The 72,089-nt window shown below is 40.4% G+C and overlaps 1 protein-coding gene across 2 annotated transcripts; it reads left to right on the forward strand.

Annotated features, from left to right (window-relative positions):
• The first annotated feature begins 3,935 nt into the window (after positions 1-3,935).
• On the forward strand, positions 3,936-50,871 carry LOC126355762 (tRNA N(3)-methylcytidine methyltransferase METTL2). Of its 2 annotated transcripts, none has more exons than XM_050006164.1 (6): positions 3,936-4,152; positions 20,232-20,384; positions 20,462-20,872; positions 28,521-28,634; positions 30,552-30,724; positions 50,656-50,871. In XM_050006164.1, the coding sequence occupies exons 1-6, from the start codon at positions 4,064-4,066 to the stop codon at positions 50,799-50,801; spliced, it is 1,086 nt and encodes a 361-aa protein (XP_049862121.1). In that variant the 5' UTR covers positions 3,936-4,063; the 3' UTR covers positions 50,802-50,871. The 2 variants fall into 2 exon arrangements, with proteins under 2 accessions (XP_049862121.1, XP_049862120.1); XM_050006163.1 differs by lacking the exon at positions 3,936-4,152 and adding an exon at positions 4,163-4,345.
• The last annotated feature ends 21,218 nt before the right edge of the window (positions 50,872-72,089 follow it).

The raw sequence follows: 72,089 nt of genomic DNA on the forward strand, positions 1-72,089 counted from the left end.
TTTTCCCTGGAACAGTAATTAATACAGATTTACCAAAAAGCATTATGACAGGCACCTGGTGCCATTAAAAGTATTTTGTTATTAATCTTTTTAAGTGGGCTGTAAAAATACTTACAAATGATGACAGCTCATATTTTTTGGTTTTCAGCTGTCACATAATAGAGACCAAAGCCTATGTCAATGTGGTCTTTGAATCTTCAGATAGGCCATTGTTCAGATGGAGTTATATAAGGATTTTAGTATAGCATCCAAATTGTCCAATTTTAGTTGTGCTGAGTCTCATAAAACTTTCCATCCTTTTTCAATGAGTTTTTACAAGAATTCAGTTAATGGAATGAACTGTTACACTGTGAATAACTAATCTGTTGTAAAATTCACTTTACTTCTGTTTATACTAAGGTATTTAAACAACCCCATGTTGTAGATAACTATTCTATTTCTACCTATCATCGGTATATATTACAAAATTGTACCTTTTTCTGCTTGGCATCTTCTGCCATACCACTGATGCTATCTTCATAGAATTAAGTAACTAGTATATCATCATCATAACCTTCATCATGATTATAAGCAATTTGACATTGAGTGTTAGACAAAACTGACTTTAAACTTCTGGAAGCATTGCAGCCTTGAAACTGTATGGATCAATGAAACTTCCTGGCAAATTAAAACTGTGTGTTGGGCCGTGAATCGAACTCAGGACCTTTGCCTTTCGCGGGCAAGTGCTCTACAAACTGAGCTACCCAAGCACGACTCACAGCCCATCCACACTGCTTTAATTCCGCCAGTATCTCGGCTCCTACCTTCCAAACTTGCCTGCAGAAGGAAAAGGTCCTGAGTTCGAGTCTTGGCCCCGCACACAGTTTTAATCTGCCAGGGAGTTTCATATAAGCGCGCACCGCTGTAGAGTGAAAATTTCATTCTAGAAACATCCCCCAGGCTGTGGCTAGCCCATGTCTCTGCAATATCATTTCTTCCAGGACTGCTAGTTCTGCAAGGTTCACAGGAGAGCTTCTGTGAAGTTTAGAAGGTAGGAAACGAGGTACTGGCGGAATTAAAGCTGTGAGGACGGGGCGTGAGTCGTGCTTGGGTAGCACAGTTGGTAGAGCACTTGCCGACGAAAGGCAAAGGTCCTGAGTTCGAGTCTCACAGTTTTAATCTGCCAGGAAGTTTGATATCAGTGCACACTGAAAATTTCATTCTGTATGGAGCCATGCTCCTCCTGTATGCTTTCCAGTATCATCTACCTATCTTCCATTTGGCTGACACCTTGGTATTTTTTTATCTCTTAGTATCCAGCAGACAATAAAATTTAGTTGATCTACTATACATTCTCTTGGTTACTTGTTCTGGCATCTCAGTTTAATTTTCATGTCTTTTATTCCAGTCTGTACCCAAATCCATTTTCATCGTGATCTCTCCATCACTTCCATTAAGTGCAGTGATGCTATAGTTGGATGTTGGACTCACATTAAAGATTATGGTAATTCAGATCCTCATCCAGCCACCAAAATGTATGTTTTTTGTAGTTTTCCTGATCTGCTTAATATCAATGCCAAGATGGTTCCTTTGAAAAAGACAGTTTCATTACACTGAACAAGGTCGTGCAGTGGTTAGCACATTGTACTCATATGTGGAAGAACAACAGTTCAAATCTGCATCTGGCCTTCCCCATTTAGATTTTCCTTGTTTTTCTCTAAGCTGCTCAACGTAAGTACTAGGATGGTGCCTTTGGAAGGGCACAGGAGATTTCTTTCACATCCTTCAAACAATCTGAGAAAGTGCTTATTCCCTAATAACCTCAATGTCAATGGCATATTAAACCCTAATCTCCTTCTACATCTACATCTATATCTATACTCTGCAAACCATCGTCAGGTGAGTGGCAGAGATTACATCCCATTATAGCAGTATTAGGATTTCTCCCCATTCCATTAACATATGGAGCATGGGAAGAATGATAGTTTGAGTGCCTCTGTGCGAGCAATAATTATTCTAACCTTCTCCTCACGATTCTTAAGTGAGCGTAGTGGTCGAATGTGGGGTGTCTAGGAAGCCTGCCCTCTCAGATCGCTAGACAACAATTCAAGCAAATCGTATTAAGGAGTTTTATTACGAAAAGTAAATGATAATACTTAACTTTGAGAAATACGTAGATGTGTCACAAGCAAATGCGACATGCAAATAAGACATTTCTTTATTATATACAGTTCCAAGTTTGAGTTACACAGAATGTACAAGCAGTGTAATGAGCTTGGATACTTCTATTCAGGTCGGTGGTCTTTAAGCTTCTAGTAGAACCGTGCCGCGGGCAGTCGGGCGCGCCACTTATGTTCTCTTCGCATAGAGGCCACTGCTGTCGTAATGTCGTCCTGAAGAGAGGACAGTCAGCGTGCAATTGGCTGATGCCTTCTACACAGCCCACTCTGCTCTCTCGTTCCCGGCTGGCGTGCCGACACTTGACTATACGCTGTAACATATTACTATAGATATCATTTAAAGACAGTTCTTGAAACTTCTTTAACAGGCTTTCTCAGAACAGTTTACATGTATCTTCAAGAGTCTTCGAGTTCAGTTCCTCCAGTATCAGTGTCCTTCATTTTACAATTTCATTTCCCATTCTACATGAATTCAAGTCAGTCAGTGCTTTGTCTCTCAGAACATCATCGTCGACGAAAAGTTAAACCTTAACTGCGAAATTGTACCTTCTGAGCACTTTTCTGACATTTTTTCAGTAAGGAAGTGAAAATGGACTGAAAATGAAAGGATCAAAGTAACAATTATTTCACAGGAACTGAGACAGAATGCTGATGTTCCGAAATACGACCACCAGGGAGTAGCTGAACACACTTATAAGAGTAACGCCATTACATGAGAAAGATACTGTATGGTACAGCGAGCAAAAGAAGGGTCGGCTTGCAGATATCATTTGCAGACACACCATTCTTATGAGATTTTAGAATTATATAGTATGCCGATTTTGACATACAAGTTGGAGTGTGTGTAATTAACAAGGTAGCTAGAAACATCCAAATGAAGTTCTTGTGATGAGCCTTGTACGAGACCGAAAGAGATAAATTTTGGGATGAAGGCATTAGAGGAGAGATACAAGTTGATATGTCAATGACTGAGAAACTAGGTAAGGTCTACTGCATGGTTCAAATGGTTTCAACATTTGGAGAGCATGAAGGATAACCGCCTGCCAAAACAACACTTCGATAGAAATGTACAGGGGAAAATATCAACAGAACGGCTCAGGAAAAGTTGAATGGATCAAATTGAGGAAGATCTGAAGAATAGAGGAGGAAACTTGAAAAAATATTAAGACAAGAAGTATATAGAGACAGAGCAAAATCGAGCCAAATTGTCCATAAAAACCCTGCCTGCCTTACAGGACGGATACGAAGATGATGATAGTATTCGTTAATGGGGCCATTTAAAATACCCCTCATTTTTACTTCTATGACTGTCACATAATTATCAGGGACTATTTCCCAAATGCAATTCGCAATTCCTACGTACTTGGTCTTTCACCCACATTTATCTTATTTTTTCATTAATTGTTTCTCATATTGTGAGCTATATCATTCATTTATACAAAAATTACACAACAGTATAAGCCCATTATTTGTATAATTGCAGAAATTGCGTGTGCTGAGCCCTTTTTGACAGTTTGTCAGTCACCCAATTAAAAAAAAATTAAATCGAATAGACAGCGGCAGCAGCTATTTAAAGAAAACTGAGCTAGAGTGTTGGTGTTTTGAAATGATGGAACCAATAGAATGGGGACTATTTACTGGAAGAGGAAAATTAGTACAGCGCGAATTGAGCGATGGTGGCCTGGGAACTAGTGGTATCACTGCAGTGACGCCACTGAGAACTTGATGTACACAGGTGCAACAGCGGTGCCACTGCATTACGTGGAGTCAAGTGGCGCCAGTAACAGATTCGTATCTGATCGCTGCTCGGAAAGTATTCCTTAAACTGATCTTTCCGTGCAGCGAGATGTGTAAAATATCTTTCAAACACCTGTTTGTTTGTTGACACTTGCTGTTTTGGTGCGATGGAAAGAAGCGACAGTGATAGTAAACGAATACAATTTGGGAACAGATATTTGACAGATGAAGACCAAGTTTTTCAGCACAACGCCTGGTAAAGATTGTGACATATTTAACTTCTTCGGAACTATGTGTTTACATGTGGCTAATGTTTTGAGCAGGAATTTTGTGAAGGAGCTTATAAACCCAAAATTTCAGCGTTTGTGCCACACGAGGCACAGGAAAAAGCCACAGCATGGTTCGAGATACTTGAAAGACCATTCAAAAGTATTTCAGTTCAATGCCTGGTACGTAAGCGTTAACGGCGATTCTATCGTAGCGTTGATGCTGGAGGCCGAAGTTTTCAGGAAGGCTGCTGTAAGGATATTGTTTTCTCATTATGCAGCCCATTTTAAGATCAGAATTCCTTGTGAAGTGTGTGAAAGTTGTGACAAAAGAACTTGTAGAAGGAATTTGAAAAATCCAAGCTTAGTATGATGTCGGTAGATAAGAATTGTGTTTCCATTTCTGACAAAAGCTGTCGATTTCGTGAAACGAGAATCATTAAATATGCGATCATAACAATTACCTGTTCTGCGGATTACACGATTATACTAGTTAAATGTATGTTATCCAGTTGCACAAACAGATTGAATTGAGCTGTGTATTGTATCTTATTCCTGTAAATGACGTTTCCACTGAAACACAGACGATTTTATTGTTACTTTAGTTGTGGTATTCAGTGAATTTCCACCCTGTGTAAATCACTATTAGACAATAAGTTAAATCCAGAGTATGGACTGTTAGGGGCTAGCTGCATAAATATAATGTGTTTGGATAACGTGACTTGAATTATGAAATGCACTGCTTCCAAATATGTTTATCATCAATGATACAGTTTAGTAATTAATACTTGAATTGATCTACTATTGTCTGCGCCACTAACGAATTTGTATGTACCAAAGGTAATTACTTAACAAAATTTAGGTTTCTACCAAATAAGAATCATCATATTGGGATTACCCGTGTTGGATTTGGGTCTGATAAGTACATATGATCCCTCCCTCTAGTTTTTTTTTTCTGCACAAGTTCATTAGCTTTCATTTTTTTAACATTCTTGGTTATGGTGACAGACTGATCTGTGGCACTGTCAAAGATCTAGGTTAGGTTGAAAGGTGACTGGTTGGTTGAGAATTGACAAAGCCAATGAATGTGAAAGCCAAGTAAAGTTTGTGATAACAGGTTGACTGGTAGTGCAGTGTAATGTTTATCGTGCACCACATTGAAAAATGCAGGTGGGCAATATGTGATGTTTACCTAATTGCCGGCCGCTGTGGCCGGTCCAGAAGCACGCTGCTGCTACGGTCGTAGGTTCGAATTCTGCCTCAGGCATGAATGTGTGTGATATCCCTAGATTAGTTAGGTTTAAGTAGTTCTAAGTGTAGGGGACTGATGACTACAGATGTTAAGTCCCATAGTGCTTAGAGCCATTTACCTAATTGCCAGTGTGAGTGTGAGTTTTATGACTGGTGAGGTGACAAATTTGAGATGACATTCCTGTAAAACATCTTGGATACATTCTGTAGGTCTACATTTGGTGTATCTTAGAGCTACCCAGTCATGTTAGGCACTGTATTAATAACCTCTTGTTGATATGACTGCTCAAGCTACCAAAAGCATTCTCAGCATTTATGCTTAACACAAAATCCCATTAAGGTAAAACTATGAGCACTACTGAAATTTCAGCTAGAAGGGCTTGTTAGGTTACAATTCTCTATCAGCTTTTTAGGTGTAGTAAACATATATGTCCCATTCAGCAGAGAATATGTGTAGTGTAATTAAAGAGTAAGAGAGACCATACTAAAATTGGTCACCATTTTCCCTATTACTAGTACTATTTGTTACCAACAACATGTCATTGACATTGACAACTGGTTGCGCTGTGTCAGGATTAAATTAATCTCCAATAATATTACAGCTATAAAATGGATGCCCTCCCAGGGGACGCTACCTTATAGTAGGCACCTTCAGTGCTGGACGGATGGGTTTGCATACTTAGTTGAAGTCGGGGAGGGTCACCCAAGCGGGATTGCTCTCAACTGAGGAGCCAGATTAAGTGTGTCCCACAATATAGGGCATGGTGGGCTGTAGAGGCATAGTGAAGCCAGCTTCCCCGGAGGAGCAAACCTAATACAAATCCTGGTCCTCCAAGTTGGGTGTTGGGCATGGGGCTAATAATCCCATACTGTAAAAAAATTAAAAAAGGAAGAATATTACAGAAATTCGACAGAAGCCTTGGAAACTGAATGGAACACATGTATCACGGCCCTGACAAAGGAAACAGATACAGGATATGACGGTAGCATCATGGAATGTGAGGACAATGCTTTAGCCTGGAAAAAATGAAAGAAATAGCCAATGAAATTTTAAAATTTATATATGCCAACTAGCTCTGCAGATGATGAAGAAATTGATGAAATGTATGATCAAATCAAAGAAATTAATCAGATAGTGAAGGGAGACGAAAATTTAATAGTCATGGGTGACTGGAATCCGGCAGTAGGAAAAAGGAGAGAAGGAAACATACTAGGTGAATATGGACTGGGGCAAAGAAATGGAAGAGGAAGCTGCCTGGTAGAATTTTGCACAGAGCACAACTTAATCATAGGTAACACTTGGTTCAAGAATCATAAAAGAAGGCTGTATACATGGAAGAAGCCTGGAGATACTGACAGGTTTCAGATAGATTATATAATGATAAGACAGAGATTTAGGAACCAGGTTTTAAATTGTAAGACATTTCCAGGGGCAGATGTGGACTCTGATCACAATCTATTGGTTATGACCTGTAGATTAAAACTGAAGAAACTGCAAAAAGGTGGAAATTTAAGGAGATGGGACCTGGATAAACTGAAAGAACCAGAGGTTGTACAGAGTTTCAGGGAGAGCATAGGGGAACAATTGACAGGAATGGGGGAAAGAAATACAGTAGAAGAAGAATGGGTAGCTTTGAGGGATGAAGTAGTGAAGGCAGCAGAGGATCAATTAGGTAAAAAGACGAGGGCTAGTAGAAATCCTTGGGTGACAGAAGAAATACTGAATTTAATTGATGAAAGGAGAAAATATAAAAATGCAGTAAATGAAGCAGGCAAAAAGGAATAGAAACGTCTCAAAAATGAGATCGACAGGAAGTGCAAAATGGCTTAGCAGGCATGGCTAGAGGACAAATGTAAGGATGTGGAGGCTTATCTCACTAGGGGTAAGATAGATACTGCCTACAGGAAAATTAAAGAGACCTTTAGAGAAAAGAGAACAACTTGTATGAATATCAAGAGCTCAGATGGAAACCCAGTTTTAAGCAAAGAAGGAAAAGCAGAAAGGTGGAAGGAGTATATAGAGGGACTTTACAGGGGCGATGTACTTGAGGGCAATGTTATAGAAAGGGAAGAGAATGTAAATGAAGATGAAATGGGAGATATGATATTGCGTGAAGAGTTTAACAGAGCACTGAAAGACCTGAGTCGAAACAAGGCCCCAGGAGTAGAAAACATTCCATTAGAACTACTGACAGCCTTGGGAGAGTCAGTCCTAACAAAACTCTACCACCTGGTGAGCAGAATGTATGAGACTGGCAAAATACCCTCAGACTTTAAGAAGAATATAATAATTCCAATCCCAAAGAAAGCAGGCGTTGACAGATGTGAAAATTACTGAACTATCAGTATAATAAGTCACAGCTGCAAAATACTAATGCGAATTCTTTACGAACGAATGGAAAAACTGGTAGAAGCCGACCTCGGGGAAGGTCAGTTTGGATTCCGTAGACATGTTGGAACACGCGAGGCTATACTGACCCTATGACTTATCTTAGAAGCAAGATTAAGGAAAGGCAAACCTACGTTTGTAGCATTTGTAGACTTAGAGATAGCTTTTGACAATGTTGACTGGAATACTCTCTTTCAAATTCTGAAGGTGGCAGGGGTAAAATACAGGGAGCGAAAGGCTATTTACAATTTGTACAGAAATCAGATGGATAAGAGTCGAAGGACATGAAAGGGAAGCAGTGTTTGGGAAGGGAGTCAGACAGGGTTGTAGCCTCTCCCCGATGCTATTCAATCTGTATATTGAGCAAGCAGTAAAGGGAACAAAAGAAAAGTTCGGAGTAGGTATTAAAATCCATGGAGAAGAAATAAAAACTTTGAGGTTCACCGATGACATTGCAATTCTGTCAGAGACAGCCAAAGGACTTGGAAGAGCAGTTGAATGGAATGAACAGTGTCTTGAAAGGAGGGTATAAGATGAACATTAAGAAAAGTTAAACGAGGATAATGAAATGTAGTCGAATTAAGTTGAGTGATGCTGAGGGAATTAGGTTAGGAAATGAGACACTTAAAGTGGTAAAGGAGTTTTGCTATTTGGGGAGCAAAATAACTGATGATGGTTGAAGTAAAGAGGATATAAAATGTAGACTGGCAATGGGAAGGAAAGCGTTTCTGAAGCAGAGAAATTTGTTAACATTGAGTATAGATTTAAGTGTCAGGAAGACGTTTCTGAAAGTATTTGTATGGAGTGTACCCATGTATGGAAGTGAAACATGGACGATAAATAGTTTGAACAAGAAGAGAATAGAAACTTTCGAAATGTGGTGCTACAAAAGAATGCTGAAGATCAGATGGGTAGATCACATAACTAAGAAGGAGGTATTGAATAGAATTGGGGAGAAGAGTAGTGTGTGGCACAACTGGACTAGAAGAATGGATCGTTTGGTAAGACATGTTCTGAGGCATCAAGGGATCACCAATTTAGTATTGGAGGGCAGCGTGGAGGGTAAAAATTGAAGAGGGAGACCAAGAGATGAATACACTAAGCATATTCAGACGGATGTAGGCTGCAGTATGTACTGAGAGATGAAGAAGCTTCCACAAGATAGAGTAGCATGGAGAGCTGCATCAAACCAGTCTCAGGACTGACGACAACAACAACAGGGTTATAGGAAATAAGATGGCATGGGAATGGGCATATAAATAAACCTGAGTACTCGTTGGTATGTAGTGGACCAGAAGAAAGAACAGGCCAATTTGGAAGAGGGTTAATGATAACAAGGGAAGTCAGGAAAAGCTTTCTAGAATTTGAACCCTTAAGTGAAAGGATGTGCAGACTCAGACTAAGAGGGAAATTTAGGAATATATCAATAGTGGATGCACATGCACCAACAGAGGATATAATTAAAGAACAGTTCTACAGAGAATTGGAAAAAGGATGCTGCGCTTTACCTAAATATGACTTGATGCTAGTAATAAGAAATTTTAAGGCAAAAATAGGGAGGAATGAACATCCATATGGAGTTTCTGAAAAATATTCGCTACATGAAGAAAACAACAAGACTAGAGACTTAGTATGCCAATTTGCAGCAAGGAATAATATTATTATTAAAAGTAACTGCTTCCCACACACAGTGATCCATCTGGGTACTTGGAAGTATGCAGTCAATGGAATAGTCAGTCAGATTTACCATATTTTAGTGATTGCACGCTACTCCATGCCAGTTACAGATGTAAGGAGCTCCAGAGGACCAAACTGTGACTCAGACCACTTTGTGATAAAATCACTCTTGAGAGAGAAACTGTCACTAACAAATGGCAACAGTATAGAAAAGATGATGAAATGGAATACAGACAAACTGAAAATCCCTGATGAAGTAAAAAAATACCAAGCAACACTAAACAGAAAGTTGAGTAATGAGAAGACTGCAGTAGGAGTAGACAAAAGGAGTAACAGGATTGAAAAAGCCCTTGAAGATGCTGCAGAGGAAATAATAGACATAAGAAGGAATAGAAGAACCCGGGAATGGTTTGATGAAGATTGCAGGTTAGCAATAGATGAAAAGAACAGGACAAGAACGAAAGTACTACAGATAGAAACCAGAAACAATGTGGACCAATATAGAGAATTAAGGAGAAGAGCTGACAGACTGTGCAAGAGAGAGAAAAGAGAGTGGACTAAGAAGAAATTTCAAGAACTAGAAGAGTTAAAGGAACAGAGTGAAATAAGAAAGTTCTGTCATGTTGTAGGCAAAATGAAGAATAGATTCCAGCCAAAATGAATGACCTGTTCCAGTAAAGATGGGAAAATGATAAGGAAGGAAGAACAGGTAGTCGGAAGATGGGCAGAGTAAAGATACACTAAGCACCAGCCTAGAAGTTGAAGAGAGAGCCACACAGGAGGAAAGAGTGGGTCTGGAAGCAGACAGTGGTACCAATGAGGCAAGAAAGCCAACACTACAAGATGTCTCTTAGACTGTGCACAAGACAAAAAACAATCAAGCCCCTGGGGAAGACAGCATAATCGCTGAATTAATAAAAACTGGTGGTGAGGCTGTAATAAAGGAACTGCACACATTAATATCAGATATATGGGAAACAGAAACTATTCCAGATAAGTGGAAAACTGGAATAATAATCCCCATATATAGGAAAGGGGACATAACAGCATGTGAAAGCTATAGAGGTATAACACTCATAAGCACAGCTTGTAAGATCTTCACAAGTATATTAAATGAAAGGATACAGAAGTGTGCAGGAGGCATACAAGGGGAATATCAGTGTGGCTTTCCAGACAGAGGAACACCTGATCAAATATTTGAGATAAGACAAATGATGGAAAAGTTCTATGAATATGATATAGATCTACATTTCGTATACATTGACTTCAAACAAGCCTTTGACAGCACAAATTGGCAATAACTATACAGAGTACTGGAAGAAGTTGGTATATGTGCTAAACTAATCAGAATGACAATGACAGAGACAAGAGCAGAAGTAAAGGTCCTTAGCAGAACGAGTGAAAGCTTTGACTTTAATAAAGGCATGAAGCAAGGTGATAATCTCTCCACTGTCCTATTCAATATAGCCGTGCATAGTGTAGTAAATAAAATCAACAAAAGAGGCACCATATTTATGAAAATTAGCCAGATATGTACATACACTGATGGCATTGCTATAGTAGGAAGAAATATCAATACACTCCAAGGAAACATACTAGACAATGGAAACCGAAGCCTTAAAAATTGGCCTCATAGTAAATGAAAACAAAACAAAATATATGGTAAAATCACAATCTGAGGCCAGAAGAACCCCTAAAAACCTAAACATCAATGGGAAATGCTTCAAAGGAGTGTCCTCTTTTAACTACGTGGGAGCACTGATAACAAATGATAACAGTATTGGAAAGGCTATAAGGGAAAGAATACAAGCAGGAAACAGAGCTTACTTTGCAAATATGCTTACTTTGCAAATATGCAACTTTTCAGAAATAGCCTTGTTACAAGAAAAACAAAACTGCTTATATATAATACCCCAATCTGCTCAGTTATCACATACGGGTCAGAGGTGTGGAGTTGACAGAGCATGATAAAAATGCACTAAGAATCATTGAGCAGAAAATACTATGCAAAATCTATGGGCCAATAAGGGAGGACGAAGGCTGGAAAATATGCTACAATGCCGAATTATAAGGATTAATACAAGGTAAGGACATAGTAAAATTTGTAAAATCACGTTCAATACGATGGCTAGGACACTTGGAGAGAATGGCAGAGGATAGAATTCCAAAGAAAATGAGGAAAGATGTGGTTCATTCAGCTAGGCGAAAAGGGAGACCTAGAAGAAGATGGATTGATGACGTAAAAATAGATCTCATCAGCATGGAAGTCCAATGGTGGAAAAGAGCAGCAAATAACCGTGAAGTATGGAGGAAGATCGTTGAAGAAGCCAAGGCTCACCAAGGGCTGTAGCACTACTGAAGAAGAAGAATAAAATGGACGCTGTAATAACATTAGAAGCACAATATCAGTGTTGATAGTAGAGCCATAGCACTGACTTTCAAATTAGGTAGTCACTCTTCTATTCATTCACAGAGTATGATGATGTTTCTTTAGGTCACTCAACATGTTTTCTTTGAGCAGCTCCACTATTAGGGGCTGAACACTGTTTGGTAGTGCACTAAAATTTTTGATGGCCATTATTGGGATGTGACTGTATCTTGTCCTACAAACTTCTTGGCCTGTCTAGTCTACCCTTATTCTGGGAGTTATGATGGTGAATTTGATACAGCATCATTTGATTGATACACTATGATTACGCTTCATTTGAATGAGGCAAGTGAATGCATATAGGCTGTGGACTGTTTCGTAGTTTAGCAACTGAATCATTCCATGCCAAGTGGTCTGCAGGTTCCTGCATGATCATAAATATATTTTGATGAAATTTTGTGTGAACATTAGCATATGTTCCCACTAAGCATGCCTGAAGTTTCACAATCACCAGTTTGATACTTCTGGGAGATATAGTCATTTGTTTGACCCCATAATGCAGCTGTCAACAGTGCAGCCCACGTTCTTCAGCAACTTTGTTCATTTTTATTTATTTGTTTATTTTGTGTTCTGTAGATCCAGGTAGTAAGTAAATCACAAAGCTATGGAATGTGTTAAATTCTACATAGCTTAGATGTATCTTACATAAATAAAATAAAAGATACAATGTAAATAAAATATCTAATTTAGAACATATAGCCGTTTAACAGAAAGTTGTGTTACACTATGTATTACAATTAGTAAATAAATACACGAATACCAAAAACCAAATTTTTGAATGCCTATTGTAGTACTCAAAATAAGTATTTGTAAAACAATTGTAAATTTCGTGGTGTTATTCATTTTCTCTCAAAAATTTATTGGCCATGTAAACAGATTTTTCTGTCAGGTACTCTTTGAGTATTTGTTTGAATTTAGGCAGTTTTTTTTCTGAAGGGTTCTGTCATGTGGTGGGAATGCATTAAATGGCTTAATTCTGGAGTAATAAACTCCTTTTTGAAGCAGATTTAGACTTTTCAATTCAGTGTGCAAACTGTTTTTGGTACTTGTAGTCATGGTGTTCACTGTTGTCTTTATATAGAGAAAAGTTATTACAGCCATAGGTCAACAAGGAAAACGTGTACTGTAAGTAGACCCATTTTTTGAAACAAGTACCTGCAAGAATGTCTATGATGGACACCACTCATTATTCTGATAGCTCTTCTTTTGCAGTGAACATTTTTTTTTTGCAACAGGTTGCCCCCCCCCCCCCCTCTCCCCAGAATTTAATAGGATATGACATTAATGAATGAAAGTAGCCAAAGTAGGAAGCTTTAATGGTATCTACTTCAGCTACAGAAGTAATTATTCATAGTGCAAATATTGCTGAGATAAGTCTTTTATAAATATGAAGGATGTGGGTTGACCAATTACATTTGCTGTCTACATATGCACCCAGGAATTTTGTGTCCTCACCTTTTTAAATTGATTGGTCGATACACTTTATGTTAATTTCTTTAAGATTTCTTTGTGATTTATGAAATCTCATAGAATGGGTTTCATCTGCATTGACTAAGGGGCCATTCCAAGACAACCAATTTAAAATTTTTGTGAAAGCTTTGTTTGTAGTTTATTTAGGAATTTTGCTGAATAGTTTATCAGTGAGAATCATAGTATCATCTGCAAAAATGATAAATTTACTCATTGTATTGCAACAAAGAGGAACGTCATTAATGTAAATAAGAAATATCAGTGGATCTAAGACAGTGCCTTATGGCCCACTGCAATTTGAGGTCTCCCACTCAGATGAGATAGGTCCCTGAATGAGCCACTCAGCATTGCAGTGTGCTTTTGGTCCTTTAGGTATGACTGAAGCCACGAACCAATATTACCACCAGAACCATTGATACGTATATCTCTGGCAATATTTTCTTGCAAAAAAACTTGGTCATTGTGCATGATCGTACATGTAATAATAATAAATGATTTCATGATATGTTTTCATATAGATAAGTTGAAGCAAAGTTGGCCAAAAAAATAGACAATTGAAAAAATGTGGTTTAGCTTTTTATATCCTAGAAAATAATTTTGTGACAAAGCTAGGCTGTGCAGTGGTTAGCACACTGGACCCGCATTCGGGAGGATGATGGTTCAAACGTGCATCCGGTGATCTTGATTTAGGTTTCCCATGATATCCCGTAATCGTTTCAGGTGAATGCCAGGATGGTTCCTTTGAAAGAGCACGACTGACTTCTTTCCCAAACCTTTCTTAATCCGATAGGACCGATGACCTTGTTGGTTGGATCCTTCTCCCAAATCAACCAATAATTTTCTTGTAAACCTGAAAGGTCATTGAAAGTTTATATTTCATTCTCCTACAGCTTTATAATAGTTAATAAATTGAGGGCAGACAATTGGGTTCTTTCAGCCCACTTCTGTAAAGAAGAAGATTATCTTTGAAACTTCTTGGCAGATTAAAACTGTGTGCCAGCCGAGACTCGAACTCGGGACCTTTGCCTTTTGCGGGCAAGTGCTCTACGAACTGAGCTACCCAAGCACGACTCACGCCCCGTCCTCACAGCGTTACTTCTGCCAGAACCTTGTCTCCTACCTTCCAAACTTTACAGAAGCTTTCCTGCGAACCTTGCAGAGCTAATCACTTTGTTGTTCCTCCAGTCCCATGAGAAAATGTCTTTGTATGACATGTATAACAATAATCTATTCTAACATCATTCCAAAGTCTCTTTTGTAATCACACAAATTGAGACAATTTTTGAAAGTTTTGTATCGGGTGCTGGAGGCATAAATAAAATATGGATGTGGGAATTATGCGTGAACTGTGTTTTTACTTGTTTCATCAGCTCCTTGATAAGAACATGAACAGGAACTGTGTTGTGGCAGAGAGACACTGACAATGAAAATGACTCATAGATTCCAACATCTGATTTTGTAAAAGTGGAGGGGTTGGTGCTTTACTATTTCGCCTATGGAAACCATGCAGTGCATCCTGATTAATAAATAAATAATTTTCAGTAAACTCTACTAGGACAATAGGCTTGGTTTAGTCACTGAAGGGCCAAAGAAATTGGTACAACCGCCTAATATTGCGTAGGGCACCCGTGAGCACACAGACATGCTGAAACCCAATGTTGCATGGACTCAACTTACATCTGAAGTAGTGCCGGAGGGAACTGACACCATGATTCCTGCAGGCTGTTCATAAATACGTAAGAGCACGAGGAGGTGGAGATCTCTTCTGAACAGCACATTGCAAGGCATCCCAGATATCCTCAATAATGTTCATATTTGGGGAGTTTGGTGGCTGGCGGGAGTGTTTAAACTCAGGAGAGTGTCGTTCCTGGAGCCACTCTATAGCAATTCTGGACATGTGGGGTGTCACATTGTCCTGCTGGAATTTCCCAAGTCTGCCAGAATGCACAATGGACGTGAATGGATGCTGGTGATCAGACAGGATGCTAAAGTACATGTCACCTGTCAGAGTCCTATCTAGATGTATCAGGTATCCCATATCACTCAAGGTGCACATGCGCCAAACCATAGCAGAGCGTCCTGAAGCTTGAACAGTCTGCCTGCTGATATGCAGCGATGTTGGAGATTTGATGTTTTACCGGATTCCTGATATTCATGATACACTCTTGAAATGGTCGTACAGGAAAATCCGCACTTCATCGCTACCTCAGAGATCTGTTTCCCATCACTCATGAGCCAACTATAACACCAAGATCACGCTCACTTACATCTTGATATCCTGCCATTGTAGCTGTAGTAACCAATCTAATAACTGCCACACACACTTGTTTTATGTAGGCGTTGCTGACTGCAGCACAGTATTCTGTCTGTTTACATATCTCTGTATATGAATATGCATGCCTGTAACAGTTTCTTTGGTGCTTCAGTGTGTAATCACACACTCAAGTAATCACATCTGGTTAGATGCCAGGATGTAAAGAACTGAATCCTTGTCTGTCATGGAATCAGAAATGCTTCAGTACCAACATCATAATGTATGGAGAAATTGTACATTCACAGAAGTCAGCAACTGAGTGGTGTGCAATGTGCCCAGGTGGCAGAGTCCACCTCAACAAAACATGAGATGATGTATTTATCAGTAGTCATTGTGGGCAAAACACGGTCTCAGCAGAGTTGTAGGGTCAGCAGCTCTGTAACATGTAACATAGTCAAGCATTCCTCCGTCAGTGAGGCACGTATGTGCAGGACCGCAGGTAGCTCTAGGTTCCCAGGAGCTGGTTGATGAAAGACTGATGGAGAGGCTACCCATGTGGCATCCGTTCAGACACTGGTAGCATCAGATCCAGGAGTGGCCCATAGACCAGCAGCTAGTGGAGGTGGCAAATGGTTGTAGAAAAGGCTGGGTTACTCACATTGGGTCAATGGCTGATACAGAGTAGTTTTTGGCACAGGCAGCAGTTGTAGATAGGTATTGCTAAGTCAGGGCAGTGAGTGTGTATGATAAACTTGCCAAGCTTTGCTATGGCCAGGTGATACCTCTGGTCACACCCTGCATGAGGGTTGAGATAGCACAGCATTGGGGCATGGCACGAGGTAACACTAATCACCATTGTGACAGACTGGGGTCTTGCACCATGCCAACTCATCATTATTCTGCCCTGACAGAGAAATTCCAGCAGCAGCAGCAGCAGCATGCTGGCCGGCCTAACCACCGGTTTGAAGTTTGCTGTGAATACATTAGCTCAACACTACATGGACTCTAAATCTGTATTCAGTAGAAGTTATCAAAAAAACGAAGATTAGATGCCTTCAGCAGTCCATTGTTTGCTGTTGAATGGCAGTAAATATTTGAAGACATGGCACCAAGAGATGCATTTAGTTGCATATTCCAGTAATTAATAAATACCTAGCTACTGGCGAGTTACCAGACATTCTAAAACCAACAAACACAGTACCAGTTTACAAGAAAAGGGGTCCCCAATGAAGTCTCAAGCTACAGACCCATTTGCAGTCTGCAGGTAAACTTTTTCAGTAATTCAGTTTTTGGTAGACCATTTCAGCAAAAATGGTGTATTTTTGCTTGTTCTGGAGTGAAAAAGGAAGTCATAGTGAAACATCAAATGTACATTTGCAAAAAGCAACATACTGTCTTTTTTGGAGAGTATCTGCAGTTAGTTTTGTACAACAGATTTTATTGTTGATATAGATTGCATACACTTTAAAATTGTGACTTGTTTTGGTTCTGCATTCCTATCTTCAATCTAAATATCGGATACAGTAGTAATCCATCCAGTTCATTAGAAAATATAAATTTTGGTCATGAAATATTGTGCTGTGACATATCATGTAAATTTACTGATGAGTTGGATGGGTTACTTTTGTAACTGATGTATAGAGGTCTGAAGACAGTTGATGTGGAACTGAAACTGACCACAGCTTTAAAAATTGATGCAGTCTAAATGGACAGTACAATTTTATATATCAAACATACTATTTTAGAAAATAGCTCACCTACATATGTTCACCTTAAATACCACAAGAATTTCAAAATCTTGTGTAAAGATAATTTTTTAATATTTATTTCTTCAAGCAGTGTAGTGAAGGCAATTGATACAGCACCATTAGTTATACAATGTTCTCCTGTGTGTTTATCTATGGAAATCATTTATGTTTCTAATTGCACAGTTGCCAGTTAATACGAGAATCTCAAAGTATGGCATGATTTTTGTATTAAGTTTGTGTGTTTGTGGGGTACAGCAAAGTATGAAGAATGATTAGTGTTATCTACAGTGAGTGAATGGTTGTGCACTATGTTAAATTGATAGTCCCATTACATTGAAGTAAGCAATCATACTCAGTTGCTTCAAGTAACACTGATTATACTTCATGGATCTCTCTCACTGTAAGTAATACATTAGAACTTAATATGGTGTTACATGAATTTCTATTTGCTTTATCCATCAGGGGCATAAAATTGTTACAGTGTCAATAACTTTGAATTCATTATGAGAACCAAAAGGATAGGTTCTTCGGGCACCAGATCTACATCTACATATGTATATCACAAGCCACCATACAGTGCGTGGCCGAGGGTCCCACATGCCACTACTAGTCTTTTCCTTTCCTGTACCTCTTTACAGTTGAGTGAGAAGAAAAGACCATGTATAAGCCTTTGTATGAGCCCTAATTTCGCTCATCTTATGTTTTTGGTCCCTATGCAAAATGTACATTGGCAGCAGCAGAATTGTTCTGCAGTCAGCCTCAGGTGCTGATTCTCTAAATTTCTGCAATAGCGCCTCATGAAAAGAGTGTTACCTTTCGTCCAGGGATTCCCATCTGAGTTCATATAGCATCTCTGTAACACTTGTGTGCTGATGGAACCTGCTGCTAACAAATGTATAAGCATGGCTCTGAATTTCTTTGATGTCCTCCTCTAGTCTGACCTGGTTGGGATCCCAAATACTTGAGCAGTAGTCAAGAATGGGTCACACTAGTTCTGTAGATCTGTATACCACCTCCTTTATAAATGAGCTGGCCTTTCCCAAAATTTTCCCAATAAAACAAAGTCAAGCACTTGGCTTCTCTACTGCCAACCTGACATGCTCATTCCATTTCATATTGCTTTGTGACATTATAACTAGCTGTCTAATCCATGTGACTGTATCAAGATGCATATGACTAATGCAATATTCAAATGCTAAAGATTATTTTTCCTACTGGTTTGCTTAACTTACATTTTCCTGTGTTTAGAGCAAGCTGTCATCCATCACACCAACTAGAAATTCTAAATCATCTTGTATTCTCCTACAGTCATTCAATGGCAACAGCTTATGAAACGTCACAGTGTCACCAGCAAACATCTGCAAATTGCTGCTCTCTCTGTTTGTCAGATCATTTATGTGTATAGAGAGTAAGAGGAATCCTACCACTGTTCCGTGGGGCACTCCTGACGATACCCTGGTCTGTTGAACATTTGCGATTAGGACAACATACTGGGTTCTATTACTTACAAAGTTTTTGAACCACTCGCATAGCTGGGAACTTAGTCCGTATCCTTGGCCCTTCAACAATCTGCAGTAGGGCTGGGTTTCACACAAGCAATGCTATCTAAACCTGTGCTGCTTTGTGGACAGAAGCTTTTCTGTCTTGAGGAAATTTATTATATTCAATATCAGAATATGTACAAGAATTCTGCAGCAAAATGATGTTAAGGGCATTGGTCTGTAATTATGTTTATTCTTTCTTTTGCCTTTCTTGTACATGGGAATCAGCACCTCCTTTTTCCAGTCACTTGGGACTTTGTGTTGGGCAAGAGATTTGCCATAAATGCATACTAAGTAAGATGTCAGTGCCACAGAGTACTCTTAAATTGGAATTCCATCCAGACCTGGGAACTTATTTGTTTTGGACTCTTTCAGTTGCTTCTCTACACTAGGAATGCCTGTTTCTATATCTCCATGTGCGAGTCTATGCGACAGTCAAACAACGGTGTGATTGTATGATCCTCTTGTATGAAAGATTTCTAAAATGTGAAATTTATGCCTTCAGCTTTCCTTTTGCTGTTTCCTTTTGCTATCTCAGATTTGTCAACAAGTGATTGAATAGAAGTCTTTGACGTGCTGAAATTGTCATATGCCACACCTCGTGAGCAGCCTGTTTGTGTTGACTTCCCTACGCATCACAAAAATAAAACTAAAGTTAAATTTAGAAACAATACAGAAATGGCATCCTCTATAAATACTTTTAATAGCCAGTTTAGTATCCTTATTGATCTTTTGTTTCAAACGCGCGCGCACACACACACACACACACACAATGCTTTCCAGTGCTGCTTGTGGAATAAAGTGTTACAGTAATGTTGTTCATTTGAATATACAACAGATAACATGATCGGACTAATACTTACTAAACTGAGGATTAGCACTTTCTAATGCCAACCGTTCAATTTGTAAAACATATAAAGTTGCCCATGGAAAGAAAGTACCCGACAGGCTGCAGCAGAAGTGTTTTCAAATGCTGCTTAATGCAGTCTAACACTTACCCAGTGCTCTATCAAACCATTAATTTGGATAGTTATTAAAAATATATAAACCTTTTCAAAATCCAACACAAGGTACACAGTGAGGTGCTCAGTACTGGTGTGTTCCGTACTGGCAGCTAATCAGAATTGAACCCCATTGTTTTTCATTTATGACCTTGGGTAACCGTAGGAATATGTAAATCCTCCATGAAAAAGAAAAAGTCTTTGTCCACAGAGCTGCATAAATCGTTCCAGCAGCTACTGATATGAGTCAGTGAATCTTTTTGTTTCTGTGTATCAATTAATGTGTAATCTTTTTGATGTTTTGTTGCAGGGATAATGTGGAATGGGATGCCACACAGGAGGAAATAGCTAGAAATAAGGTACTTGAAAATTCGGCAACAGTTTTGGATGAAACTGAGAAAGAAAAATTTGAAAACAATGCGAGTCAGTTTTGGGATGCATTTTATGAAATTCATCAAAATCGGTATGCTGATGAATATAATACTTTGTATAATCTCTCTGACTTGTTTGGACATTGTTATATTACATTTATTGTTTCAGTTTCTTCAAGGACAGGCACTGGCTGTTCACAGAATTTCCTGAGCTTGCTCCTGAATCAGAAGTGGACCAAAATGTGCCTCTTAGTGTAAATTCTACTAAAGGTGTTGCTGTGAAACATGAGCATGATGGTGCAAGTTCCTGCAGTGACACTACAAAATTGGAAAATGCAGAATCATGCAAAACAACTTGCAATCTTAATTCTGAAGGTTTAGGAACTATAAACCATGCAGAAGAAAAGAGAACAATAAATAACAAACCATTCAGAATTCTTGAAATAGGATGCGGTGTTGGAAACACCGTTTTTCCAATTCTTCAGTATACTAAAAATCCAGATTTGTTTGTATACGCCTGTGATTTTTCGTCAACAGCCATAAATATACTCAAAGAAAGTCCAGAATATGAACCTGAAAGGTATAGTGATAGTTGTGTATTATTCAGCGTTATTCTTAATTCTGTTAATCTCAATAACATTGACTGATGGGGGGTCACAGAGGTCATGTTTTGACTGCATGAAATAGCATTATAAAATAATAGAGTTTCAAATTCAGTCACAAGAAATGATATAGAAAAGTAATTGTAATTATAATATTCTAACATTGTAAACTGCACTCTAAACAAAAATTAAACTTATTTTCCACATAGACCTTTTTTTTTACTTACAAAGAACTCATTTAAATTATGTATTCTTTCAGATCACCAGAGCACTTATCATTTAATAATACAATTTGTGACTGTTCACCTATACACTGAAGACTGTATTATCTTGGATAAGGCCAGTATCTTGGTAGTCAAATCTGTCTTTGTAGGAAACTGTATTGAGAGTACTTCTATAGATTTTTGTTATCTCAGTTCCAAATTCAGGCAGTGATGCATTGAGTGTAAGAAGTAAAAATTGGCTGTAGTCTTTTTATTGTACTCATGGCTTTTGGTTTTTTACTATGAAGCTACAATTAATTTTTTTTTTGCTGGCAAGTATTTGGAAATATAATTTGCTTTGACAGTTCGTATGAAGATAATAAAAGATGAAGCATTTGACACTGGTTGCATTTTGGAGGAGTGAGTGTATTAAACGAATGGTTTATGATGGTTCATTCCAAAAAGCACTAACAGTGCCATTGAAAGTTTCTGTGAGTCACAAAATAAGTTTTGAAGCTGTTTTTGGGGGATTATGAAAGACCCAACTTTGTTCACATAAACTTTTCTTGAATACCTTTTATTAATATTGAATCCTTCGCTATTACTATAACATCCAATTTGGGGGTTGCACACTGTATTAACAATGGTTCCCAAATTCAAGAACACTTTGTTTATGCACAAGTTCACAATAAAGTAAGTTTGTAATAACAACTGAAAGAAACAAGTTCATTGGCGTGATGCCAACTCTGAGGGAAGGTGAAAGAAACAAGTTCATTGGCGTGATGCCAACTCTGAGGAAAGGTTCATCCTGAGTGATTGTAGATGTAGTGTCCATCAGGGCCACACTGTGTGCAGTCCCTTGAAGTGCATTGTACAGCTGAATGTCCAATCTGGTCATAGTAACTAGCATAGTAACTACGAGAGTGTAGCTGGCTCCTGGCCCAGAACTGAGTAGGCAGTTGAATGCTGCTGTTGGATGCTGTGCCTTGCCTTAAGTATCCAGCAGGGGAAGTGCATTCTTGACAATGTAACATGTGGATGGTACTTCTTTCATTAATAGCAGCACAGAAGTGCACACTGCTTGGAAGCATGGCTTGTGCTCTCTGGTGGTGCATGAAGCAGATGGTGTATCAACAGATTGTTTGTGTATAGTATAATGTCCATAACATGCAGTGCCTGTGTAAATAGTCTCTGGAGGAGAGATGCCTTCAGGCCATGGGTAGACAAACTCACAGTGCGAATACATTGTACTAGTTACAACAGTGCATATTACAATTATGATATAAAATGCAACTGAAGTTTGAACTAATCAGAGATCTGAAATATAACATTAACATCATTTTTGCTTAGGCTAGGACACAAATGATTTTCTACACTTACATCTACAGGTACATAGATACTCCGCAAGCCACTGTACAGTGCGTGCAGAGGGTACCCTGTGCCACGGCTTGTCATTTCTTTTTTTGTACCACTCATAGATAGAGTGAGAGAAAAATGAGTGTCTATAGGTCTCCGTATGAGCCCTAATTTCTTATATATTGTCTTCGTGGTCCGTACGTGCAATGTATGTTGGCGGAAGTAGAATCGTTTTGTAGTCATCTTCAAATTCCGGATATCTAAATTTTCTCAGGGGTGTTTCTTGAAAAGAATGTTGCCTTCCCTCTAGGGATTCCCATTTGAGTTTCTGAAGCATCCCCATAACATTTACATGGTGTTCAAACCCACTGATAACAAACCTAGCCGCCCAGCTGGCAATGCTTCGATGTCTTTCATCAATATGAACTGGTAGGGATCTCAAACACTCAAGCAGTACTCAAGAATAGGTCACACCAGCGTCCTGTATGCAGCCTCCTTTACAGATGAACCACTTTTACTAAAATTGTCTCAATGAACTGAAGTCAACCAATCACATTCCCTACCACAGTTCTCACATGCCCATTCCATTTCACATTGCTTTGCAGCATTATGCCCAGATATTTAAACAACTTGACTGTGTCAAACAGGTCACTAATAATACTGTATCCAAACATTACAGGTTAGTTCTTCCTACTCATCCTCATTAACTTATATTTTTCGACACTTAGAGCAAGCTGCCATTAATCACACTAACTAGAAATTCTGTCTACATCATCTTCAACATATTACTGTACACTAATGCATCATCAGCAACAACTGCAGATTGCTGCCTACCCTGTACACCAAATCATTTGTGTGTATAGAGAACAACAACGGTCCTATCACACTTCCCTGGTGCACTCCTGGCCATATCATTGTCTCTGTTGAACACTTGCTGTTGAGGACAGTTTACTGGGATTTATTACTTAAGAAGTCTTCAAGTCTCTTGCATATCTGTGAACTTATTCCATATGTTCGTACCATTGTTAAAAGTCTGCATTGGGGCACCATGTCACATGCTTTTGGGAAATCTAGAAATATGATCTCTGCCGGTTGTCCTTCACCCATTGTTCTCAGTACATCACATGAGGAAAGGGCAAGCTGAGTTTCACACAAGCAATGCTTTCTAAAACCATGCTGATTCATGGACATAAGCTTCTCAGTCTCAAGAAAGTTCATTGTACATGAACTGAGAATGTGTTCAAGTATTCTGCAGCAAACCGAGATTGAGGATATTGGTCTGTAATTTTATGGGTCTATTCTTTTAGTCTTCTTGTATGCTGGAGTCACCAGTGCTTTTTTCCAGTCACTTGGGACTTTATGCTGTTTGAGAGATTCACAATAAATGCAGGCCACTGGTGTTGTGCTCACAATGTCGTTTCAGTTGCCTGAGACTGCATTCATATGTGTGAGTTACATTTGTGTGTGTGTGTGTGTGTGTGTGTGTGTGTGTGTGTGTGTGTCATCTATTGTTGACTAAGGCCTTAATGTCCGAAGGCTTTATTTTTTGACAGTCTTTTGTTACACCTATCTGTGGCTCAGCATTTCTGCTCTATGGTGAGTAGCAACTTTCCTTTTCATAATGTTTTTACATTCCATCCTGGATTTTCCGTTGTGTAATCTATGGAAAATAGTCCCTCCAGGGGACACCATCATATCATAGCTGTGACCACATGGGTGAGGATGTTTGCATGTTCACTTACATCAGAAGCAACATTGTCACTGGTAGGGCCTCTCAAGCCAAACAAGTTGTAGTAGATGAATGAAACTGTGTGTACCACAATGTCCCATCACATACATCTTAACCATTCACATTATAGCCCTATGTGACAGTGACCCAAGCTGATTTAAGTTTGGCTAACAGAAGTAGACGGGTGGCTCTCCGACGGATTCTATAGTGCAGAAATAGAAACTTTAATGCAGGATTAGGGAAAAAATTAAAACAGGGCTCTTCTGTTGTGAAGTTTGGATTTAATATGAGAAATGATAGTGTAGGCACGTTTGTGGAAATTGCTAGGACGAACTGAATGTGCATCCTAAAGGAGGGGGACGGGGGGGGGAAACAGGCAGAAAATGAACATGGAAAGGATCAAAGATAATAAAAAGTGAGGTTGAATATGTGCTGTCAGACAACAGAAAAGTGTGCAAGATTCCTCAATCTTAAACCAGTTAAGGATATCTAGTGATGACTGGCTAGTCAGAAGCAAAATAAAACTGGACACTAACTTAGAAAGAACTAAACTCTTAAGGATAAATCCAGTTATATTGATTCAAAAGATTTAGATATAAAGCAGGAAGAATACAAGTTAACATGTAAACAGTTTTAAAGCTTTGGAACAAAAACACTATGTGTTTAAATATGAGAAATGATAATTTACAAATTTTATACTGGAAAAAGCTCAACAAAAGCTTTGAGGACACAAGACAATGGATGAAGAGGAGAAAAGAAAGAAAAGTAAATGATAACAGTGGGCAGAGAGAAGTAACTGGACTAAATAATCAAAAAACTGTTCAGAAATATTTATGAGATAATGTTGGAAAGCACTGTGCGAAGAACAGTTGAGAACAGTTGAAGTATGAAGAAAATGAAATGGGCACTTATGCTGGGCATACATCATATCATGTTAGTTAGTGCATCGAAGGAAATAAATATTCAGATAGTAGGTTGGGAGAATGAATGCATTCCAGAATTACTACCAGAAGTAGTAAAGAAAGCAGTTTGATACATGGAATGATAGGAAAAGTGTAGAAATGAGAAAAACTCTGAGAAAGGCAGTAAAAGCAAAACTTGTAGTTGTTCACAAAATGTTGTGTTACAGGGCAATGCCAAATATTTGGAACAGCACTGTAATTATTGTAATCCACAAGAAAGGGAGCAGGGAATGTGTAAGGAACTGCAGTCCAATAAATTTTCTGTCAGTGGCATACAAAATGTTTGCAAAAATCCTTTCTGATAATCTAGAGAAACTGATGACTTTAACCACGGGAAAAAAGCTCGCTTCAGAAGTGGGTTTAACAGTATGGAACATGTACAGATTTCTGTGGAACTGCAGAAAGAAACTACAAATATCAGTTATCACCTTGTACTGGATTTATAGGCTATGAGAAATCATTAGATTCTGTCAAAATAAAATTTGTGCTTTTCAACACTTGAGAACTAATAATAAAATCTACCAACACAAGTCAGAGAGGAAGAAAAAGTCTGATAAAATAATGTCAGGACAGAGTAAGGGACATTGAATTGAGTAAAGTCTCCCTAATAACTATGTCCTGGGGCATTTTTAAGTGGATAACCTCCTCCTGAGATTTTGGAGGAGGATTTTCTCAGAAATCTATGACAGAAATTTAGTGGTTTCTCTGCATCTCAGTCCTTTTCGCCAGTCTGTGGAAATAAGATAATGAAAGCAACTTTTTAACAGTGAAATGCCTCTACATATATACTCCTCAGGCCATCTTATCATGTGTGGTAAAGAGTACACCTGATATCATTATATTTTTCCCCTAAATTGTGCCATAGACTCCCGAAAGAAAGGATACTGCGGAGACATGGCTTAGCCACAGCCTGGGGGATGTTTCCAGAATGAGATTTTCACTCTGCCTGCTAGTTCAGCAAGGTTCACAGGAGAGCTTCTGTAAAGTTTGGAACGTAGGAGACGAGATACTGGCAGAAGTAAAGCTGTGAGGACCGGGCGTGAGTCGTGCTTCGGTAGCTCAGATGGCAGAGCACTTGCCCGCGAAAGTCAAAGGTCCCGAGTTTGAGTCTCGGTCGGGTACACAGTTTTAATCTGCCAGGAAGTTTCATATCAGCGCACACTCCATTGCAGAGTGAAAATCTCATACTTGTTTAGCTGTTTATCACTTGCACTTGGCACTTTACTATATACACTGACAGGAAAAAAGTCACAACACCAAAAAATAATTAATGTAGAATAATAAAGTTGTGAGAATATGTTTGTCTAGGTAACATATTTAAGTGATTAACATTGCAATATTACAGGTTAATGCATGCGCAAAATAAGCAAATGCAAATGTGAAATCCTGGTACATGTGCAGGTGTAACTGCCATAATGTTGAATGCAAACATGCAGATGTGCATTAATTGTGTTATGTAAATGCCAGGTGTCATTTTGAGGGCTGGAATTCCACACCTGTTGCACCTGGTCACTCATTAGTGGTACAGTTATTGCTGCTTGTGGATGGCACTGGTGTTGTCGTCGGATGATGTCCTGTACGTTCTCAATTGGAGTCAGATCTGGTGATCAAGCATGTCAAGGCAATGTGTCAACACTCTTTAGAACATGTTGGGCTACAACAGTGGAATGTGGGTGAGCATTATCCTTTTGGAAAACACTCCCGGGATGCTGTTCATGAATGGCAACACAACAGATTGAATAACCAGATTGATGTACAGGTTTGCAGCCATGGCATGTGGGATAGCCACGAGTATGCTCCTGCTGCTGTACAAAATCACATCCCAAACCATAAATGCAGTTGTAGGTCCAGCATGTCTTGCACCCAAACAGGCTGGTTGCAGGCCCTCAACTGGCCTCCCACTGATCAACACACATCTGTCATTGGCACTGTGGTAGAACTGTCTTCCAACAGAAAACAGAACAGACCTCCACGCCAATTTCCAAATTTCCATTGAGCTCCGATAAACATCAATGAACTCACAAACAGCAGGGGCTCGAGGTCTGTAGACTGCATGCTACAGGGCGTCTGGCTCAGAGCTGTCTTTGAAGTAACCGATGTGAAACAGTTCATTGTGCTACAGTGGTGCCAATGCTGCTCAAATTACTGCTGCAGATGCAGTGTGATGCCACAGCCAAATGCTGAACATGATATCTTCTCTATCAGCAGTGTCATGTGCCCATCCAGAGCCCAGTCTTCTTGCAATTTTACATTCTTGTGACAACCGTTGACAGCATCCATGTAAAGTGGCTACATTCCTGCCAATTTTTCCTGCAGTATCACAGAAGGAACACCCATTTCATCATAGTCCTATTGCAAGACCTTGTTACAAGACCTCATTCAATAATGGCATAAAGGCATTCCTGACTAACATCAACTCACCACATCCAATCTCAAAGGTAACTAATGCTCGTGACTGTTTCTGCATCTATTTAAATCAAACCTGATTTGCATGCTCATAGTGATGCTACGTGCAACTGTCACAAAATTTGAAGAGACATCATCTTTGAGATGGACAAACATGCCTACCAACTTTTGTTTATGTTGGACAACACCTTCTTGGTGTTGAAATTTTTTCCTTTCAGTGTATTAATAAAGGAATTACATTCATGATATCAGTGTGTCACATCATTATTTGATCCTTTGTCACCTTTATGATGTCATTTAGCACACCTGCAGTGTTAACTTTGATTTTACATCTTTTGAAAAAGATTCTTCAAAACTGCATGTAAATACATTTTCCTCTTACAATTTGTTCTAACAGTTTTCATGATGTGTGTGTTAAGTCTTTGGTCACGTGTCATGAGACATTACTGCAAGAAGTTTTGCATTTAATCCATATTATGTGATGTATTGCACAGCTGAAGGAGAAATGTATTTCAGATCTTATTGCAGTATGGACTGAGATATTGTTTTTAGTTCACAACATAGTTTGTTTGAACAAGCTAAATTTAAAAGATGCATCTTATTATTTTCAGTCTCATCTATCTGTTTACTCAAGCTGATGATTTGATTTTTTTGTATAACATTTTGAATTTTCAGCTAATTGTCCTTACCATATGCTGTGAATGGTGGTCTTAAGTGTGTTTTCTCCAGCCAAGCTGGTTGAAGTTGAGGCAATAACACTGTTTTGCCACTCCTGGTGAAGATGATTAAAACAATTGTTGAAATATTGTGCACAAGCATGGAATTTTTGACTCAGCTGACTATGTAAAAACATACTAGCTGCTTAATACACTGAGCAAACATCAGAAATGCAGTTTCATGGAAGCTTTTGATTTACTGAGGTCTTTTAAAGAAGGCACACATGATGTATAAACATTTTTTCATGTTCCAGATGCCATGCCTTTGTGTGTGATGTGACAGCAGATGATTGGGAGCCTCCTTTTGAAGCAAATAGTCTTGATATTGTTGCTGCAATATTTGTAATTTCAGCAATTCACCCAGACAGGTAGGTGTTTTTTCCACTTTGCACATTTGTGTTATTTTTCTTTTTTTTTCTCTTCAACTAAATGGGTAGAAGTAATTACACTTTTTATAAAATGATTTCATTTGCTCTACATTTCATCTCAAGTGACAATTTCAACTATATCACATATTCATGTAAAGGGCAGGCAGCTTGTGGAAAATAAAGGTATCTGTGAACTTTTCAGTCACGAAAGTCACAATATTGTAGCCAGTCACATAATCAATTTTAAGAATTGCAAGTAGTAAGATTCAGGAGATGAAAATAGAGCACTTTGTATACGTGGTGAAGGATTTCTTTTTAAGAACCTGCTGTTGTCATTTGACTCAACTGGGTGTGCTCATTTCCATAATTTTTCATTTTAAATTAATTATTTTAAAAGGCTGCTTGAAAAAGCAAATTTTTGGTCTCCAGAAACAGTACCCCATGCATTTCATCAACAAATTGAGTATCTTTGTTACTACTTAATTTTGATGGCAGTGAATTTATTGAGAGACTGTTATAGAGTATTTTGCTTTTGTTTTTTTTTTTTCTTTCAACCATTCATGAGTTATTTGGCATCTCTTGTGGAAAAGAGATGTTCCGTGTATGAGTAAAAAGTTGGAAAACATGGAAGTTATATTTAGTGGTGTAGGCTGACCTGAGCTGGGGTCTAGAGGCTGGAGGTGGGCAGCAACAATTGTTAACTTTGTGTTGAATGATGAAATAGTTTACAGATTTCACTACAAATGACTTTAGGTATAATTACCACTGCAGTTGGAGTCACAAACAATGACAGTCTAGTTTATGCATGTGCTGCTCAGCTACATCATGCATTCTCTAAAACCACTGAGCATTCAATAACGTTCTCAGCACTCTGCTACGAAAGGCGTAGCCAATGCAAACATTAAATGTGATCATAGCAAATTACTCAGTGAATTTTTATTCCATTTGTTGTGAGTTGCCACAGCTGATGGTGGTGAGCAACAAATTCTGTTTAAGCAAGCGGGACACATAATTTACAATATACACACTTTCTTTAGGTGCAGAGAATGAGTATGCACTTAACACATCTGTCGCTTGGAACTGGAAACAATTCAGTACTTGCCCATGTCTCGAGCTGTGCGAACTGCCAGCATTTGTGGTTCAGCCTATAGTCAGTATCCAGTGTGTGTTTTGTCCTTTTCCAAGCTGATATTGAATTAATACATCCATTTGTTTGGCAGGAAAGAATGTGAGTTCAGAATGATATTTTCACTCTGCAGCGGAGTGTGCACTGATATGGAACTTCCTGGCAGATTAAAACCGTGTGCCAGACCGAGACCCGAGCTCGGGACCTTTGCCATTTGTGGGCAAGTGGACCTTTACCATTTGTGGGCAAGTGCTCTACCATCTGAGCTACCGAAGCATGACACACACACTGTCCTCACAGCTTTACTTCCACCAGTACCTCATCTCCTACTTTCCAAACCTCACAGAAGCTCTCCTGTGAACCTTGCAGAACTAGCACTCCCAGAAGAAAGGGTAATGTGGAGACATGGCTTAGCCACAGCCTGGGGGATGTTTGCATTCTGCTTGGGTAGCTCAGATGGTAGAGCCCTTGCCCACGAAAGGCAAGGGTTCCGAGTTCGAGTCTCGGTCCGCCACACAGTTTTAATCTGTCAGGAAGTTGCAATGTGAGTTCAGTTTGCAAAGATATAATATTTTTGTGGAGGCAGCTGCCTCTCACTGATTACAGCTTTATACTGTAGTTTGCCCAGTCTAGTAATTGTTCACAAGTGTTCTCAGTGACTTACAGATTAAGTCTGTGAATGATTTGTTCCCTGATGTATATGACAATGAGCAACTGCGGTTTTACATTAAATAGTGATTGATATTTGCACATGTATTAAACATAACCTTAATCATCATTTTCTTTTACAGGTTCCGCCATGTTGCTGAGAAAATATTTTACTATCTCCGACCTGGTGGCCTCGTGGTTTTCAGAGATTATGGCCGCTATGACATGGCTCAGCTTAGATTTAAGAAGGGGCAGTGCTTAGGATCCAACTTTTATGCTCGTGGTGATGGAACAAGGGTTTACTTTTTTACTCAAGGTAAAAATTTTCTATTAGTTTACCAGAACACAAGTGTATACTCCTAAAATTAGGTGTGTCTAGGAATTAATGGAAATGAAATTTGTAAGTACTTGACAATACTGTAATAATCCAGGCAATTCTTGTACACTTAGATTGACGTATCAATTTTAGTGACAATATCTGACATTTGCATGTAAATTAGGGCCAAAACAGAATGAGTGATGTATTTAACAAACTCACTTCATAGAATTTCATATTCCGTAAGAAAACAATGTGCTTAATTATTATACAAACCACTAACATTTTAGATAGAAAAAATTGAATAGTTTTAAGATTGCAAAACTATCTGTTGATAACAAAGGCAGTTGATGACTGCAGGAGTTATAAGGTAAGGAAGATGTTTTTATATGTTACTTTGGTTACAGAATAATGAGATAGTGCTAAATAAATAAATAATGTAAAAAAAAGGTTGGCTTTTCAGTATGACATATGCAGCTGGTGTAATCTTTTCATACCAGTCAGATTTAAACCACGTTTTTGGCAGTCAACATTAAAACATGAAGAATATTTGCATGCATTAGTGAAGGCAAGAAATGTTGACCTCTGAAAAATCATTTTTGAAGTATCAAAGACAGGAATCTTACAAAAGTATTTAATATATCCTGACACTGGATTCATGTACATTTCAGTGTAAATGGATTTATCCTTGAACCTTATATCTCAAAGTAAAGATGCAGCTTTAAAAGAAAAAGAACAAACAGTAGAGATATGATACCTGTGTCACAATGCTGGAGCAGTTGTTGTCTGGTTGTTGATTAATTATTTTTCAGAGAAGGGTGATGGAGGGAGGGGCAGAGACAGGGGCAGAGAGTAAGCTACATTCCCTCAGTATTGTATTCCTTTTTTGAGTGTGATACAGTTTATTCTGTTACTGTGTGCAGCTGGTGGTTTGTCATGCTTCATGATGGAACTGATTTTATCATGTTAATTCGTACGTATTATTAGAAAAGGGAACACTGTTCATTTTCAGACCACTTCATTATGCACCAGTGTCTTCTATGAAACATGTACTGTATTGCATGAAGGGTGCGCATAATATGTATGTGTTAGAGCAGGAGAATCATTTTTGTTAGTAAGCATCTTGTGCCTCACCACTGGAGGAGCTATATTCCAGCAGGAGGCTGTTTGTTCCATTGTCTTATTTTAACCCTTGTTAGTAATGATAGGAACATTCTGTGACACTCAAAGGTGCACTCACATCATTCATCTAAATTGTGCAGTTAAAAAAGACTGGAACATTTACTTTGTAAATGGTGCTTCCATTAAAATGTAATGGCACATATATTATGTTTTTATGTGGTACAGATGTTCCTTAGTTCATATAGTTGCTTAACTGGAAGAGATATTATGTCATAAACAGTTGGTGTAAAACATTTCGTTACATGTTGAAAGATGATGAACAAGGAATATAACATTAAATGTCAAGTAATGTTGTGATTTAATGAAGTCATTATTGATACTGATACTGTGGAGACCAATATTTTGCTGTATAATTCCATGAGTAGAAACATTTGTTGGCCATCTACCACTTTTTATGTCAGTGGAGAATGATGAGCAGCACATTCTGATTGGTAGAAACTTTTAATTTGTGTTACTAGCTGGTGATTACATCAGAAGGAAAATGTACTTTAGAAAACAACAAAGTTGTGAGACAGGATTGCTGGCCAGGGAGCAACATTGTTGGTACTGACAATTGGCATATGTAAAATAACAAGAAGTAACCAGCTTCTAGAACTATTAGTGCCTTTCTTGAGGATGAAAGAGAGAAAAGTTGGGGAAGGTTAGAAAGAAAAAACAGTTCACTCGTGGGGGGACAAAGATCTTGACATTCACTACAGATGGGCCCTCCTCATCCTGGGGCCAGCTTACTTTCCCAAAGGAGGAACTACTTTCCTGAGAGAGGAACCACTTTCCCGAGGGAGGAACTAATTGTTCCAAAAGTTAGGATATTCTTATTCTTTTATATGTATCTATCCTCAGTACTAACAATTTTGCTTCCTCTCATAATTTACTAGCTGGCAATACCTGACTGAATGGTGTCATGAGAACATTAGAAATACTTTATTTATTTATTTATTGTTCCATGGGACAACATTAAGGAGAAGTCTCCATGGTCATGGAACAAGTCAATACATGAAATTGTAACACGATTGTAGAAACAGATAAAATGAAATATAAGAAACATATTCAGTTGTAGATTCTAGAAACAGATGAAATGAAATATAAGAAACATATTCAGGCTCAAGTCGTTAGTTTACATAAAGAAAATCAAGAATGTAACACTGGAATTTGCTTAATTTTTTAGCTCTTCCAGGAGCTCCTCGACAGAATAGAAGGAATGAGCCATGAGGAAACTCTTCAGTTTAGACTTAAAAGTGTTTGGCCTCCTACTAAGATTTTTGAGTTCTTGTGGTAGCTTATTGATATAGGTTTTCTCAAGATAGTACAGTGCAAATCAGTAGGTCAAAATATACAACACACAGCATACATAACATGCTTTATGAGAATAGGACAGGTAGTCTGTGAAGCTAAGGCAGTCAGTTGGCCATGGTCTTGATTAAGGAACTGTCTTGGTATTTGTGTTAGTGATCTTGGGAAACCATGGAAAATCCAACTCACGATCCTCTTGAATATGGGGTCAGTGTCTTAATAGCTGCACTGCCTCATTTGGTATGACCCTATTGTATAATGTTCCTTGATTTTCCCACAACTTGTTTCATGTCATTTGTAATAAAAATTGTAGTTTTGTTCTTCATTGCTGCATCTACTAAGGACGCCTGCTGATGACTCCTGGGCTTTATCTGGTAATTTTTAATATAAAACATAGTTCTGCTCTTCATTGCCACACACAGTGACAACCATTCATGACTCTTGGACAGTGAAAATGCTGCTGAGCCTCTTGCACCAAATCCAGACTTCTTTCCAGCCCTGTTTAATTATGCTCTACAGTCCATGCAGATAACGGAGTCATCAGATATTACTATCATGCATTTCAAATCTTGACACATTATTCCCTTGTGAAAGCAGTAAACCATGATCATGTATTGAAATGCGACAAGGTGATGTTCTTTCCCCCCTTCACTATTACCCACTACTGTAAGTAATCTTCAACTGTGTAGTATGCAGTACTTATGAAGGATTTTTCAGTTACCTTTGTAAACATATCCACCAAAGATTGGTACATGTACTTCCTTGTTGCATTAAGGATGCCCTATTTTTTTAAAATTGCTCTTCACAATGAGTGCGTGCATGCGCACACACGCACATGGTGCTGGCTCTACACTTCGTGCTAGTGCAGCATTTAGGCAGTTGGACTAGGGTAAGGTGAGGGTGGTATCTGATGGGGTGGGTGGAGCAAGGAGAGTGGTTGGGGTGGGTGGCAAGTGGCTTGGAAGGAGGCAGCTGGTTTGCTGGTTAATAATGGGGGAGGGAGGGCGTGGCAAGTGCATGGGCTCAGCGCATGATGCACAATTGTCAGAGCCGGAGGGGAGCAGCCAATGCTGAAGGTAATGTGAATTTGGAGAGGTTAGCAGGATGGAGGGAGGACAGACTGTTGGGTGGAGGGTATGAGGACAGTGCTTTATAAGAAGTTGAAGCCAGGACAATTATGGGAGCCTATAATCATCCTGGCCTGAATCTCCAGAAACCCACTAGCCCCACGACCTCCATTCAACAGTTAAACTCCCATCAGTTCTGTCCTCCCCTTGATGCAGATTCTCCAAAGTAGCAGAGATATGATCTTTTACAAAATTTGCTAATTCCTGAACACATTCTATTCCCATATTTGATTTGTATGTTATTATACTTGTACCTGACTTTTCCAGTTTCTTGTTTTATAAGATCCCACACTACTTTGCTCTGATTTTCTACATCATAAATTATTTTGTCACTGAATGGTATTTTTGCAGCAATCTGTACCCTCATTTTTTATAATAGTACTCCAGGAACTGTGGATTAGTGCAGTGCTTTTACAAAGAACTGAGAAATTTTTGTCTTTGAGAGTTTTCTAATACCCACAGTCATCCATCTGTTTTCATTAACTGCTGCTGTAGACATCACTGCTTTTGGAAATGTCTCCCCAGAAATTAATTTAAACACTATGTTTAGAGAATTTAACATCCACATTGTTTCGCAATTACCCTTCATCCCAGGTTTGATTTGCCTGTGCCCTAAATAAAGCGTGTTTTCTAATGTTCCAAGAAGATACTTTTGTAGGCGTACAATTATGCAGTTTTAATAAAGCCTGTTTCTAACTTTATTCTACGACGTAATGATCCAAAATGCCAAGATCTCTTATAGATTCTAAACAGTTTTCCCTGTCAATACCTATTAAATACATGGCCCAAAATAGAAGCTGGCTTTTTGAAACCCTCATAACAGTGTTTACCATTTGTGCCAGGTGAAAAGTACTCAATATGTTTAGCAAGTTGTGTGTTCATATTTGTATCTCCATATATAATTATGTTAGTTTTGGGGGCTGAGACTCTTTTTAGGACTTAAGTTAATTTGTTGAAGAAAGTCTCTATATTACAATTAGATGAATGGTAAACACACAGAATGATTGACTTGTTATAGATACCTAGCTATGTTGGATCAAGAGCTGCCAATTTAAAATGTTTATGTACACTAATTGTGGTCAGATCTTCTCTAGGTTTAAAATGTGTGCCACCCCCGATATAAATACATGATCCCCCACCCTTTAAGGTAGTTCTACAGTAGCATCCTGCAAATTCATATGATGATAGCACTATATGTAGTGATTCATCATCTCAGAACCATTACTCTGTAAAGGCATGGTTCTCCTACCCATGACAACAGGTATTTGACCATGGGTCATCCCATACCCATCTGCAGTACTCTCATTAATTAACTCTACCAATTCCAAATAATCCCCTCTAGCAACAGCGCAATGTGTACTCTGCCAGCAGTCGTCAGTGCCGTCTCCAGCATTGTATTGATTCGCCATACAGCACTGGAAAGATAAGAATAATCATGCCACGGGATAGCTCTACCATGTTCATCATATTGGTGCCACTAGTTAGGGAAGCTATCTTAGTCAGGTCACCACCTATGTTGTATGCCCTGTCCCTATGCAAGCTGTTCTCTGCCCCACATGCTGTCACTACCTGATCCTTACACAAAGATCCTAAACCAGGCCTGGCAAAGTGTGGCTTGTGAGACATTCCCTTCCAGTTAGTGCTTCCCTTTCTAACTGGGCGGTGTTGTCATGGCCTGGGTGCAGCCTACGATTCCTTTCATTTTGTTTATCAGGAGTTCTAGGCAAAGAAGAGAAAGCAGAAACGTGGAAGGAGTATATAGAGGGTCTATACAGGGACAATGCTCTTGAGGACAATATTATGGAAATGGAAGAGGTGATAGATGAATATGAAATGGGAGGTATGATACTGCCTGAAGAGTTTGACAGAGCACTGAAAGACCTGAGTCAAAACAAGGCCCCAGGAGTAGACAAATTTCCATTAGAACTACTGACAGCCTTGGGAGAGCCAGTCCTGACAAAACTCTACAACTGGTGAGCAAGATGTATGAGACAGGCGAAATACCCTCAGACTTCAAGAAGAATATAATAATTCCAATCCCAAAGAAAGCAGGTGTTGACTGATGTGAAAATTACCGAACTATCAGTTTAATAAGTCACAGCTGCAAAATACTAATGCGAATTCTTTACAGATGAATTGAAAAACTGGTAGAAGCCGACCTCGGGGAAGATCAGTTTGGATTCCGTAGAAATGTTGGAACACGCGAGGCAATACTGACCCTACGACTTATCTTAGAAGAAAGATTAAGGAAAGGCAAACCTATGTTTCTAGCATTTGTAGACTTAGAGATAGCTTTTGACAATGTTGACTGGAATACTCTCTTTCAAATTCTGAAGGTGGCAGGGGTAAAATACAGGGAGTGAAAGGCTATTTACAATTTGTACAGAAATCAGATGGATAAGAGTCGAAGGACAAGAAAGGGAAGCAGTGGTTGGGAAGGGAGTAACACAGGATTGTAGCCTGTCCCCGATGTTATTCAATCTGTGTATTGAGCAAGCAGTAAAGGAAACAAAAGAAAAGTTCGGAGTAGGTATTAAAATCCATGGAGAAGAAATAAAAACTTTGAGGTTCACCGATGACATTGCAATTCTGTCAGAGACAGCAAAGGACTTGGAAGAGCAGTTGAATGGAATGAACAGTGTCTTGAAAGGAGGGTATAAGATGAACATCAAGAAAAGTTAAACGAGGATAATGGAATGTAGTCGAATTAAGTTGGGTGATGCTGAGGGAATTAGGTTAGGAAATGAGGCACTTAAAGTGGTAAAGGAGTTTTGCTATTTGGGGAGCAAAATAACTGACGATGGTTGAAGTAGAGAGCATATGAAATGTAGGCTATGCAGTAGAGATAGGAAGATTGTGGAACAGGAGGGGAAAATTGCTGCCCTTCAGGCTGAGTTAGATGAGGCTAGGCGAGAACTGGGCAGGTTAAGGGGGGAGAAGGGTAAACAGGGGTGGGAAGTGGCAACAGGCATGAGGAGCAGGCCAAGAAATTCTTCTGACAGCTTTGTTATTAATGTACAAAATAGGTTTGACCTGTTGCCTCAGTCAGAAACTGATGAGCCTCTCACAGAAGTAGATGTAGACAGGGCTCAACAAGCTTTCAGCAGCAAATTGATTAAGAATGTAGGGAAGTCTGCAAAGAGAAAGAAAGTCTTGTTGCTAGGTAGTTCGCATGCTAGGGGTGTGGCCCAACTTCTGCAGGATGAATTAGGGTTGGATTACCAGGTCACAAGTTTTTTCAAACCTAGTGCTGAACTTGGGCAGGTTACAGAGGATTTAGGTTCACTATGTAAAGGTTTTACTAAGGAAGACACCGTGGTTATTGTGGGTGGGCCGGGCAACAGTATTGACAGAGATCCAAGGTACAGCATAAAGTGTGACCTGGCAAAGATTGCATCGGCGTCGAATCATACCGGTGTTGGGTTTGTGTCGGTTCTGGAGCGCCACGACCGACCTCATTTGACCTCTTCTGTCAGGAGAGTTAATTTGGAGTTGGAACGGCTACTTGGATCTGGTGCAGGGTCACACATTGGTGTGGTTCCTGTTGATTCACTCTGTAGGTGGGACTATACTAGACATGGCCTACACCTCAACAGGAAAGGGAAGGGTAAACTGGCTGGGCTGATAGCAGGAAATTTAAAGGGGGGAGGAACTACATCTCATGGTGGAAACTCTTTTTTAGTGTAAGATCAGTGTCCAGTGGCAAACTCAGCCAGGCAAGTACTAAAGATGTTAAAAAAGTTCAAGATACTCACAAAAGTAAAGTGAAAAATACTGTTAGTATATTTCATCAAAAATTGGGGGATTGAAGAATAAAATTGATGAGCTTCTGCTTTGTTTAGAAGATATACAAACTGAGAATGTAATAGATGTACTATGCCTGTCTGAGCATCACATTGTCACTGATATGCAAAAGGTTAGCATCAATGGGTACAAATTAGCTGCACATGTAAGTAGAGATAATATGATGAGAGGAGGAGTTGCCATATATGTCAAAAGCTTCCACAGTGCAAAAAATTTAGAAACTAAAAAATTTTGTGTAGAGCAACATATGGAAGCATGTGCCACTGAACTTAAACTAAATGATGTAACAGTGTATAGGTCCCCCTCAGGGAATTTCCAGCTATTTCTAGAAAACTTGGATGCTTTGTTGTGCTATCTGTCAGACAGGGGGAAGCAAATTATCATTTGTGGGGATTTCAATGTTGATTCCCTGAAAGAGTGTAATAGGAAGAATGACCTTTTAGTATTACTCAGTTCTTTCAATTTGAGCTCCGTCATTGATTTTCCTACTCGGATAACAAAGAACAGCAGTACATTGATAGATAACTTTTTTATAGACCAAGATAAGTTTAAGGACATAAATGCTTATCCTGTTGAGAATGGTCTTTCAGATCATAGTGCACAGCTTGTTACAGTACATGACATAGCTCCATGCAGTATAATAAATCAGACTTTCAAAGCAGTGCGTTCAATTAACAATATAAATATCGCAAACTTTAGGGAAAGCCTACAGCAGCTAGACTGGGATGAAGTGTATAAGGAACCCAATGCAAACTTGAAATATGACTTATTTCACAATACATTTTTAAGGGTATTTGAAAATTGTTTTCCCAAGAAAATAGTTAAACATAATTCCAAGAAAATATATAAAAAACCTTGGCTAACTAAAGGAATAAGAATATCTTGCAACCGCAAAAGAGAACTGTATCTAACAGCAAGAGGGAGTACTGACCCCGAAATTGTTCAATATTATAAAAACTATTGTGCGGTACTAAGAAAAGTTATTAAAAAGTCCAGAAGCATGTGTATCATGTCTGAGATCAGTAACTCTGATAATAAAATTAAAGCAATTTGGAATATTATTGAAAGGGAAACAGGGCAACCAAGAGCACAGGAAGACTTTAGTGCAATAAAACTGAATGACAAGTGCACTAACAAACAATCAGAAATTGAAAATATTTTGAATAATCATTTTTTAAATGTTGTGGAGAAAATAGGATCTAGATTTTCACTAGAAGAGGCAAGGCTATTAATAGAAGAGGCCATACCTGCGCAGTTTGAAACAACTGTAATTCCACCAACCTCTCCCTCTGAAATCAGTAAAATAATAAACTCACTGAAAAGTAAAAGCTCTTACGGAATTGATGGCATTTCCAGCAAAGTACTTAAAGCTTGTTCCCCACAGATAAGTAGGATTCTCAGCCACGTATGTAATAGCTCTTTGGAGCAGGGTGTTTTCCCTGATAGACTGAAATATGCCATTGTAAAACCATTGCATAAAAAGGGGGATACGTCGGATGTCAACAACTACCGCCCAATCTCTCTTCTGACAGCTTTATCAAAAATTTTTGAGAAAGTAATGTATTCAAGAGTAGCCTCCCATATTTGTAAAAATAAAGTACTAACAAAATGTCAGTTTGGTTTTCAGAAAGGCTTTTCAACAGAAAATGCTATATATGCTTTCACTGATCAAATATTAAATGCTCTGAATAACCGGACATCACCCATTGGTATTTTTTGTGATCTCTCAAAGGCCTTTGATTGTGTAAATCATGGAATTCTTTTAGATAAGCTAAATCATTATGGTTTGAGTGGGGCAGTGCACAAATGGTTTAATTCATACTTAACTGGAAGAATGCAGAAAGTTGAAATAAGTGGTTCGTGTAATGTTAAAACAACAGCTGATTCCTCAAACTGGGGTGCTATCAAGCACGGGGTCCCACAGGGTTCGGTCTTAGGTCCTTTACTGTTCTTGATATACATTAATGACTTACCATTCCACATTGATGAAGATGCAAAGTTAGTTCTTTTTGCTGATGATACAAGTATAGTAATAACATCCAAAAACCAAGAACTAAGTGATGTAATTGTAAATGATGTTTTTCACAAAATTATTAAGTGGTTCTCAGCAAACGGACTCTCTTTAAATTTTGATAAAACACAGTATATACAGTTCCGTACAGTAAATGGCACAACTCCAGTAATAAATATAGAATCTGAACAGAAGTCTGTAGCTAAGGTAGAATTTTCAAAATTTTTAGGTGTGTCCATTGATGAGAGGTTAAACTGGAAGCAACACATTGATGGTCTGCTGAAACGTCTGAGTTCAGCTACGTATGCTATTAGGGTTATTGCAAATTTTGGTGATAAGAATCTCAGTAAATTAGCTTACTATGCCTACTTTCATTCACTGCTTTCGTATGGCATCATATTCTGGGGTAATTCATCGTTGAGTAGAAAAGTATTCATTGCACAAAAACGTGTAATCAGAATAATTGCTGGAGCCCACCCACAGTCATCCTGCAGACATCTATTTAAGGATCTAGGGATCCTCACAGTAACCTCACAGTATATATATTCCCTTATGAAATTAGTTGATAATAATCCAACCCAATTCAAAAGTAATAGCAGTGTGCATACCTATAACACCAGGAGAAAGGATGATCTTCACTATGCAGGGTTAAATCTGACTTTGGCACAGAAAGGGGTAAATTATGCTGCCACAAAAGTCTTTGGGCACCTACCAAACAGCATCAAAAGCCTGACAGATAGCCAACTAACATTTAAAAATAAATTAAAAGAATTTCTAGATGACAACTCCTTCTACTCATTGGCTGAATTTTTAGATATAAACTAAGTAAAAAAAAAACCTTAATCATTAGTGTCATGCAATATTTTGTGTAATGTAATTTCTTGTATTGACATCTTTTATTAACCTGACACGTTCCACATCATTATGAAGTGTCGTATTCATGATCTATGGAACAAGTATTAATCTAATCTAATCTAGACTGGCAATGGCAAGGAAAGCATTTTTGAAGAAGAAAAATGTGTTAACATTGAGTATTGATTTAAGTGTCAAGGAGTCACTTCTGAAAGTATTTGTATGGAGTGTAGCCATGTATGGAAGTGAAACATGGACGATAAATAGTTGTGACAAGAAGAGAACAGAAGCTTTTGAAATGTGGTGCTACAGAAGAATGCTCAAGATTAGATGGGTAGATCACATAACTAATGATGAGGTATTGAATAGAATTGGGGGGAAGTGGAGTTTGTGGCACAACTTGACTAGAAGAAAGGATCGGTTGGTAGGACATGTTCTGAGGCATCAAGGGATCACCAATTTAGTAATGGAGGGCAGCGTGGAAGGTAAAAATTGAAGAGGGAGACCAAGAGATGGATACACTACGCAGATTCAGAAGGATGTAGGCTGCAGTAGGCACTGGGAGATGAAGAAGCTTGCACAGGATAGAGTAGCATGGAGAGCTGTGTCAAACCAGTCTCAGGACTGAAGACCACAACAACAACATACTGTGGTAAACAGACAACGCACATCATAAGGAAACTTGGAAAAGGCAGCTACAACCAACAATCAAAAAGTGTGTTGAGAGGTCCAGCGAAGTTGAAATGGGTTCCTTCCCCAAGGTAGTGTGGGTGCTGGTCAAGGGGGAGGGGGGGGGGGGGGTTGAAAGTTTGTGGCAGCCGTGAGCAGGCACTCCACCTCATGATCAATAGAAGGCTAGAACACATGCCAATGTGCTAGGAGTCGAGTGGGGCAGTGTCTCTTCAATTTTGAAGAGGCATCATCATTTCGTTAATCCTCTGGCTTTTGGCATTGTGTTCAGGTTTCCTTTCCTTAATATTGATGTGAAACAACTACTAACAAAGAGATAGAGGGGCTGGCCAGTACTTACCTCAGCTCAGTACAGCCGATAGATAGAATTATGCTGGAGGGCATGCTCCGCTACTGGGTATTGGAGAGAGGGGAAAGAAAGGGAAGAAGGGAAAGTGGACTTAGTTACTCACAACCCAGGTTATGAAGCAACGGGGAAAGGAAAACAGGGAAGGTAGCAAGGATGGAGGCATGGTTGTCAGAGGGAAGCCAAAGATATTCTACTGCAGGTACTGTGCCAGCTTCAAACCAAAGAGGATGCATACAGAAGTAAAGAGGTGTATAGTATAAAGATGTAGGATGGAAAGATGCATGAATGGCTAAAGAGGAAAGGGAAAGAGGAGAAGACTGAAAAGTAAATGGGAGTGAGGTTGTTTAACGTAGGTTCAGTCCAGGGGGATGGCGGGATGAAAGGATGTGCTGGAGTGCAAGTTCCCATCTCCGCAGTTCAGAGGGACTGGTGTTGGGTGGGAGAAGCCAAATGGCACATACGGTGTAGCAGGTTCCTAGGTCCCTAGAATTATGCTGGAGGGCATGCTCCGCTACTGGGTATTGGACATCTCCTAGGCGGACAGTTCGTCTGTGTCCGTTCATGCGCTCAGCCAGTTTAGTTGTTGTCATACCAATGTAAAAGGCTGTGCAGTGCAGGCATGTCAGCTGATAAATGACATGTGTAGTCTCACACGTGGCCCTGCCTTGGATTGTGTATGTTTTCCCAGTAGCGGGGCTGGAGTAGGTGGTTGTGGAGGGATGCATGGGGCAGGTTTTGCAGCGGGGTCGGTTACAGGGGTAGGAACTGCTGGGTAGAGAAGGTAGTCTGGGAATATTGCAGGGTTTAACAAGGATGTTACAAAGGTTAGGGGGACGACGAAAGGCAACTCTGGGTGGTGTGGGGAGAATTTTGTCAAGGGATGATCTCATTTCAGGGGTTGACTTGAGAAAGTCATATCCCTGTCGGAGTAATTTATTGATGTATTCGAGGCCAGGATAATATTGGGTGACAAGGGGCATGCTTCTGTGTGGTCTGAGGGTAGGAATATTGTTGTTGGACGGGGAGGAATGTATTGCTCGGGAGATCTGTTTGTGGACAAGGTCTGCAGGATAGTTGCGGGAGAGGAAAGCACTGGTCAGGTTATTGGTGTAATTGTTGAGGGATTCGTCACTGGAGCAGATACGTTTGCCACAAATACCTAGGCTGTAGGGAAGGGAGCGTTTGATGTGGAATGGATGGCAGCTATCAAAGTGAAGGTACTGTTGTTTGTTGGTGGGTTTGATATGGACAGAGGTGTGGATGTGAGCTTCAACAAGATGAAGGTCAACATCCAGGAAGGTGGCTTTGGTTTTGGAGAAGGACCAGGTGAAATTCAGATTCGAAAAGGAGTTGAGGTTATGGAGGAAATTAAGGAGTGTTTTGTTCGGTTTATAGTCCACTTCTCTTTTTCTATTTATTTATTTAACATTCCATTATTTAACATTCCATAGTTTTAACGTTCGTTATTCGCTGTTTTCCAGCCAACAATCACTGCCAACAATCTCTTCCACACCTATCAGTATCATCCAATTCCGTCGATTTCGTGTTGCTGGTGATATTTTTGTGCTATTGCCTATCTTTCTCTGCCACAGGAAACATTTTTTGGAACATTTCTGCGCCACCAGCGAACTTTTTTGCGGCACCCGCGAACTTTTCTGCGGCACGCGCGATCTTTTTTGCGCACGTGCGATCTTTTTTGCGTCATGCGCGATCTATTTTTCGCTACTCGCTATCTCTGTTTTTGAGCAGCGTGTGTTCTTTTTCCCCTGATCTGGACATACTTGCTTGGTCTGGTCAACTTTTTCCGTATTTTTCTTATTTGGTGGTCTTTCTTTGGTATTTAACGTTACCAACACAATTTCTTTCTTTCTCGCCCTTCCTTCCGTGTTTTATTCCTTCTTATGATTACTATTCTAACTTCAGTTATTTAATTTCCCTACCCACCAGTTACCCACTATGTACCCTAATCCTATACCACATTATTTACATTCATTCCGGAAACATGCATTTACCGTAGCCAAACTGCAATCACACATACTTTTCCTCCGTTCCTGCTTAACCTTTGGAATTACCCCTAAAGGACTTATCTTAAAAGTTCCCATCTCTGGGTGCAATTCCTCCTTCCACCGATCTCTCCTGGACTTCCAGAACCTTCAATCCTTAGCCCTTACCCAACTTGTCCTGAATCTCTACACTACTTCATGTAACCACCACTCCCAACAGCTCCTATCTCTCTTCAAAGTCCTCCACCTCTCAAACCCTTGCTTGGAGAACACACTCAGGAACATCATCCTAGAAGCCAGCCACAAACTTGAGTCCCATGCCACACACCACCTGAAAAAACTATCCACAGTGCTAGTGCAACACCTAAGAAGTGGGGTCCCTCTCCCTATCCCTCACAAACAACAACCACAACAGAACCGTCAACAAACCCCCCTCATAGCCATCAAACCTAGCCTAGCCACCCTACTCAATCTCCCCATCCCAGCACATACCCCACACAGACCAAATCTCAACTATAACCACAGTTAAATGCCACATATCACCAACTCCAATTCAGTTCTAAACCTCTCATCCAGATCCCTCTCTCCTCAAGAGACATCTGTTCTATCAAAAGGCTTAACCTTTAGCCCCACACCTAAATTCAACCACACTGCCCTGGTTAAAGATCTCCTCTCTTTCACCCGGAACCTCAACTGGAAATATCACTTCACTACCCAAACACAGCCCCCAAATACTAGACCCAGTGTTGAACCTTGTTTAGAACAGTTCCGACCGCCTTCTCAAAGGGATCCTCCTCCCCTCCCCCAAAACCATCCCTTGCAGACATTTCAGGAATTCCTCACATCCCGTGTTGCCTCCCAGTCCTTCTTGAAGAACATCCCGACAACCCCCAACATCACCGCAGCTGAATCCCATGCCATTAAGCAGCTGAAAACAGACCGCTCTATTGTAATCCTTCCGGCGGATAAAGGCTCCACAACTGTGGTACTTGACCGTGTGGAGTATGTGGCAGAAGGACTGCGTCAACTCTCCGACACCTCAACCTACAAAGCTGTTACCCAGGATCCCATTCCCTCCATTCAGACTGAGCTGCAGAAAATCCTAAAAATCCAAGGTCCCTCACAAGGCCTCACAATGGCTTCCATAGACTTACTCACTCCACCTGAGCCACGTACCCCTACCTTCTACCTATTACCCACAATCCACAAAGAGAACCATCCTGGCCGTCCCATTGTAGCAGGCTTCAAAGCCCCAACAGAACGTATCTCAGCTCTGGTAGACCAACACCTCCAACCTATCACCTGCAGACTCCCATCCTACATCAAGGACACAAACCACTTCCTAGAACGCCTCAAATCCATTCCCACTCCTCTCCCACCTGAAACCTTTCTTGTCACCATAGATGCTACATCCCTTTACACAAACATCCCACACACCAATGGTCTCTCTGCCCTTGAGCACTACCTCTCCCAACGCCCACCCGAAGTTCTCCCAAAAACCTCGTTCCTTATCACACTTACCAACTTCATCCTCACCCATAATTACTTCACTTTTGAAGGCCAGACCTACAAACAAATCAGGGGAACTGCCATGGGAACCAGGATGGCTCCATCCTATGCCAACCTCTTCATGGGCTGCATGGAGGAGGCTTTCCTGAAGACCCAACAGCTGCTTCCCCTGGCCTGGTATAGGTTTATAGATGACATCTTTGTGGTCTGGAAGAAACACTCCTTAATTTCCTCCATAACCTCAACTCCTTTTCGAATCTGAATTTCACCTGGTCCTTCTCCAAAACCAAAGCCACCTTCCTGGATGTTGACCTTCATCTTGTTGAAGCTCACATCCACACCTCTGTCCATATCAAACCCACCAACAAACAACAGTACCTTCACTTTGATAGCTGCCATCCATTCCACATCAAACGCTCCCTTCCCTACAGCCTAGGTATTTGTGGCAAACGTATCTGCTCCAGTGACGAATCCCTCAACAATTACACCAATAACCTGACCAGTGCTTTCCTCTCCCGCAACTATCCTGCAGACCTTGTCCACAAACAGATCTCCCGAGCAATACATTCCTCCCCGTCCAACAACAATATTCCTACCCTCAGACCACACAGAAGCATGCCCCTTGTCACCCAATATTATCCTGGCCTCGAATACATCAATAAATTACTCCGACAGGGATATGACTTTCTCAAGTCAACCCCTGAAATGAGATCATCCCTTGACAAAATTCTCCCCACACCACCCAGAGTTGCCTTTCGTCGTCCCCCTAACCTTTGTAACATCCTTGTTAAACCCTGCAATATTCCCAGACTACCTTCTCTACCCAGCAGTTCCTACCCCTGTAACCGACCCCGCTGCAAAACCTGCCCCATGCATCCCTCCACAACCACCTACTCCAGCCCCGCTACTGGGAAAACATACACAATCCAAGGCAGGGCCACGTGTGAGACTACACATGTCATTTATCAGCTGACATGCCTGCACTGCACAGCCTTTTACATTGGTATGACAACAACTAAACTGGCTGAGCGCATGAACGGACACAGACGAACTGTCCGCCTAGGAGATGTCCAATACCCAGTAGCGGAGCATGCCCTCCAGCATAATTCTAGGGACCTAGGAACCTGCTACACCGTATGTGCCATTTGGCTTCTCCCACCCAACACCAGTCCCTCTGAACTGCGGAGATGGGAACTTGCACTCCAGCACATCCTTTCATCCCGCCATCCCCCTGGACTGAACCTACGTTAAACAACCTCACTCCCATTTACTTTTCAGTCTTCTCCTCTTTCCCTTTCCTCTTTAGCCATTCATGCATCTTTCCATCCTACATCTTTATACTATACACCTCTTTACTTCTGTATGCATCCTCTTTGGTTTGAAGCTGGCACAGTACCTGCAGTAGAATATCTTTGGCTTCCCTCTGACAACCATGCCTCCATCCTTGCTACCTTCCCTGTTTTCCTTTCCCCGTTGCTTCATAACCTGGGTTGTGAGTAACTAAGTCCACTTTCCCTTCTTCCCTTTCTTTCCCCTCTCTCCTCCCTGATGAAGGAACATTTATTCCGAAAGCTAGGAACTAAAATTTTTGGTTGTTTTTTGTGTTTCTATCGGCTGTACTGAGCTGAGGTAAGTACTGGCCAGCCCCTCTATCTCTTTGTTAGTAGTTGTTTCACATCTTTATATGAGCCTGTTGCCATTCCATCATGATGCAGCCCTCTATTCCAACAACGCACCCAGCCTTTTTACTTCTCTCCTTTTCTGCTAACCCGCTCTCCCCTGTTCTCCGTCTAACCTCCTGACTACACCTAGCTGCCCCATTTTCCATCTTGTCCCTACACGCTCCTAGCAGCACTTTACCATCCCCCACTCCTACCGTGCTATCCCTCCTCCTCTCTGCTCCAGTTTCCTCCATACCCCCACCCGGCTGCATCTCCCAGAATGCTCTGCTGCTCGCAGTCTGGCTCGAGCTGCCAGAGACTGTGTGTGTGTGTGTGTGTGTGTGTGTGTGTGTGTGTGTGTGTGTGTGTTTGTGTTTGTGTTTGTGTGTGGTGTTTAATTTTGACAAAGGCCTTGTTGGGATTGTGTGATTGTCATTTTGTTGTGCATTTCTATCAGTTAGCATCTCCACTATATCGTGAGTAGTAAATTTTCTTTTAATTATATTATAAACAAGGAAAATTTGTGTTATTTCGCAAGATGCTGTAAATTGAAATAAGAATACAAGGAAGTAAAATTTTCAAGGCTTCCTTTCATTTTTGATGAAGTCTCTTAAGAGTTTTGTAATTGTCTTAATAATTTTAGTCTTGGAGTAGTTAGAAGTTATTTTCAAGGAAAAGTTTGCGGGTTTCAAAATGATCTATTCATGCTCTCCAGAACAGAATCAGATGCCAAAATTTTTAAATTATGGAATAAGATTGGTACATAAAATTCATGGTCTCACTTTTAAAATGAAATCTTTTTTGGATCAAAATACATTTGTGAAGTACATTAGATCTGCTAGCATAGTGCAGTGTCCAGTGAGTCATTGGAAAATGAACTTCATTTCATTGCAACACAAATTGAAATAGAATTGGGGATCTTGTCAAGACCAAGTTAAATAATTTCAACCTGAGTATTTAAATATTTCACTAACATAAGTATAAGAGTTTGTAACACTCCTTCCTACTCATGGCTAGAGTCTACTGCACATGTCCTACTTCTAGATTTTGAGGCTCCTCTCCTCTCAACTCTAGCAGCTGGAACCTGTTGCTTGTAGACCCAGCAAAACTGTCAGACCATATCATCCTCCTGCTAGTCCTCCTGTGAACTCACCACTGCCTTCTCTCATGCTCATTAGCTCTCTTGTACTTCAGTCCAGCTTTCCATGAAGAGCACACGTCCCCTCCTGTTCCTCTGTTAATCTATTCCTGCTGTGTATTTTCCAGTTCCAGGAGAGGGCCACAGTGACCTCCTCAGAATCCTCCTTGTCACATTCCCCTTGCCCCTCGCCAGTCAAACAACTCCGACAATGCAATCTCAATCTGCTCTTTACTTTTGTACAACAGCTTCCAGAGAAATATACCTATAACAGACTTAAATTTGAAACACTAAAGGACTACATAAAATTTATTAATGAGTTGGAATCCAAAAGTAACAATATTTTTTTTCTTAAAGTATCTTTGTTTATTCATCAACAGTAGTGGAAGCACTTGTAACACTCACTTTTGTTATGGTGTTCAGCTCCTTCAGCAATTCTATTTTCATCTTGTCAATGGGAGCAGAACGATGTCCTTTAATGGTTCATTTCAGCCTCAATAATAGAAAGAAGTCACAAGGGTCCAGTGAGTACGGTGCTGAGGCAACGTAATGTTTGTGTTTCTTGCTTTAAAACCATGAAAAAACCATTATGATGTGAGCAGGAGCATTATCATGAATGAATTTCCACAAGTGGTTTTGCTCTATATTCTTTTGATTGCTTCATGGAAATGGCATATAAGTTCCAGGTCGTATTCCTTATTGATTGTGTGTCCATAAGGCAGGAACTCATGATGCACTACCCCATTGAAATTGAAGAAAGCAGTGAGAAAAACCTTCACATTTCATTAGACTTGTCGAATTTTTTTTTTTTTTTTTTTTTTTTTTTTTTTTTTTTTTTTTTTTTTTTTTTTTCCCCCCCCAGTCTTGGCCCTTCAGACAGTTTCCATTGGAACAACTGGGCCTGGGTTTCGATGTCATACCCATGTTTTGTCACCTCTTATAACTTACCTTAGAAGTTCTGGATCATTGTAGACTTCATTCAGTAATTCCTGAGCGATGTCTAAGCAGCATTGTTTTTGATCAAAATTCAACAGTTTCAAAACAAACTTTGCTGTTACACATTTCATGCCCAAAACATGCAAAAACATTGCTTGGTACGAGCTGAAGGATGCACAGAGATCATCAGCAACCTTTATGATGGTGATTCAGTGATTTTCTAGAACCATTTTCTTTACTACTTCCACATTGTTGTCAATAATTAGTGGGCTAGGCCATCCAGGTTGTCTTCAGTGCCTTCTCGACACGCTTTTAAAAATTTATACCACACATAAACTCATGTGTTACTCATAGATTTGCCAAAAGCCACAGTCAACATTAATCCACTTTTCAAGCAAAATTTAATGAAACTTCCTCGATCCATCTTTTTCATAAGTAAAAATTCGCCAAGCACTTGAAAACAGGTATAACCTTTTTGATGGTCAGCGATAAACTACATATTCAGAACATCTGAAAATGCAAATATACATCAGGAACATGTGTACCAACAAGATAAAAAAAGTTTTGAAATTTTCCATTACTTTTTCATCACACCTTGTATGTTTATTTCACTACAAAAGAATGTAACCTCTGATAATGTCTCATGTTTTTTACCATTGCAAGCTCAGTAAAGTCAAACACAAGGTTATTCGATAATGTCAGTTGTATATAAACAAATGTGTGACAGAAGTCTTACATGACAGAAACTTAAAACAAGATTAGTTATTTGCTAAACGTAAAACAGAGAAACAAAATCTTTACTTGTATGACAATAAAGAAGTCACTTGTGCAGCTATTCACAGCAAAAGGTATTTATAGATATATGGAATATACATAGCTTTTATGAGCATTGAGTTCAGTATATACATAAAAGGCAGCCCTGGAAAATGACTATCAGAAATTCAATATACAGGCTAACCTGCAATAACATCCACGAAATATATTGCAAAAGATATTAAAAAAGACAGGAAAGAATAAAAATATGAGTACAGTCAAAACTTATGTTTTGACAAGCATTATAATGACACTTGTTCCCAACTGCTATCTTGTCAAAGACGTTGAAGAAATTGTCTTGGCAATCACGTAAAGTGATTTAAGGGGACTAGGGGGTGGGGGGGGGGGGGTGGGGACTAAATCAGCATTAGTACTTAGGGATCTGTACACAGTACCTGCCAAGTTTGAGTCCAATACTTAAGAACTGCACCACTTCAAACTTTATTCCGATCTGTTGTAGTGGGCAGATAGTACTACTTTCATATCTCTCTCTTTTTGTCTTGACTGTGTTATATTTGTTGCCTTTCAGATAAATTTAACCATGATGTATTTTCTTTTCATTACAGATGAAGTGAGAAATATTTTCACAGCTGCTGGTTTCTTGGAAGAGCAAAATCTCATAGATAGGCGGCTTCAAGTGAATCGCAGCAAAATGCTTAAAATGTATCGTGTCTGGATTCAAGCAAAGTATAGAAAACCAGTTTGCAGCTGACTGATATTCCATATTTTATGGACATGATTGTATATAATACAATAAATTTAATTATTTATATATAATACAATGTTGGTGGTTTCATTTACTTATATTATACTACAGTCGTCCACTTCAGCCATCTGAGTGCAACAGTTCAGTAAATCACAACTTGCAAATGCAAATAATCTTGTACAACATGTGATGAACTGATAAAATGGGCAAGTCTGGTTTTCTTAATAATATTCAGATATTTTCCTTGAAGCTACACATGAACCAGTCGTTATTTTTAGCTTGGGTCTGTAGCCATTAATAATGTATTGAAAGAAGTCGTTTTCCTGTGTGAGGCTTTTTTTTTTTTTTGTTTGTTTGAAACTAACACTTCATTTAATTAATGATTAATCCAATTTTACCCCCTTGGGGTTTGTTGTTTACTAGGCTTACCATGAATTTGCTGGACTATTCTACAGGACTTTTAAAAATAAAATGTTTATTACCTTTGAGTTGTAACTTAAAATTTTATTGTTCATACACTTGACTGTTGCAGTTTAACAGTGCCCCTGTCCAAAGCAAAAATATAGAAGAACATTGTTGAACTGATAGTCTTGATTTATAAACACACACTCTTTTCTGAATGCAAACTTCCATGAATAAAAAACTTAATAGTAGATAGCATCTTGTAAACTGCATACAGGTGTGGACAATCGAGCTAATGTGGGTGCCCATGTGTGCCAGCATTGCTTGCCTTTGAGCGCCGTCAGCTTTCAGCTCACCCTCTACCTATCTGCTAACACCTCTCATTTGTTATGATGTCTGTGGCAACATGGCAAAGCGGACCTGTTTATCTTGTGTCATTAGTGTTGATGTTGTCAAAGTCCCATTGGGCTTGTGATAGGACAAAATCAGTGAGGGGGAAAAGGGCTGAGGAGGAGTTAAGGTCCTCAAAACAAAAATTGGTCAAACCCCTACACATAAACTCACAGTGGGAGGAAAATTACTTTTTTATTGGAATGCATACTAGCCCAAAGTTTCTGTTTTGTAACATGTGGCATTGATTTAAAAAAGGATGGAAGAAGTTGGTATCTAGCAGGAAGTACCAACAATACACTGCGTCCCACATCATACCAATCTGCGGGCAAAATGTGTTAAAATAAGTGGTGTCGTAGCTGTTGTAAAAACAGTTAATAAACTGACATCAGCAATTTAAATTCTGCCAGCAGAGCTGGAGTGTGATTGCAGCAGTGTGCCTTATTGTTAAGTATGCTAGTTGAGTCGAGGTGTTGTTTTAGATCCTTTTTTTCACCCTGCATAAAGACACAGCATTATTTGTGGACATGAAAGGAATGCCAGTAAAAGATTTCATTGAACCCAAGTGGATATTATTAGCTCTCGCATTTCTAACACCTAACAAAGCACCTGAATGCTTTGAGTACAACTCTGCAGGGTAAACATTAATTAATTACTGATTTTTTGACAGTATTCTTGGGTTTAAAAGAAAATTACTGTTGTGAATAAAGCCACTTTCAGATAGGTCATTTGCACATTTTTTTTAAATTTTGAACTGTTATAAATGAAATAAATCTTGAAAATCAGACAGTGGGTAGACATTTTGATGAATTTGTTATGGTGCTACAGGAAGTGTTAGAAAACTTTGATAGTAGATTTAGTGATGTAAATCAATTTGAACTAGATTTTAGTATTTTTGCAATTCCTTTTCCAGTGAACATTGAAAGTGCACCTGTGAAATTCAGTTGCAGCTCATTTACTTTCAGTGTAGGAGTGTGCTAAAAGAGAAGTTCCATACTGCAGAAAATACTGAAATGTCTTACAAGAACTTCCCTCGAGAATAGTTCCTGCAGTTGTTTTGAATAGCTTCTTGAGTAAGCAGTGTAGTCAGCACCACATATTTGTGTGAAAGTGTTTTCAACAATGACATTAACAAAATTGGAGGCTAGGAATGGTCTTAATGACATTCAGCTGACTGGAGCAGTGTGTATGATAACCCATAATCTCACTCCAAACATTGAGATGCTACTAAAGAAACACTTATAGATAATTGAGGAGTGATGAAAATAGATGTTCTTTTTTTCCATAAGTAGTAGGCCAGCTCTGAGCTCAACTCTTCTCAATAACATTAAATTCTCAATAACATAAAATGTGTTTAGTTAACAGATGTTTAATAAAAAAAAGTGTTTTTTGCTTAATGCTGTGTGTCAGGGTTGCCTTTGTGCTAGAAAATAAAGTCAGTGAGAATGATATTTTATTAACTTTTCCTTGAGACCCCCTTATTGCCCCGTGAACATCTCCCTTTGCCCCCTCCCTCCCCTCCCCTTCCCACAAGTTCTCCACAGTATTGAACAACAGACTTTTGAACATTTCCTACTGATTGTAATTGCTGTCAACTGGAGCAATGTATTACTTTGCAGGGCTGTGGCAGTCATTACTGTTCTAACTTCGAATGCATTAAGAGAAATGGTCATGAGTAACCAACAATAATTTATTATGTCATGCATAAACAACATAAACATGAGTAAGGCAATACAGTTTAATGACATGCACAAAACTGCTGGCCCGAGCTGAAGCTCAGAAGTATAAAAAGCACTTGCCTGCCAGAGGTCACCAGCTGTCAGCTGCAGGCAATTGAGATATCGTCCATAGTAAGCGGCTTCTGTTGGGGGCCTGGAGGAGCCAAATGATGTGATACTCAAATGTGAGGTGTGCATCACACTATTTGTGGTGGAGGTGTAGTAATGTGCAGCTTACACTACATCCATCCCTCCTTGGAGGAAGAGTGACTAGATGCTGGCTCCACCGTGATGCACTGATGCTTGACACATCCATAGTGTCTGGAGTGGTTGTACTGGGCATAAATAATTCTTGGACCAAATGAACCAGCACCTAGGGGCAGAAGTGGCATGAATGCTAACACACGCATCTTCCTCCCCCTCCAGGAGAGTAGACAAATGATCCTAGTATCATTATGATGTCGGACTTGTCCCTGAGTGCTGGGAGCTGGGGAGCTGTGGTGATTGTAGGTAATGTAAGTAGCACCAGCAGGAGGGCAGCATGCACCCACATTGGCATAGGTGGTGCATTTGTTATTGTAGGAGGCACCTGTGGGTAGGCTGAGGATGCCCCAGCACCACTCCCCCACCCCACCACTCCACGAGGGAAGGCTCCACAAGGGCATCAAGAGGCCAAACCATGCTGCCCGTCATGTGGGGCAGGGCCATTGGTGTAGCAAGCAGAGACCAATTCGGAAGTGTGGGTGGGCATGGCCCAGGCAGCATACTGCCCCCAGCAAGCATAGATGCTGGTGGAATGGGTGTCAGTGCGGTGATCCTCAGGGAGTTGTCAGTGCCCACCTGAGCTCACAGCTCGTTGTATTGGTGTGCCACAAGGCATTTGTTGGTACACACCATGATCACATAATGCTTGGCTGCCTGTAGGTGATGCCTGGAATTCTATGTGTGTGTTGTCTGAACGATTATGCTCAGACCAGATTTCCAGGTGCAAACCGCGATGACATCAGTGCCATTGCATGACACGTGTCTGGCAGCAGGAGATGAAGCAGCATCCATGGCTGATGGCCATGCAGGAGTTTGGCTGGGCTCTTGTCCTGGAAGGGAGCCATTCTGTAAGAACTGAGAAAGAATGTAAGGGCCTCCTCCTCCATAATTTCCATGTCATTTGCATTTTGGAAGTCTGCACAAGACGTTCTGCCTCATCATTGGATTGTAGTTGAAAGGGAGGTGCCATGACATGACAAATGCCATTGCATGATCAAAAATCCTCCAATAACTAAGCTAAAAATTGAGGATCATCGTCCGAAACTGCCATGTTAGGTAGCCCATCAACAGAGAAAAATGGCTGGCAGTGCTTTCACTGTTGCATATGCCCCCAAGAACCCTGGACCTTGCCGTTGGTGGGGAGGCTTGTATACTGCAACCACAACGGAGGGCTATCTGTTGAGAGGCCAGACAAATGTGTGGTTCCTGAAGAGGGGCAGCAGCCATTTCAGTAGTTGCTGGGGAAACAGTCTGGATGATTGACAGATCTGGCCTAGGAACAGTAACCAAAACGGCCTTGCTGTGCTGGTGCTGTGAATGGCTGAAACCTAGGGGAAACTTCAGCCGTAACTTTTCCTGAAGGCATGCAGCTTTACTGTGTGATTAAATGATGATGGCATCCTCTTGGGTAAAATATTCCGGATGTAAAATAGGCCCCCCATTCGGATAGCCAGGCGGGGACTACTCAACAGGATGTCGTTATCAGGAGAAAGAGAACTGGCATTGTACTGATCGGAGCGTGGAATGTCAGATCCCTTAATCATGCAGGTAGGTTAGAAAATTTAAAAAGGGAAATGGATAGGTTAAAGTTAGATATAGTGGGAATTAGTGAAGTTCGGTGGCAGGAGGAATAAGACTTCCGGTCAGGTGAATACAGGGTTATAAACACAAAATCAAATAGGGGTAATGCAGGATTAGGTTTAGTAATGAATAAAAAAATAGGAATGCGGGTAAGCTACTACAAACAGCATAGTGAATGCATTATTGTGGCCAATAAAGACACGAAGCCCAAGCCTACTATAGTAGTACAAGTTTTTTATGCCAACTAGCTCCATAGATGACGAAGAGATTGAAGAAATGTATGATGAGTTAAAAGGAAGAGAAGGAGACACAGTAGGTGAATATGGAATGGGAGCAAGGAATGAAAGAGGAAGTAGCCTGGTAGAATTTTGCGCAGAGCATAACTTAATCATACCTAACACTTGGTTCAAGAATCATAAAAGACGGTTGCATACATGGAAGAATCCTGGAGATACTGGAAGGTCTCAGATAGATTATATAATGGTAAGGCAGAGATTCAGGAACCAGGTTTTAAATTGTAAGACATTTCCAGGGGCAGATGTGGACTCTGTGACCACAATCTGTTGGTTATGAACTGTAGATTAAAACTGAAGAAACTGCAAAAAGGTGGGAATTTAAGGAGATGGGACCTGGATAAACTGACTAAACCAGAGGTTGCACGCAGTTTCAGGGAGAGCATAGGGGAACAATTGACAGGAATGGGGGAAAGAAATACAGTAGAAGAAGAATGGGTAGCTTTGAGGGATGAAGTAGTGAAGGCAGCAGAGGATCAATTAGGTAAAAAGACGAGGGCTAGTAGAAATCCTTGGGTGACAGAAGAAATATTGAATTAAATTGATGAAAGGAGAAAATATAAAAATGCAGTAAATGAAGCAGGCAAAAAGGAATACAAACCTCTCAAAAATGAGATCAACAGGGAGTGCAAAATGTCTAAGCACCGATGGCTAGAGGACAAATGTAAGGATGTAGAGGCTTATCTCACTAGGGGTAATATAGATACTGCCTACAGGAAAATTAAAGAGACCTTTAGAGAAAAGAGAATCACTTGTATGAATATCAAGAACAAAGATAGAAACCCAGTTCTAAGCAAAGAAGGGAAAGCAGAAAGGTGGAAGGAGTATATAGAGGGTCTATACAAGGGCGACGTACTTGAGGACAGTATTATGAAAATGGAGAAGGATGCAAGATGGAGATGAAATGGGAGATATGATACTGCGTGAAGAGTTTAACAGAGCACTGAAAGACCTGAGTCGAAACAAGGCCCCAGGAGTAGACAACATTCCATTAGAACTACTGACAGCCTTGGGAGAGCCAGTCCGACAAAACTCAACCATCTTGTGAACAAGATATATAAGATAGGCGAAATACCCTCAGACTTCAAGAAGAATATAATAATTCCAATCCCAAAGAAAGCAGGTGTTGACAGATGTGAAAATGACCGAACTATCAGTTTAATACGTCACAGCTGCAAAACACTAATGCGAATTCTTTACAGACTAATGGAAAAACTGGTAGAAGCCGACCTCGGGGAAGATCAGCTTGGATTCCGTAGAAATATGGGAACACGTGAGGCAATACTGACCCACGACTTATCTCAGAAGAAAGATTAAGGAAAGCCAAACCCACATTTCTAGCATTTGTAGACTTAGAGAAAGCTTTTGACAATGTTGACTGGAATACTGTCTTTCAAATTCTAAAGGCGGCAGTGGTAAAATTGAGGGAATGAAAGGCTATTTACAATTTGTACAGAAACCAGATGGCAGTTATAAGAGTTGAGGAGCATGAAAGGGAAGCAGTGGTTGGGAAGGGAGTGAGACAGGATTGTTGCCTCTCTCCGATGTTATTCAATCTGTATATTGAGCAAGCAGTAAACAAAACAAAAGAAAAATTCGGATTAGGTATTAAAGTCCATGGAGAAGAAATAAAAACTTTGAGGTGCACCGATGACATTGTAATTCTGTCAGAGACAGCAAAGGACTTGGAAGAGCAGTTGAAAGGAATGGACAGTATCTTGGAAGGAGGGTATAAGATGAACATCAACAAAAGCATAACGAGGGTAATGGAATGTAGTTGAATTAAGTCGGATGATGCTAAGGGAATTAGATTAGTAAATGAGATGCTTAAAGTACCAAGGGGGTTTTGTTATTTGGGGAGCAAAATAACTGATGATGGTCAAAGTAGAGAGGATATAAAATGTAGACTGGAAATGGCAAGAAAAGCTTTTCTGAAGAAGAGAAATTTGTTAACATTTAGTATAGATTTAAGTGTCAGGAAGTCGTTTCTGAAAGTATTTGTATGGAGTGACCCATGTATGGAAGTGAAACATGGACGATAAATAGTTTGAACAAGAAGAGAATAGAAACTTTTGAAATGTGGTGCTACAAAAGAATGCTGAAGATCAGATGGGTAGATCACATAACTAATGAGGAGGTACTGAATAGAATTGGGGAGAAGAGTAGTGTGTGGCACAACGTGACTAGAAGAATGGATCGTTTGGTAAGACATGTTCTGAGGCATCAAGGGATCACCAATTTAGTATTGGAGGGCAGCGTGGAGGGTAAAAATTGAAGAGGGAGACCAAGAGATGAATACACTAAGCAGATTCAGAATGATGTAGGTTGCAGTAGGTACTGGGAGATGAAGCTTGCACAGTATAGAGTAGCATTGAGAGTTGCATCAAACCAGTCTCAGGACTGAAGACCACAACAACAACATGCTGTGGTAAACAGACAATGCACATCATAAGGAAACTTGGAAAAGGCAGCTGCAGCCAACATTTGAAAAGTTTGTAGAAAGGTCCAGCAAAGTCGAAATGGATTCTTTCCGCAAGGTAGTGTGGGTGATGATCAAGGGGGAGGGGTGGGAGGGAGAAAAGTTTGTGGCAGCCGTGAGCAGGCACTCCACCTTGTGATCAAGAGAAGGCTAGAATACTTGCCAATGTGCCAGTTGTTTAGTGACCTGTTTGTAACAGTTTGAGAATCTCCCTAGGCACACAATAGTTTGCTAAGAGACATCTGCATGATGATGGTCCAGAACTGCCCCACCCCATACTGGGATGCATCCGTACCAAGACTAAATATTTAAAATGCTGGGAGATGACAATGCCAGATGTGAAGCAAAATTGCTTTTGAGATGCATAAATGCATACTTGCAGACCTGTGACCGCTTGAAAGGGATGTTTTATGAAGCAATTGGTGCAGAGGGTGAGCCAGAGTGGCTGCATCTGGAAGAAACCTGTGATAGTATGCTATTTTATGAAGGAATGCCTGGAATTCCAGCAAATTTGCCAGACGAGGTAAAGCCGTAATAGTGACGACATCCTGTTCCTGGGGTCAGACACACTGCCGGGAAAGTTCATAGTTGAGATACACAATAGAGGAGCAAAAAACTGTGACTTACTAAAATTACATTTAAGGCCTGCAGATTGCAAGACAATAGAGAGAGAATAGGAGTTACCTAAGTGTTCTTTTGTTGTAGCATCCACAAATACAATATTGCCAAGATAGATGATGCAGCAAGGAACTTCTGCCATCAGTGGCTCCAAAGAGTGTTGGAAAATAGCTCAGGCAATAGCCACCGTCAATATTGAACATTGATGTTGATAAAGACCAAAAGGCACGTTCATGATAAGCAATTGTTTTGACTTATTATGTAATGGAACCTGCCGGTTGGTCTCAGCTAAGTTGATTTTGGAAAAGAACTTGCCCCCGACCAATTTTGAAAGTGATTTGTCAGTTTGAGGCAGAGGGCATGTGTCAATAACAGACTGTGCATGGATGATAATTTTGAAGTCTCCACAAAGTCAGAGTGACCTGATGGCTTTTTGATGATCAACTGTGGCATAGCCCACACTCCTATTGAAATTGGTCAGACTATGACTAGTGATATGAACTGATCCAATCAGAATTATCTTGTTCACATAAGAATGCAGGTAGTGCTGCGCCCAGAAAACAAGTGACCAAGCTGAAGGTTTAAATGTGATGCAAGCCGTGAAGCTGTTTGCATATCCTAACCCCTCAAAAAACAAATCCCTAAACTCAGAGTACAATGAATCTAGATCTTTATAAGGAACCTGATCTGACACAAGTTGTACAGTGTCAGTAATAGAAAATTCAAATGCAACAAAAATGTCAAACCAAACAAATTCTCATTATGGGCATTGTTAACAATCAAATTTGTGATAGGGCTGACTATAGTCCTATAGCAGTGGTGGCAGTAAACCAACAAAGAACGGGAATCTGCTGTTTATTGTAGCTTACCAGATGGCGTTTAATGGGAGTCAATGGTGGGTAGCCCAACTATTCGTACATTTGAGAGCTGAGGAGTGAAACAGCCACTCTGATGCCCACTTCCTGTGGCAATGGCTTATTCAGCACAGACCCTTCAATAAAGAGCTTATACTGACCTGCGGATAATGTTGAAATAAAATGAATGTCAATATCCATTTGTTCTAAAGAAGGCTGAGAATGACAAACTGATGCATTGTGGCTTTTCTTGCAGCATTTGGGGCATGATGCTGACTGCCTGGGACGAGCAGCTCTCATGTTGCACCCTTCTTGTTGTTATTGCTAGTGGGGTTGTCCATTGTGGCTAGGATTTCTGGTTTTAACGGCATCCACTTCCTCTTCACTTGATGAGCCTGTTATGCACTGGAGTGGTTTGCTATCATTGATAGTGACATCCCCCATGCTTCAATCTGATGACCTGCAGTGTAGGAGACTTCAGAGGACTGAGAAATATTTAAAACTTATTCTAAGAAAAGATATCCATACGGAAAGGCTCTCTGGTTAACTTCCTTATCCGGTGCAAAGCAGATGATCGCATCCCTAACCATGGGGCATGCATAGGATTCCTTGGAGATTTTGGTAATAAAATAACACTTCAAATAACACACATTGTAGACCCAATGCCCAAGCCTTTTAAGGCTAATGTGGCTGTTTGCGAGACTGGTAAAATTCTACGTGAGTGGCAATGACAAAAGTGCACTTGCATGGGATTGTTTCCCTACTGAATTTACTAAAACTAAATACATTGTAGCAGAGAGTTGCATGCTAGGTGCTATATAAAGAACAGTTCTATATATGGCAAGAAAAGACACATATAGTAAAAATTGAATTGTTACACCAAAGGAATATGTATTAATTTCACAGATAAACTTTTCTTGGAAAATGTCACTTGGTAAATTCTATGGTGCTAACTAATTAAAAGAAAGTGTGGCAATCTTCTCTAACTGGGAGTATTGGTGGTAACCTCAAGAATGAAGTGCATCTTGATATTTTTGTGGTGTAATGATTCTTCTGTAAAATTTTGGGCATGCAGGTGCATAAATTTCACTTCTTCTTCTGATATTTTGGCTGTGTACCATCCAGTCATCTTCAGAGTGAGCTGGCTCATGCCTGAAATTTTATGGAACAATCAAGAATGAAGTTCGCATGATAGTACCCACATGGGCACAGAACATAAGCTGGTTGGAATGATTGTGGCATGAACTTTGTCACTCACCGGGTCCTGTAGTGGATGTGGAGACAGCACAGTGTGGGTGAATCTTCAAATTTGATGACAAGTGTTCTCAACCTGAAGTGTCTCACTACAGGGCATGTCTGTTGAGGTGCAGGTGAGGGACCAAAGCGATGCTGACACCGTGAGAAGAAGAGCCGGATTGAGTGAGGCTAGGGTGAAGGGGGGCTGGTGTCAGCAGCATCATGCACCAGCATGGTAATGACAAACATGGTAGGTGGGCTGGGTGATGTTGGATGGGGTGGGCTTCAGGTGATCAGATAAAACACTGGTAGAGGTGCTGCGGAGATCCAGAGTAAATGTGTCAGAGTCTTGCTTCAGGACCTAGTGAGAGCCAGAGTGGTGCAGGTGAAGGAAGGGCTGGTGGTCATTGATGTACAGTATAACATGGATGCATGAAGCATGGTTACCGTGAATGACTGTCGTGCATTTGCCATGGTGCTGCAGGAGGAGTGGGCCACAGATGGGTTATGCTGCCCTGCAAGCCGGTGATGAATTCAGGTAGGATGTTGTCTGTGTGCTGTCTTACAGGTTCTAGGAAGTCATGCACCACAGCAAGTGGCTGGCCATAAAGATCAGTGGCTGACATCGGAAGGTCGATCTTGTGAGCGATACGGAGACCAAGAAGTACTAGTGGCAGGGTAGTGGCCCAACTGCTGTTGCGGGAGGTGAGGATGGCCTTCAAGATACAATGGAGCCATTCCACCATGCTGCTGGCAACAGAGTGGTAACTCAACATCAGATACAGATAGCTGCCGCAGAAGTCCAACAATGACTGGACAAGGGTCAATGTAAATTGATATCCATGAACCATTGTGATGTGGTGCAATCAGCTGAAATGGGTAATCCTCATGCAGATGAAAGAGGTGACTTCGATGGCGGTGGTGATGTCAAATGTTGGCATGCCTCAGGTCAGTGGGAGAATCTCTCCATCATGGCAAGGACATAGTGGCAGCCATCAGAGGGAGGTGGAGGGCTCCCAATGTCCATGTGAATATGTCCAAAGTGGTGCCTGACATCTGGGATGGCAGCAACAGGGATGTGTACATGGTGGCTGACTGTGGGATGCTGACATGTGATGCATGTATGGGGTCAGGTCCTGCACTTTGTTGTAGCTACATAGGAGTTGTATCAGATACCAGTCAGGGATAGTGAGGGTGTTTAGCTTCTGGTAATTGCTGATGGACACCAGGACCCATATATATTATTGGCAAGGTAGGTGATGGATGCCCAAGGACTCTTCAAAGACTGCAAGTGTCTCATTAAACTCATATGACATGGTACATTACCATAGTGGCAAATGTGCACATCTAAGGTGTGCCAGATTTTGCGACCGATCAAATGCAGAAGCCAAGGGGCAGGAATGAGCATGGTGAGCCAGTGGATACATCACACCAGATACTGCTGTTTGGGCAGCATTACAGGTGCCTTAGATCATGAAGGCGCTTTTGTAGAGGCCAAATGGCATGATGATGATGGTCTTCTGGGTGTTCTTGGGTGTGACCAGAATCTGGGTGAAAGTTTGGGTGCAGTCAAATTTACTGAAAATTGTAGCCCCAGCCAGGGTGGTGTTGTAGTTGTGTGGGAGTGGTACTGGGAACCAGCCAGAGATAGTGAGGGTAATTGCTGCATGGGCACCAGGACCCCTGCTTCTTCTTGGAAAGGTGAATGGCAGATGCCCATGGGCTCTCTGAAGAATGCAGCATGCCAGTGCCAAGCTGGCCGACAGAAGACAGGTGGCCAGGGGTGAGGGGAGGGGGGGGGGGGGAGTTGCCACTGTAGTGGACAGTTGAATGGTGGACCTACCAAGGTGCTTTTGACAGATGTTTAGCTGCAGGAAATTGTGCCAGGAGATCAGCATATTAGCTGAAATACCTGTTTCACATCGAAGAAAATGGTGAAATGAGTGATGCCAGTCGTTGATGTCCCAATATTGCTGTCAATGAGGCGCTGGCTCAGGAAGCACGTGGTAGTGCCACATGAAGTCCACTCCAACAATGGGGTCAGTAACACTGGCGATGGTTATAGTCCAGGGGAGATACTGTTACAGGCTGACGTTGAGGATACATTGATGTATGCCAAAGTAGTGAAGGTAGACTTATTCACTACTGTCAGGAGGATGGCTGAGGCACCACCAGCGTGCCATCAAAGACGCTGTGGAAAGATGGATAACTTGGGGCTGGTGTCATTCAGGAATAATGTGGCAGGTTGAGTGTCATCGATGAACAAGCTGTGGGAGACTAAGAAGCATGCCAAACCCTAGTGGCTATTTGCGTTTGGGTGCAAAGGGCAGGGTTCATTACAGCTCTCAGCATCCATGCCGAAATCCTCTTGGTAACAGGAGAGGTCAACTGTGTCTCAAGCAGTGTCAGCAGGCTGGCTGGCTAGAGCTATGGCTGTGATTGCTGTCATTACGCTGGTGGCTGGTGCCATGCAGAGGATGGCAGTCGGAACTGAGGCAGGTCACAGTTGCCTGCAGCATTGCCATGTTGGCACTGATTTGGGCGAGCATGTCAGCCGGTGACAACATTAGTGGTGCACTGTATGGTGGGAGTGAACCCATTGTGGGGAGAGAGGCATGATCTTGAGCTCATTGTGCTGGGTAGGGTTGTGGCTGGTGCACCGTAGCAACAGTAGTAGGCAGGTAGGCCAATGTCTCAAGCACTCTGTCAGCAAGGCTAGTGCATTGGTGAGGGAGGGGTCAGCATGCAACAACACAGCTTACTGTATGAGGACTGGGAGACAAGCAGGTCAGATGTTGTATAGGAAACCACTGGAGACCATGTGTAACTCCACCCGGCTTCAGAGGTGGCACAGGAATTGCAAGGGTTGCCGATCCTCATATTGCTTGAGGGAAAGAAGGACCTGGACATGCTGTATCTCTGATAACATGAATTTGTATCATGAGATAGTGCTGCAGTGTCTCATAGCAGTCTGTAGCTGCGTGTGATGAGATGACATTATGTACCTCCATCACATATGTTAGCTCAAGCTAATTGATCACCATTGCAAAATTAATGGCATCCTAGGTGATGCAATGGCAGAGGAAAACCACAACTATGGGTCTTGGAAATTGAAGGGTGGTAAGTGGACTGTGGCCGGAGCGGACAGAGTGACAGCAGCAGTCGGATGTAGGACACTGACTCGATGGGGCTGGTAGGTACTGCGGCGGCAGCAGATGCAGAGATCAGTGTGGCCGCTGCTGTGGAGTCTAGCACTGGAATTTGGTCCATCGGTGGTAGAGTGCAGCGAGTTGCACGCACAGCTTGGTGTTACAGTATTAAAGCTCAGTGGGGTGTGCAGCTAGATCAGTGATGATGTTGTGAGGCAATGGTGCACCACCCATGTGTGGCAAGGCATTGGTGGCAGCCACGCTTGCCATATTATGCAGGGAATGTACACATGGAACACAAGTGTAGGGAAGTGGTGCAAAGTGCTCTAGTGCCTGTAGCACTTTAACAAAACTGGTGGTAGGTTGTGAACATGCACAGGAGTTGGAATGTTTACCTAATGGACTGAGATGCCCAACAACATGCCAGATTTTATCATCAGGTCACCAGTGTTAGAACTGTTTTCCTACCTGATTTACTAAAACTAAGTACAGTGTAGTGGAATGTGGCATGCTAGGTGCTGTATGAAGAATAGTTCTGCAAATGGCTAGAATATGACACTTTTATTAAAAGCCAAATTATTACACCAAAGGAAGCATTAATTTGTCTCACAGTTTAACTGTCGTTGGAGGATATCACTTGGAAAATTCTACAGTGCTAAGTAAAGGAGAGTATAACAATCATTCCTCACACAAATTACAAGAACAGAGTTTGCATGGCGGTACCCATACGGACACAAAATGCATGCCAGTGGAAGTGCTAATGGCATGAAATTTGTTATTCACCAGGCTCCATGGATGGTGTGGATGGGGGAATTCAATCTCAACAGCTAGTGTTCTCAACCTCGAGTGTCTTGCCATGTGGCATGTCGAACAAGACGCGAGTTTGGTCTGGGAAGAAGAGCCAGACTGAGTGAGACTAGGCTGGTGGAAGCCTCACCAGACCCTGAGCTACCTTCTTTGAACCAGTAGTCAATGGCTATAGTGTCCAGGTATTGGGGTGCATGGCAAAATGGACAGCATGTGACAGAAGTCAGTTTGTGTAAAAAAACTCACTTCCTTAGCAGATTAGCCGCCACAGTTGCAATGATAAGAAGACGGCAAGCTACATAAAAAAAGAGTGAGGCCAGTTGCTGCAAAGCTACTAATCAGCACAACAACTGGTACATGTGAGGAGAAATCCAAGACAAAAAAGTTTTGAAAGTGTCTGCGTCTGTCACCCTAAATGCAATGAAGTGCTGGTTGTGAAAAACTAACAACTATTTAATATATTACTACATGACAGCATAAACATAAGTAAGACAATACAGTTTAATGACATGTACAAGACTGCTGGTCAGAGCCTGTATATAGCAATACAAAGAGCATTTTTCTGCCAGGTGCCACTGGCTATCAGTTGCAGGTGATTAGGGCACCGTCCGTGGTCACAGGCCTCTGGTGGGAGCCTGGAGCAGCCGAACAGCCTGATATTTTAATATGTGTGGCATGCACCACAGTAGTGGTGGTGGAGTTGTAGTAATCTGTGGGTTACTACAATTGCAGTATTGCACAGTGAAAAGATTATATTTTATTTGTTTCTTTGCCACTATACTGTACCTGTATCAAATTGCAGACAGTCAGCCACCTTTCTGTTGTTTGTTGGTGCAATCTAAACTTTTGCAGCAGCCTTAATTCTTTTATTTATTGAAACAGGAAAGGTACATTCACACTCACAGGGAAGTTGAACATGATGGATGAGCTGGTAACACAGGGAAAACTATGATAAATAAATTTTCACTTATTAATGAGCATAGGAAAACAACAGGACTTTTACCACCTAATAACTTACATACAAAGTTTTATGTCATAAAATGCAGCATAGCAGCATCCACACTAGCCTAAATTAATTTGCTTTCCTACACAACAGAATTGTTATAAGGTAACTGTTATTACTTTTTCATTTGATGACAGTTTTGTGTATAACACAAGATTGGTCTTTAAGGATGTACTTCCCCAAACACTTCTACTGGCTTGTGATTACGTACTCCACCAGTGTAAAGGAATTTGATTCCGCAGACCACTCCATGTTAACAATAGAGTTCAGAAATTTTATAAAAGGGGGTGGGGACCAGACTGTGCAAAGTTATAAAAAATCTAATACCTTAATTCTAACAAAAAAAATTTCAGAAAACTAACACAAGCCGAAAATAATTAACTGGGACAAATTATTTCAAATATGCGATTCCAATGTCCAAACAGTTTATGAAACATTCCACAACTGCTTAATAGGCACACTATGTGATCAAAAGTATCCAGACACCTGCCAGAAAATGACTTACAAGTTGGTGGCGCCCTCCATCGATAGTTCTGGAATCCAGTATGGTGTTGGCCCACTCTAAGCCTTGATGACAGCTCCCACTCTTGCAGGCATAGGTTCGATCAGGTGCTGGAAGGTTTCTTGGGGAATGGCAGCCCATTCTTCATGGAGTGCTGCACTGAGGAGAGGTATTGATTTTGTTCTGTGAGGCCTGGTATGACAACGGTGTTACAAAACACCCCAAAGGTGTTCTATACGATTCAGGTCAGGACTCTGTGCAGGCCAGTCCATTACAGGGATGTTATTGTCGTGTAACCACCCCGCCAGAGACTGTGCATTATGAACAGGTGCTCAATCATATTGAAAGGTGTAATCGCCATCCCCAAATTGATCTTTAACAGTGGGAAGCAAGAGGATGCTTAAAACATAAATGTAGGCCTGTGCTATGCAAAACAACAAGGGGTGCGAGCCCCTCCTTGAAAAAGATGACCACACCATAACACCACTGCCTCCAAATTTTGCTGTTGACATTACACATGCTGGCAGATGGTGTTCACCAGTCGTTCACGACACCCACACCCCGCCATCAGATCGCCACATTTTGTACCATGATTTGTCACTCCACACAACGTTGTTCCACTGTTCAGTTGTCCAGTGTTTACCCTCCTTATACCAAACGAGCCCTAATTTGGCATTTACCGGCACTTTGTTTGGCTTATGAGCCGCCACTCAACCATGCAGGCCAAGTTTTTTTATCTCCCACCAAACTGTCACAGTACTTGCAGTGTGTCCTGGGGCAGTTTGGAATTTCTGTGTGATGGTAGAAGTCGGTATATGTCCGCTGTTGTCAGATATGTTTTATTTTTATTTTGGAAGAACAATATACTTTCAGCTTCATTAATGTGAAAATGCAAAAGGCAGTGTGATATAGAAAAAAATGAGAGAAGAAATTATGATGATAACAAAAAATTTGCAGAGGCTTACTTTAAAGTTAATTATGTTAATTGGAAGCACGAGATCCTAAAATATGAAAATTTCAGCTTTAGGAATCAGACCCTAGACATGAAGAACTGGAGCCAGCTACGAGAAAAGAAGATAAGTAAAAAGTTTATTGTAAGTCTTACTCCTCTCATATTTTTGAAAAAAGACACCATACAATCAAAAGTAGTAGTGACAACAACACCACATTTTTGGAAGGGGAGATTACAAGTGGGGGCTCATCGGGGATCATTTCACTAATAATGACGTTTTGTCTGTTGCAGAAGAAGGGAGAGTGATTTGTGTCATTTGCAGCTCATGTACGAATTGATCACATGAAGAAAGAAGATCAAGGACTGCCCAGAAAAGCAAGTCGCATCGACAGTGGTGGTGTACTACCAACAATGACAGAACGGATCAAATGAAAGAGGACTTTACAACTACAACCAGGGACATCAAAAAGGAAAGATACGTACAAACTATTTGTGAAGTTAATCTGTTTGTGGACTCATGTGCTTGTTAACAAAATGACTTTAGACAAGGGTAGGAGCGAGCTAGAAGTGAAAGCTGTAGGATACAGTCAGGACATTGTTATAGCCTTTAATCACCAATAATTGGCACTGTCACAACAGACATGTTTGAGCACAGTGCAATTGTAGTCAGCAAAGTAACAGTAAAAACTGATATTTTGCAGTTAATTTTGGAAAAACTAGAGGAAATGAAGACAGATAACAATAATAAATTTAGTTAACTGAAATAAGAACAGATAATGATGCAAATTTACTTTACTGCAAGGACAATTAAATGACCGGAAAACTGAAAACAATAGTAAAATGGGCAGGGTATGACATCAAATGGACCAACTTTGTAATCAAGTTTCAGGGATAAAAAAATGGATTGTCAGAGGGATTAAACAGTGTGAATGAAAAAGTTGATGTTGTAGAAAATAAATTTATTGTTTTGGAAAATGAACTAGTAGTTAAGTTGGCAAGACAATTGAAGAATGTTAATGACATCAGAGTTGAACAGAAGGCCATAGCAGAATAAATGGAACAAAATATTTTCAGTTTAAACCAAAAAATTTTAAATGTTGAAAACAATATACAAACTAAATTAACTGTTTTAGATCAAAAAATTTCAGTAGTTCAGGATAATTACATTCACAAAAATCTGTGTGCAAACAACGGTATTGCGTGGTCCAACACTCCTATTAAAACTTTTCCATTAGACATTTTACATCTAGTATATTTTCTGCACCACTGTAGAGGCAGTTTTGTGTCAGGCATGGTTGACAGTCAAAAAATTAAATTTGTTAAAGATGTATTGAAGGCCAAGCTCTATCATGGGTAAATTTAAATTTAAGTCAGTGGGAAACATATCAAAGTTTTGAGAAAAGTTTTTTAAATTAATTTTGGTCAGAAGCTGAACAGGGATAATCAAAAGTGAATTTTTAATGGTCCTAATAATAAGTATAGGGACAATACTTTGAGAGAGTTTTGTAAGAATTAACTTCAAAACTTAACACACCTTGACAAACCATTTAACAAAATGACCTTGATGCACTTAAAAGGAGAATACCAGAAAGGCTGCAGTGGGGTTTAGTACACAGACCTGATAATTATCTTGAACAATTTTTATGATATGTTGACAAGCTGGATAGGGCAGAAGAAAAAAGTATGTATCATAGTAATCAGAATGATAGAAATCACAATGGGAATAATTTCAGAAAAAGAGATAATGTTAACGTCTATAAGGATCAAAGTGTCAATAGAGAGAGAAATTTAGAACATCAGCAGGATAGGAATAATGGAGATAATGATGGGTATTTTAATAGAAAAAACAATCATAGAAGTAACTACTTGGGGAACAACAGTTTGCCTCAATGAAGGTCCACAATTTTGGGGCAATGAAACACGACTAGCAAAGAACTCTGTAATCTTACTCTCCCACACATCACCAGTAGATTTTCAGTCTCTTCATCATAATTAACTTCTTTTGATAAGCTTTGAGAGGAGTAAGATTTACAAATAAACTTTTCTACTTATCTTCATTTCCTCGTTTTGACTACAGTTCATCACACCTAGGGGTAGATTCTTGAGGCTGAAGCTTTTGATGTTATGAGTTCCAGATGACATGATGACTGATGAAGTAAGCCTGCTCCATAATTTCTGTATCTGTGACATTTTTAATTTATCTAAATTTTTCTATATTGCAATATCTTGACAATCACCACTTTAAAACAGAAATTTACTTTGTGCTGGCCAAACATAAAAACACATCCAATTCCATCAGAGGCATGCTCACTACTCCCACATTCCACAGTACTAACAATATTCCAAAGAGCTTACAAAACAAAAAGAGTTTACAAACTTTCTTGACAAAAGAAGAATCTTCACCAAGTTATATTATCTTTTGTAAATGAATCCAGAAATAAATTTAATAAATATTTTCAGATTGTGCAATTAATAAAGGAATTTTAAGTATCCCAGATATTTTATAATTTCAAATGTTTCTAAAAGAAGATAAATTTCAATTGTACATACAGAGGTAATACATATCAACTGTAATAAAGTAATTTCTTTTTATTCATTTTAGCCTGAAAGATAGTACATTTTATACAAAATCATATGAAATTCATTTAGTTAAGCAGCTGAGATAACATTCACATACACTCCTGGAAATTGAAATAAGAACACCGTGAATTCATTGTCCCAGGAAGGGGAAACTTTATTGACACATTCCTGGGGTCAGATACATCACATGATCACACTGACAACCACAGGCACATAGACACAGGCAACAGAGCATGCACAATGTCGGCACTAGTACAGTGTATATCCACCTTTCGCAGCAATGCAGGCTGCTATTCTCCCATGGAGACGATCGTAGAGATGCTGGATGTAGTCCTGTGGAACGGCTTGCCATGCCATTTCCATCTGGCGCCTCAGTTGGACCAGCGTTCGTGATGGACGTGCAGACCACGTGAGACGACGCTTCATCCAGTCCCAAACATGCTCAATGGGGGACAGATCCGGAGATCTTGCTGGCCAGGGTAGTAGACTTACACCTTTTAGAGCACGTTGGGTGGCACGGGATACATGCGGACGTGCATTGTCCTGTTGGAACAGCAAGTTCCCTTGCCGGTCTAGGAATGGTAGAACGATGTGTTCGATGACGGTTTGGATGTACTGTGCACTATTCAGTGTCCCCTCGACGATCACCAGAAGTGTACGGCCAGTGTAGGAGATCGCTCCCCACACCATGATGCCGGGTGTTGGCCCTGTGTGCCTCGGTCGTATGCATTCCTGATTGTGGCGCTCACCTGCACGGCGCCAAACACGCATACGACCATCATTGGCACCAAGGCAGAAGCGACTCTCATCGCTGAAGACGACACGTCCCCATTCGTCCCTCCATTCATGCCTGTCGCGACACCACTGGAGGCGGGCTGCACGATGTTGGGGCGTGAGCAGAAGACGGCCTAACAGTGTGCGGGACCATAGCCCAGCTTCATGGAGACGGTTGCGAATGGTCCTCGCCAATACCCCAGGAGCAACAGTGTCCCTAATTTGCTGGGAAGTGGCGGTGCGGTCCCCTACGGCACTGCGTAGGATCCTACGGTCTTGGCGTGCATCCATGCGTCGCTGCGGTCCGGTCCCAGGTCGATGGGCACGTGCACCTTCCGCCGACCACTGGCAACAACATCGATGTATTGTGGAGACCTCATGCCCCACGTGTTGAGCAATTCTGCGGTACGTCCACCCGGCCTCCCGCATGCCCACTATACGCCCTCGCTCAAAGTCCGTCAACTGCACATACGGTTCATGTCCACGCTGTCACGGCATGCTACCAGTGTTAAAGACTGCGATGGAGCTCCGTATGCCACGGCAAACTGGCTGACACTGACGACGGTGGTGCACAAATGCTGCGCAGCTAGCGCCATTCGACGGCCAACACCGCGGTTCCTGGTGTGTCCGCTGTGCCGTGCGTGTGATCATTGCTTGTACAGCCCTCTCGCAGTGTCCAGAGCAAGTATGGCGGGTCTGCACACCGGTGTCAATGTGTTCTTTTTTCCATTTCCAGGAGTTAATAAAAGATTCGAAAATATTTTTGGTATCGATTACTTCTGTTAAAGAAAGGTAATATTAGAGGAGGGTGTCCCATTACAATGTCCCCCTCACAAAATTTTGAAACAATGTGTTTACAATATTTTGTAACAGACTATCAGGTTTGCCAAACGATGCAAGGGGGGGGGGGGGGGGGGGGAGTACAGATGTATAGAAGTAACAGATACATAACATATTCAGAAAACATAAGAAATATATCTCCTATACAAGTCATAATCTATACATATATCAGGGCATGGTATTCAGATTTTCAAGTCTGTGGAACATACTACCATAATACAAAGTCAAAACTACAACATTACACCACTAAACTACAGAAATAAAAACAACGACAAGGTAAATTACTGGAATTACAAATTGTAAGTTTACATCCAAACAATCAAACCTTCAAAATCAAAAGAGAAGAGAAAAATTTCAGAGCCGACTCAAAAAACTCATGGCAACTAGTATAGACCAGAAGAATGTACCCAATCATGAGTAGGAATAGAGTACAAAATCAATCTGCCACATAAACCAGAGTATTTAAGGATACATTGATTCATGGAAGGATGAAATAATGGAAAATATTAGGGCCTAAGCTTACAATGTGGGGACCAACCCAAGAATCCAAACCACAGTGGGTACAAAACAGCAACAAATGTTTAGACACAACAAAATGAGTAAAGCTCATAATCATATCAATAAGTTCAATTATATGCAAAGAGTAGTTGGAAGACGCATCTATCCTCAATCAATGATTGTATGCTCTCCTGGAGCGTGCGTGCGTGCGCGCGCGCGCGCACACACACACACACACACACACACACACACACACACACACACACACACACACACACACACTCACATACACACAGTCGCGATGACCACAGTTACCCAAAACAGAGTTCAGCATGAGTCTGTTCACAACTCAGG

Source organism: Schistocerca gregaria, chromosome 3 (genome assembly GCF_023897955.1).
Source record: "Schistocerca gregaria isolate iqSchGreg1 chromosome 3, iqSchGreg1.2, whole genome shotgun sequence".
Lineage (NCBI taxonomy): Eukaryota > Metazoa > Arthropoda > Insecta > Orthoptera > Acrididae > Schistocerca > Schistocerca gregaria.

Coding starts and splice junctions, on each gene's coding strand:
- LOC126355762 (XM_050006163.1), top strand. CDS start 4,188: ATGTGTTTACATGTGGCTAATGTTTTGAGCAGGAATTTTGTGAAGGAG. Junction 20,385..20,461: donor TATGAAATTCATCAAAATCG/GTATGCTGATGA, acceptor TTATTGTTTCAG/TTTCTTCAAGGACAGGCACT. Junction 28,635..30,551: donor TCAGCAATTCACCCAGACAG/GTAGGTGTTTTT, acceptor TTTCTTTTACAG/GTTCCGCCATGTTGCTGAGA.